We start from the raw sequence: 72,089 nt of genomic DNA on the forward strand, positions 1-72,089 counted from the left end.
TTCGCTACCCATTCAGGGTAATTACATACGCAAATGAAACCTGCGTCCAATTGTTTTTGTACTTCTTCTTTTATTTTTAGTGCGACGTCAGGTTTCATTCGTCGAAGTTTTTGTTTTACTAGTTTAGAGGTAGGGTTCAAGGGAATGGTATGTTCCGCGATTTCCCTATCTATTCCAGGCATGTCCTTTTATGACCAAGCAAACACGTCTTCGAATTCTTTGAGCGTCGATATGAGGGTCGATCGCTCTTCCGAATTTAGAGTTAAGCCAATTTTGACTTCTCTTTTATTTTCATTAGTTTCTATTTCCGAATTCTTTTGTTCTCATTCATTCATTAGTTCAACGAACTTATTAATGTTATCAACTTCAATAGATTGATTATTATAGCATTCAAAAGATTCAGAAGAAGGCATATACTCGGAAATAGAGCTCATATTATTAGAATCAAAAGAAAGTACATTAAGAGAAGAATCCTTTTTGGGATCTTCATCCTTAGAACTAGAAAATAAAGACTCAGTAATGGCCACAAGTCCTAAATTTTCAGCTTCCCTAGAGTCTATAATAGATTCGTCGTCCGATTCTTCAAACATCTTCTCTTCGCCTGTGACGATTTCCAGCCTATCACTTTTGTGATTGGTCCATTTGAAATATTTCCTCCATCCATGCTCCAAGGTTTCATTAGAAGGGGTGATCAATAAAGTTGGGTCAAAAGCTTCATTCTGGATGGCATTTTGATTGGTCATTGTAGCGACATGATTTTGCTCTAGTCCAAATAGCAAGTTGAATGCTTGCCTATCATAGCACCCTGGAGTTGGGTACTTTGATTTAACGATACTAAAATCGTCATCCAAGAAGTAGCAATCGTGAAATATTTCGAATCCAGGATTCTTGATTCCTTCCGAAACCAATGGTTCTTGAAAGTCATAGCATGGGTAGTCTTCTCCCTCCCTAATGAATTGTCCATTATCCCCTCAAAAAAAATAATGAATTGTCCATTAAGGGTTTGTTGATAGGATGGGAGTAAAGTGACTATCCCCTTGTTGTTGTCATCTCTACGTGCCTTTCTTTTCGCATCGTGAGACTTCAATTCTTCATTAGTTGGTTTGTATCCCAATCCAAAGGACAAGCTTTTCTTTGGGATAGGAAGTAAGAAAGAATTCTTCATTCCTACTCCCAAAGGCATCCCAGGAAAGTAACTACTCATAAATAAGATGTTGTTTACTATCTGGGTGGAATATGGATCAAGCTTGAAAGGTTCTTCCAAGTCTTCTTCCATTTCTATTGTGCAGATTGGCCCCGCAGCGAATCCCCACATGTCCACTTCATCATTGCCATGGTTTATTTCTAGAAGTGATTGATCGTTTATTGCTATTTTTAGTGGAGAAGCATGTATAGTCATAGGAAGCCCTTTATAGTTCAACCTAATCATTTGATGAAGTGAGGATGGTATTGCACCAAGCTCATATATCCAAGGACGTCCAAGAAGAAGGTTGAATGTAGGTTTTATGTCCATAACATGGAATTCAACCATCTTTTGTATTGGGCCTGTGGTAATTGGTAGCTTAACAATTCCACAAACCGATCTTCTCGAGTTGTCATAGGCCCTAATGCTTTGTGTTGTTGATTGAAAATCTTTTTCTGGATTAAGGCCTAAATATTTTGCAGTTCGCAATGGGCATACGTTTACAGCTGACCCATTGTTTACCAAAGTTAGAGGGATGTTATATCTCTTGCAACCCATAGTTAAGTATAATGCATTGTTGTGGGTAGTGTCTTTTGAAGGCAAATCAGCATTAGTGAAAATGATTGACTTGTCAGATTTCTCGCTAGTAAGCAAGCTAACTGTTTAGGGTAATTTTACCCCGCCACGTGGTCCAATCAGAGGATGACACGTGTCAGCCTCGGGATGGCCCAAAGTGGACCAATCCCTGCTTGACACGTGTCACTCCAGAAATTAAGGGAAAAAGGCGGCCTTCAGGCCCAAATCCCGAGAAAGCCGCAAAGCGGCGCGGCCCACCAATGATTAGAGTTCAGTGACCTAATCAGGGGCACAATTCCCAAAGACCCTATAAATAGGGAGATGTCCATTTTTTGAGGGTACGTTTTGAAAGTGCAGCTGGTACTCAAGAAGGGGGGGGTTGAATTGAGTACAGGGCAGTGTTAAGAATTATTGGATTTTCTTCTCTATTTATGTAGGAGGACCAGGTGATGAACTGGTCCTGCAGCGGAAACAGAAAATTCAATAAATAATCAACACAAAGATTTAACGAGGTTCAGCTCAACTCTGAGCCTACGTCCTCCACTACCCTAATTACTTTTATTAATCAACTCTGAAAAACAAAAGCAATTACAAATGATCACACTCGTGATCCCCACACCTAACTCTAGGTGTCACTTCGCACTTGAACTCACAAGCACTTGCACTCACACTCGTAAATGCTACCCAATCACTAACCTCTTAGTGATTCAATACAAACCCTTTGTTTCCCTCTAAATGCTTCCTACTCAAAGCTTACAAGAGATAATTACAAAACAATCCTTACTGTGTGCATAAATAGTTTGTAAGAGATGAACTAACTATTTCCCTTAGAGTGTATTTCGAGCTTTCAAAGATAGAGAAGTTTTTCCGAAAAGCTCACTCGAAATTCTGATCGAGTTTATGCTTTTATAAGGTTGGGAGATGAATTCTTTCGTGATCTTTTCAGATCATAACTTAGGTAAATAGAATATCTTTTATTTTGTAAATAAGAGATATTCTAAGATATTATTCTACTTTCCATAAATGGGTAGAATAATATATTCTAAGTTATATGCGAAATAATTCATCTCCAACTCTGCATAAACTGAATCAATTAGTTTAGTAAATATTCTCTAAGGATAGGAAATATATATTCCAGAAAATATTTACTGAACTAATGTCCAGGTTCATGAAACAAGCTACGAAGCAGCTGTTTCCCAACCTGTTAGTGTCCTAGAGATCAGGTCAACTTTTCCTGATCTCTACAACACTAAATATTCTAAGGGATACAGATAGCTCACGTACAAACATCCATGCACACTTAACATTATAAAGACTACACAGATCAACTATCCTAATCTTAGAGACTTCATAATCTTCAAGTCTTGACGGCCTTCCTTGATAGAACATTCTGATACAGATTTCTTGAATGCTTTGATTCAAAAGAACTTCATATTGCCTCAAGTACTTGGGATAGCTGTTCCTGTTCAAAATGTCAGTTGATATAATATAAAACCAACAAGAACCAGCTAGTCAGCTGTTTGTCATCACTCAAAACCTTAAGTGACTCAACAAATTCCCCCTTTTTGATGATGACAAACACTTTGAAGTTTCCTGCACCTGCACGTTAGTGAGAAACAGCAAAGTAAAGAAAGTTCTAATCTACACTTAAGAAGACAAGACTTTCTACTAGACTTTCTACACAGGGGATATCTTGTGTAAAAGACTTATGACACTGATGACTGACCAGGATAGCCATCTTCATTTAAAAGAAACAACTTGTTTTTGGATTTTTGGAAAAAGACACTGAAACAGTTAGTTAATCTAACTGTTCTCTCTATTTTAACTTGTTTTTGTGATTATCTGACTCAAGGAAATAAAAGACTCAATCTAATTGTCTAACAAGGCCTTTTCAGAAACTTCAACCTGCTTTTCCCCCTTTTGGCATCATTAAAAAGCATTCAAAAAATAGAATTGCACACCAAAATATCGCAAGTAAGCCAAAAATCAGTAGTTTCAACCACTGATCAATCTCAATGCTGCAGGTTAGCACAAACAGGTTATTCAATCACATGAAACAGAAAAAGCTTAAAACTGTTCAGGATTACACACCAGAAGGTTAGAAACATAATAGAAACCACACTGCATGAAAAACAGTCTAGCAGTGTGGGGGAACAGCAAATATTATGGCAGTTAATGGAAGGGGAGGGGGAGACTGAAGTGATCATTCATCATCATCTTCATCCTCTTCTTAATCCTCTGGGTTGATCTCCTCCTCGAAGTCAGAACCTTCCTCAGCTGTCTTTTCTTCTTCCTTCTTCTCCTTTTCCTCTGTCTCTTCTTCTTCTTCCTCATCAGATTCATTTTCCTCTTCTTCAGAACCTTCTCCTTTTTCAGCATCAGGACCCTTCTCACTGGAGGATTCCTCATCATCCGTCTCAATGATCCTACAGTGTGTAGAGTCAAACTGCATCCCAGACTCTGGGGGCAACAGGTGATCAATCACCCTGCAAATAGTGAGGAATTTCCTGTTGTTCATAAGCTTATCAAGCTTCCTTTCTTCTTCAGCCTGCACTAGACTGGCAGCCAACTTTATGATCCTCTCATCCTGCCTTTCCAACTTGGCAAGAAGCATTGCCACATCCTCAGGAGTGATTTCCTCCTGGTTCCCTGCATCCCTTGGGCTACTTTCTTGTCCTACAAAAGTCAGCCTCTTTCCAGAGTAGTCAATCTTCTTCTGAGTGAGTATTTTCTTGGAGAACAACTGAAGACTCACCACCTCACCAGAAAAAGAAAACTTGGGATTCTGCTCCTTGATGATTTTGCAGATAAAAGAACCATAAGGCAGGGAGTTGTGGGATGAAGCATGGCAGTACAACATGTGCTCAATCATTAGAGCAGGCAGATTAACCTTAACCTTTTTCAGGATCAGATAGATCAGGACCATGTCCATGATCCTAACAGTACCTCTGCCTTGACCCTTGGGCAGAAAGACCTTCAAACACATGGAGTGCAGAACCAACATAATTGCCTCCCTAAAGTCACTAGGGGAACCAGCTTCTTCCTTCTTTCCAAACAAAAACTGAGTAACCTCCTCAGGTGTTACTCCTCCCATTAGGGGCCACCCATCACTGCTATATCTACCAAAACCATCTCTAGGTATACCCAGCAACTCAGATAAAACAGACTCAGAAACATGTACAATACTACCAGAAACAGTTGATGCCACAGACATATCAATGTTTTGCTTTAGATTAACAAAGAACTGACGAACAGGACCAACAAAAGCATCATTTAAATCATTAAACAGAGACATCCATCCTTGGAACTCAAGAAGTTCCTTAACTTGACTCAAAGCAGGAATATCAAAATATTCATTCTCAACACCACAACCAGATAACACAGTCCTAGAACTTAAAGGAGTTGCACCAGTACTGGGGTTAACAGGTTGTTTACCTTTAGCAGCCTTGGAGATACGGGAAACAGATGATGTTGCTTTCCTTTTCTCTCCTCTCTTAGGCTCAGATGGTGTAGTCTCCTTCTCTTCTGAGCCCTTAATGACCTTTGAAGCAGCCCTAGTCTGCCTTTTCCTTACAGAGCCAGTAGTAGTACCAGCAACCACCTTGGTCACCACTACATCTAGATCCTCCTCCATCTTCTTGTCCTCCTTCTCCTCATCCAATCCTTCATCAGCCACTTCCTCTAACTGTTTTTCAAGTTTCTTGGCTATCTTTTTAACAGGTTCCCCCTCAGAAGGTGATTTGGGGTTTGAAGAAACGGTTTCAGTTATTTGAGTGAGGGTTTCGATGGATTTCTCTTTTGGGGCCTTTTTGGATTTGGATTTTTGTGGAGAAGGGTTTAAAGTTTTAGTCTTTGATGGTGAAGCAGGTTTTTCCTTCAAGACATTCTCTTTTGAAGGAGTTTGTCTCAAGGGAACGGCCTTGATGGGTTCAGTTTCAGAGGGGTTGATTTCTGGTGTTGCTTGTGAAGGAGTCTGCTCAGAGACGTTCATAAGAACATCCTTGATTGTTTCTTGAGATTTTGACGAGGGGGAACTAGCCAAACTTACTTTGGAACCTCCTTTCCTTCCTCCTTTCCTTCCAGTTCCAGCCTTTCTCACCATTGTTGCTTGTCTAAGCTTCGAAGAATTGATCTTGTGTAGAGAGAGAAGTTGAGAATTTTTGATGAATGATGAATAATCACGGAACAAAGAAAGGGAAGCAAATATATAGCAAGAGGAATTATAGAGACAATCAGAAATAAAATCAGAGGATCAGAAGATATTTGGAAGTTATTTTAATTTGGAAATAACTTCCATAAATGAACAACTGCCCATAATTGCAACTGTCAGAACAAATTGCCGTTGGAGGAAAATAACTGCCATATTTTAAAGATTTTAAAATCAAATAAGAATATAAAAAATATTTTCTCACGGTTTAATTTGAAATTAATTTCAAAATTAATCCGTTTGTATTTGCTGCTGTTTCCTCTGCTGGTAGGGTTACTGAAACAGTTGCTTATCTGTTCAATATGGCCTTCAATCCTGAAAGTGATTAGCTGCAATATTGCTCACATAGAGATAAGCAATTAACATTGAGAGAATAGACAGATTGCAAAGGTATGATGCACGCACACATTTAAAGAATACTTAATTAGCCAATCATTGGGGAAAAACAGCTGAGAGAGGTCTCTTAGTTTGACCTAGTCAGACCTAACATGACTCTAAACTTGCAGAAAGACTCTTTACCCAATGGCTTAGTGAAGATATCTGCAATTTGTTCTTCACTGTTGCAAAAACTCAGCTCTACAAGACCTTTCTCAACATTATCTCTTAGGAAATGATGTCTTATCTCAATATGCTTTGTCCTGGAATGCTGCACAGGATTCTTAGAAATGTTAATAGCACTTGTATTATCACATAAAATAGGTACATTTTCATAGAAAATACCAAAATCTTTCAACTGGTTCCTTATCCACAACAGCTGGGAGCAGCAAGCTGCAGCAGCTATGTATTCAGATTCTGCTGTGGATAAAGCAACAGAATTTTGTTTCTTTGATCCCCATGAAATCAAGCAGGGACCTAAGAAATGTGCCATACCAGATGTGCTCTTTCTGTCTACTAGGAATCCAGCATAATCTGCATCTGTGTATCCTAATAGTTCAATTGAACCACCTTTGGGGTACCACAAGTACAGATCATCTGTTCCTACTAAGTATCTAAATATTCTCTTGACAGCCTTTAGGTGAGATTCTTTGGGATTGCTTTGAAAACGTGCACACAATCCCACAGAAAACACTATATCTGGCCTACTAGCTGTCAAGTAGAGAAGAGAACCAATCATACCTCTAAACAGTGTAGCTTCCACACTCTCTCCTTTATCATCACTGTCTAGCTTTGCATTTGTAGGTATTGGAGTTGCATATGATTTACTGTCTTGCAATCCATACTTCTTGATTAGTTCCTTTAGATACTTCTGTTGATGTATCATGATCCCATCAACTGTTTGCTTGATCTGCAATCCTAGGAAGAATCCTAGTTCTCCCATCATGCTCATCTCAAATTCACTTTGCATCAGATCTGCAAACTCACTACACAAAATTTGATTAGTAGCACCAAATATTATATCATCTACATATATCTGTACTACAATCAAATCAAAATTCCTGGTTTTGATAAAGAGGGTCTTATCAACCGTTCCTCTTCTATAGTCATGTTCCATCAGAAAGTTGGACAGCCTTTCATACCAAGCTCTAGGAGCTTGTTTAAGACCATAGAGCGCCTTGTCCAGCTTATATACATGATTTGGGAATTGACTATCAGCAAAGCCAGGGGGCTGCTCAACATATACTTCTTCTTTCAAATAACCATTAAGAAATGCTGTCTTAACATCCATTTGAAAGAGCTTAATGTTCTTATGAGCAGCAAAGGCAATCAAGATCCTTATTGCCTCAAGTCTAGCTACTGGGGCAAAGGTTTCATCATAATCAATGCCTTCTTGCTGATTATAACCTTGCACGACCAGTCTAGCTTTGTTTCTGACTATAGTACCCAGATCATCCAATTTGTTTCTGAAGACCCACCTGGTACCTATGACTGACCTGTTCTCAGGTCTTGGCTCAAGATGCCACACTTTATTTCTTTCAAATTGATTTAATTCATCTTGCATAGCCAAAACCCAATCAGGATCTTTTAAAGCCATCTTGTAGTCAGTTGGTTCTATATTAGATAAAAATGAGAAAAATGCACAAAAGTTTTCATAAACTGCTCTCCTAGTCTGAATGCCTTTACTGATATCACTCAGAATTTGTTCAGTAGGATGAGAAGATTTATATTTAAAAATGCTAGATCTAGGTGCATTCTCATTTAATCCATCAGAACCATCATGCATCCCTGGTTCATTTGTGCCATCGAATTGGTTTTGCACAGATGGACCAGTATGCTGAGATGTTCCCCCTACCTCCCTTACCTGGGTGGAAAACTTGTCCTGAAAGTTTTCTGTTCCCCCTGAGGTGTTGCTTTCTCCATTTACTTGGGGGCCTTCATCTCCATCCTCATGAGTATCCACTTGTTGAGGATCTCCTTCATTGTGACCAAGTCCTTCACCAGCAGCATCTGGTGAACCAGTATGTGAACCTGGTTTTTCTAAGGAAACATCAGTTGATTCTCCTGTAAAATACAAAAGTCCTATCTCATCTAAGTCATCAACCTGCACATTCTCACAACACATATTAAATTCATCAAAGACTACATGAACACTTTCTTCAACACACAAAGTTTTCTTATTGAATACTTTATATGCCTTACTGTGAGAAGAATAACCAAGGAAAACAGCTTCATCACTTCTTGGATCAAATTTATCCAAGCTGTTCTTACCATTATTATGCACATAACACTTACAACCAAAGGTTCTGAAGTATGCTATGTTTGGTTTCCTTCCTCTAAGAAGTTCGTATGGAGTCTTCTTCATTTGAGGCCTTAACATCAACCTATTTAACATGTGACAAGCTGTATTTACAGCTTCTGCCCAAAAAGACTTGGGGAGACAACTCTCAATGAGCATTGTTCTTGCCATTTCTTCCAAAGTCCTGTTCTTCCTCTCAACTACTCCATTTTGTTGAGGAGTTCTTGGGGCAGAGAAATTGTGAGAAACTCCATGTTCCCTGCAGAACTCTATGAAGCTAGAGTTATCAAACTCTGATCCGTGATCAGATCTTATGGCAGCCAGTTGATGATTGATCTTGTTCTGAACCTGCTTTACTAATACAATAAACTCATCAAAAGTTTCATCTTTAGAAGACAGAAATAGAGTCCATGTGTATCTGGAATAATCATCAACAATGACACACACATATCTAGAACCATTTCTACTTTGGACTCTCATGGGTCCACATAAATCAATATGAATAAGTTCTAGAGGTCTGCTGGTACTGATAGTTTTCTTTGGCTTAAAAAAGGATTTGACCTGTTTCCCTTTAGCACATTCTTCACAAACTCTATCTGCTTCAAACTTGATGTTAGGCAGGCCTATCACCAATTCTTGAGACCTGAGTCTGTTAAGAAGTCTAAAGCTGACATGTCCCATCCTTTTATGCCAAAGCCACTGGTCCCTATCAGAAACAGCACTCAAACAGATGGACTTGTTCTCAGGGATTTGGTTTAAATAAGTAATGTAAACGTTTTCATGTCTGAATCCCTGGCAGACAAGTTCATTTGTTTGCAAATTCACTATGTGACAAAGGTTGTCTTTGAACTCAACTTTATTACCTTTATCACATAATTGTGAAATACTCAAGAGATTATGTTGTAAACCATCAACATAATATACATCACTAATAGCATGGGAAAGTGACTTACCAACCTTACCAATTCCAAGAATGGTACCTTTGTTGTTATCACCAAAAGTCACCTTTCCCCCTTCATGAGCTGTAAGTGAGAGAAACTGTTTCCTATCCCCTGACATGTGTCTTGAGCAGCCACTGTCCAAATACCAGTAGGTATTGTCTCTCACTTCAGCCTGCACAGGAAAAATTTAAACATTAGCTTTAGGAACCCAAATCTTTTTGGGTCCCTTTCCAACAACAGATTCAAGCACGTCTTTTCTAACCCAAATCTGTTTAACATTTTTCTCATTTTTATCCAATCTACTTTTCCTGTCTTTACACTCATATTTCTTATGGCCATTCTTGCCACAATGATAGCACACATGCATGTCTTTTGCTAAGACATACTTACCTTTCTTATACTCCTGTAACCATGTAGTATCTCTGGGAGACCAGTTCCTCCTGTTCCCCTTCCCAGTATAACCAAGTCCCCTTCTACCACTGTTTCCAGCAGTTAAGGTTAACTGGTTCAATGAGTTCTGGGATTGGAGGACTTTATCCATTCTCTTCTTAAATTCTATGAACTCTCTGTCCTTTAAATTCATTTTCTCATGCAGGGATAAATTCTGGTCAACAACTATCTCAAAGTCAAGCTTAGCTCTTTCAAGCTCAGCTTGCAATTTTGAAATACTTGAATCATGCAAAACTACAGGATCACATGAATTAGTCTTTCTAAGCTGGGCTAACTCAACCTGCAAGCTACAAATTTTAGCTTCACATTCATCATGCATATTACTAGAAACAGTTTCAGAACCAGTACTTTTTCTGTCCTTAACTAGGACATATGCTTTATATAGTTTCTCTACATCATCAACTAACAAGTTGAATCCTTCTAACAGTTTAGACCTATTCAGAGCACTTGCCCTAGATTTTATACTATCAAAGTCGTACAAGTCATCATCACTATAATCAAGCACGTTAATGACACAACTTGTAAACTGTTTCTCACATTCATCATCACTGTCATCACATAAACCCATATCAAATTTTATTCTCTGAATTTCAAGTTTGCTTTGATCTAAAGCAATCTCTAGTTCAGCTACTTCCTGCTTCAAGTTAGCACAGACACTTTCCAACAAATCACAACTTGAATTAGCAATATCATATTCTTTAGACTTTTCTTTAAACTTTCTCTTAAAATCATGATAAGCAATTCCAAGTTCTAAACATTGATCTAAAGCACTACTAGCACATTCCATCAAGTTTTCTCTATCATAAAAGAGCATATCCTTTTTGATCTGATCAATGTTTACCTGATGTTGATCCAAGGGGTGCTTCTTTGCCATGAGGCAGTGGACATCTGAGCTGGTTCCTCTGCTGTACCTGGTATCTTCTTCTGAACTTTGATTCAGTATTGCTGTCATACATACATCTGACTGACTTGAATCATCTCCCTCTTCATCACTGTCTGTATCTCCCCAGACAGCAGCAACCATGGCCTTTTTGTAGGCCATCTTGTCTGCTTCCTTGGACTGGTTGTCCTTCCATTGAGGACAATTCTTCACAAGGTGTCCCTTCTCACCACACTTAAAGCATCCTGTTGCAGAGAAATTGTTAGATTTTTTATTTGATGCATTATTAAACTTACCCTTGATGAATTTTCCCTTCTGGTTTCTGAAACTTCTTTCAAACCTTCTAGCTATCATTCCTATTTCATCATCCTCATCTTCGACTGTTCCCTTTAGTGCAATTCCTTTTGCTGGTACCTTCTCTGACTTAGATCCAACCAGCATTTCATGGGTCATGAGGGAACCTATCAGCTGTTCAACTGATAGAATTGAAAGATCCTTTGCCTCATAAATGGCTGTAACCTTGGGAGTCCATTCACCTGTCAAACTTCTCAAAATCTTTCTAACAAGATCTTCATCAGTAAAGCTTTTACCAAGAGATTTTAAATCATTTACAATAGTCATGAATCTACCAAAACACGTATTAATATCTTCATCCTTAAACATATTAAAAGATTCATATTTTGACATAAGTAAATCAATTTTAGACCTTTTTACCTCACTGGTACCCTCAAAGGCAAGTTCAAGGGTATCCCAGATCTCCTTGGCAGTGGTGCATGCTGAGATTCTGTTTGTCTCATTCTCAGCAATGGCCTGTTGCAGTATTGACATAGCCTTAGCATTTTTCTCCAGCTTTTTGTAATCAGTGGAGATGTATTCATCTTCAGTCTTTGGGACTAGCTTCCCTTCTGGATCAGACTTCTCAATGGTCAAGGGACCATTCTTAACAACCAACCAGCATTCATAATCAATGCCAATGATGATATTCTTGATTCTGTTCTTCCACCATGCATAGTTCTTCCCATTGAACTTTGGTGTCTTGTTGTCATATCCCATAGCATTCATTTCCTGAGTACTCATGATCTACTTCTCTAGGTGTTACCCTTACAAGAAGCCGAGGCTCTGATACCAATTGAAAGTGCAGCTGGTACTCAAGAAGGGGGGGGGGTTGAATTGAGTACAGGGCAGTGTTAAGAATTATTGGATTTTCTTCTCTATTTATGTAGGAGGACCAGGTGATGAACTGGTCCTGCAGCGGAAACAGAAAATTCAATAAATAATCAACACAAAGATTTAACGAGGTTCAGCTCAACTCTGAGCCTACGTCCTCCACTACCCTAATTACTTTTATTAATCAACTCTGAAAAACAAAAGCAATTACAAATGATCACACTCGTGATCCCCACACCTAACTCTAGGTGTCACTTCGCACTTGAACTCACAAGCACTTGCACTCACACTCGTAAATGCTACCCAATCACTAACCTCTTAGTGATTCAATACAAACCCTTTGTTTCCCTCTAAATGCTTCCTACTCAAAGCTTACAAGAGATAATTACAAAACAATCCTTACTGTGTGCATAAATAGTTTGTAAGAGATGAACTAACTATTTCCCTTAGAGTGTATTTCGAGCTTTCAAAGATAGAGAAGTTTTTCCGAAAAGCTCACTCGAAATTCTGATCGAGTTTATGCTTTTATAAGGTTGGGAGATGAATTCTTTCGTGATCTTTTCAGATCATAACTTAGGTAAATAGAATATCTTTTATTTTGTAAATAAGAGATATTCTAAGATATTATTCTACTTTCCATAAATGGGTAGAATAATATATTCTAAGTTATATGCGAAATAATTCATCTCCAACTCTGCATAAACTGAATCAATTAGTTTAGTAAATATTCTCTAAGGATAGGAAATATATATTCCAGAAAATATTTACTGAACTAATGTCCAGGTTCATGAAACAAGCTACGAAGCAGCTGTTTCCCAACCTGTTAGTGTCCTAGAGATCAGGTCAACTTTTCCTGATCTCTACAACACTAAATATTCTAAGTAAGGGATACAGATAGCTCACGTACAAACATCCATGCACACTTAACATTATAAAGACTACACAGATCAACTATCCTAATCTGAGAGACTTCATAATCTTCAAGTCTTGACGGCCTTCCTTGATAGAACATTCTGATACAGATTTCTTGAATGCTTTGATTCAAAAGAACTTCATATTGCCTCAAGTACTTGGGATAGCTGTTCCTGTTCAAAATGTCAGTTGATATAATATAAAACCAACAAGAACCAGCTAGTCAGCTGTTTGTCATCACTCAAAACCTTAAGTGACTCAACACGTTTTAATGGGGACTAAATTATTCCCCTTCCTGGTGAGTTTATGGCCTAGCTAGGCTTCCCTACAAATACTCTCCCCGTGACTTTTTCGCCTCCATTGTCAGATCCCAAACCTGTATTCCAATGATTTTTCGGCTTGTCTGACAATGACATGACTAATATTGGAACTGATGAAGGCGTGAATTTAATTCAATTTATTGAACATTTCGTCGCCCCTCGTGACAACATGACTAAACAACGCTTTAAAATTCGTGCTTTATGTTATTGTCTTGTTGTCAACTGTTTACTTAGGACAGGCAAAGAATATGGAGAGTATTCTATGGTGTCTGTAGTTGAGAAAATAGAGGGATGTCATTCACCTGCTCCTTTGGCTTTGGCGGAAACCATTCTATGCTTGAATCGCCTTAGAGGAGATCCTAACGAAAATGGCTTCACGGGGAGTCCACTCCTTCTCAAGATGTGCGCGCCACCTGCTCGTGTAAAATCGCAAACTGATTTTTTGTTTTACTTTTTTTTTCAGATTTGGCTCATGGAGCGTTTGCGAATAGTCGACCAGCCACAAAACATTGAGGCCAACGAAGTGCGGACATTCCCTGGACGTCGAATCCTTTACAAGTATAAGAATGAAGAGGAGTGGACATCGTTCTTTTGTCACGGGTTTCCTAACATACGCTTCGTGGTTCCTTGGTGGAACATAAATAGTATGGTTGGGAGTAGTCACAATTTCCCTTACATTAGGCTTTTAGGCCTATCTAGCGCTACATAAATCTTTCCTTGCAGGGTAATGAGACAATATGGGATGAAACAGATTATACCCCCGCAAGATTGTGACGCACCCAAGGATGTGTCTTTTAGACCCGAGCGAATTTTCCGTTGGATAGAGTATTGGTCAAGTCTTCAAAGATGGGTAGTACAAAATCCTACTGCGAGCATTGTATTATCTTCTTTTAATAAGGCTTGGATGAATGCGGCTGACAAGGGCGAGTTAAACAAAGCCCGTTCTCAATATCAAATTGCCACAACTCGCAATCCACCTAAGCCTCTAATGCATTCTACCACCACTACTCCTCCTAGTGGTCAAAACAAAGGAGTGAGAAGAAAATTGGATTTCTCATCTCCTAAGGCGCGTTCGAAGGAATCCAAAATGAAAGCTCCTTCCAAACCCGCACAAAAAGGCGTGATAATCAAGGAACCTTCGCAACAAACCCGAAAAAGGACTCTAACAAAAGCTTCAGAAAAAGGAAAAAGGGTTGAAAAGGCTCCTATTCCCAAATTAAAGAACAATGTATGGGTCAAGAAGAAGAATGTAGGGGAGAGTTCTAAGGTTTCTTAAAATACTGTGATGGAAACTACTCCTCCATTATCCGTGACAATTGAGGATATAGTGAAGCCTTAGAATGTTACATAATTTTTTTTTTTTTTTTTTTTTGAATAAAGTGTAATCACTACTATGCCTCTTTTTTTTTTTTTGCTTTACAATTTAGTTCAACAATGTCCTTTCTATTTATTATTTTTGAATGAAATAAAATGAGCTTTATATTTCGATATTTTGATATGACCGAATCTTATAGATTGCCTACGTATTCGCATCACGAAATCAGGTCATTGCGTAGTTCTTTTTTCTTTATATATATATTTTTTATTTTTTCTTTAACTCCTTAAGTAAAAGTTAAATGAAAAAAATTAATCAAACTTTGTTTAATAGAGAGTTAAATCAAAGTTTAATTTTTTTATTTTCCGAGTATATGTTAATGTTTATGAAATGCCCTTCTTTCATTGTAAGTAGAAATTACAACTTCGTTCAAACAAAAAAGTTCAGGTTCGCAGTTTGAGAGTCAGGTGGCGCGCGCAAATTAATCAGTTGCGCGTGGTATCCGCGCGCAACTATTCCGGTTGCGCGCGACACCTGTACTACGAGTGTTTCGAAATTATTTTTTTATTTTTGTGCTATTTACCCCCCAAGTGTGAAGATTGTTTTTTTTTTTTGTGAAGTTCGATGAAAATCTGAACACTTAGAATGGTTTATTATTCTTGAATTACCCCCCCAAGTGTTATGTATTTTATCGTGTTGTTTGATAAAATGCATAACACTTAGAATCTTTTAGTTGAATGCTAATTTAAAGTTAGTTATATGAATGAACGAGTAGTCCGAATTTCATATGTAATATTTTTTAAGTCGATCAATGTTTATTAATTGGCGAATTTCATCTCCTCCAATGTCCATTAATCTGACGGCTCCTCCTGATAGGATTTCAATCACGCGGTAGGGACCGATCCAATTAGGTTTAAATTTTCCTCTTGGATCAGTAGGTGGACCCCTAACCTCCTTTAGTACAAAGTCACCTTCTTTTATGTTTCTAGGTTTTACCCTTTTATTAAAATGACGCGCAATGCGCTTTTGGTAGACTTGTACACGATGCAAAGCTCTTAATCGTCGTTCATCGAGCAATAAGAGTTGTTCATACCTCGCTCTTACCCATTCAGCTTCCGGCAGCTTACTTTTGAGTACGATGCGTAGGGATGGTATTTCCAGTTCGACTGGTTGAACTGCGTCCATTCCGAAAACTAAGGAGTATGGAGTTACCCCTATTGATGTTCGTCTAGACGTTCTATAACCCCATAGTGCAAAGTATAGTTTATTCGGCCAGTCTTTATAATTTTTTGCCATTTTCTTAATGATGACTGTTATATTTTTATTTGCCTATTCTACAGCTCCATTCATTTGAGGTCTGTATGGGGATGAGTGATGATGTTTTACTTTATAACGAGTTAAGAGGGTCTCAACTTCAGCTTTGAATTGTGATCCCTGATCACTAGTTAGTTCGTGTGGAACTCCATATCTACAAAATATATTTCGTTCGAGAAACTTTGCGACATGTTTAGAAGTGATATTAACGTAAGAAGCAGCCTCAATCCACTTAGTGAAGTAGTCGATGGCTACTAATACGTACTCGTGCCCTCCTACTCCTGTTGGAGAGACCTTTCCAATTATGTCAATTCCCCAAGTTGAAAAGGGCCATGGGGAAGTGAGATTATATAGTTCAGATGGTGGAAGGTGTTGTAAATTAGCAAACATTTGGTACTCTGGACATTTCTTGACATATTGTACGCAATCATGTTCCATAGTGGACCAATAATACCCTTTTCGTGAAATTATTTTTGCGAGCATTTTACCATTCATGTGAGGTCCACAAACACCTTTGTGAGTATTCTCCATAAGGCGTGTCGTTTCGGGTTGGTCTATACACAACAAACTTTGACCATTAGGTCCTTTTTGCATAATTAACCATTTAATAGACCGTATTGAGCAGAAAGTGTTCGTAAGGCTCGTTGGTCTTTCGATAAAGTATTTTTGGGATATGTGCCATGAGTAATATATTGGAGGATATGATCAGACCAAGGATTGTTTCCTTCGATGTCATTTATTTCCTCTATTGCGTTGCAATATGATGGTTCTTCTCTTCTATCAACGCATAATGGCATCATATTTAAGTGATCTGGAATGTTGATCATTGAGGCTAATTTTTCTAGCACATCGACAAATTGATTACCATCCCTAGGGAGATATTTGAAGTCAATATGTTAAAAATGCTTGATAAGTTGCTCTAGGTGTGCTTGGTATAATATCATTGTGGAGTTCTTTATTTTCCATTTTTTCAGTATGTGATTTATAATCAAACTGGAATCTCCATATACCTTTAATTTTTGCACACCTATGCTAGCTGCTGCTTCAAATCCAATAATGCACGCTTCACATTCCGCGGCATTATTAGTAACCTCAAAGTCTAATTTTACAAAGATTGGAGTATGTGCTCCCTCTGGACTTATGAGTAACACTTCTACGACAAATCCTTTTTGGTTGGATGCACCGTCGAAGTACATTACCCATTTGTCATCTCGTATCATGAGAATCTCTTCATCCGGAAGATGAGTAGTTTCTGCATGACTTGTTTGAATTGGATGTTGAGCCAGAAAGTCAGAAATTACTTTTCCTTTCATTGATTAATCTTGAATATATTTTAACTCAACTTCGGCCAACATCACCAACCATTTGGATATTCTTCCTTGTATAGGTGGTTGTTCAAACAAATACTTTATCGGATTTTGTTGAGAAATCACATGAGTGGTGTGTGGTAGCATTGATCCTCCCATTCATGTTTTTCTTCTTTTTTCAACTTTTTGAATATTGGCTCACAAGTCATAGTCAATTTGTTAATAAATCGACTAATGTATTGCAATTTGCCAAGGAACCCCCTAATTTATTTTTCTGTTTGAGGGGGAGGCGTGTCAACAATTGCCTTTATTTTAGAGGGATCAATCTCAATACCGCGAGTGATTACTACGTATCCGAGTAACTTGCGATAAGTTACCTAGAAGGCGCATTTTTGTGGATTTAATCGCATGTTATAATCTTTTATGCGAGTGAAAAATTTGCGTAAATCTTTTATATATCCCATTCTATCTTTGGACTTTACGATCATATCATCCACATACACTTCTATTTCTTTATGCATCATATCATGCAAGAGAGTCGTAGCCGTTCTTTGGTACGTAGCTCCTGCATTTTTTAACCCAAATGACATGACTGTATAGCAATACGTCCCCCAAGGGGTAATAAAGCATGTCTTTTATTTGTCTTCTTTTGCCATTAAAATTTGGTTATAACCTGCGTATCCATCCATAAAGGATAACATCGCATGTTCAGCCGTGTTATCTACCAATATATCAATATGTGGTAGAGGAAAATCGTCTTAAGGGCTAGCCTTATAAAGGTCCCTAAAGTCGACACACATGCGAATTCGTCCATCCTTTTTAGGGACTGGGACGATGTTCGCTACCCATTCTGGGTAATTACATACGCAAATGAAACCTGCGTCCAATTGTTTTTGTACTTCTTCTTTTATTTTTAGTGCGACGTCAGGTTTCATTCGTCGAAGTTTTTGTTTTACTAGTTTAGAGGTAGGGTTCAAGGGAATGGTATGTTCCGCGATTTCCCTATCTATTCCAGGCATGTCCTTTTATGACCAAGCAAACACGTCTTCGAATTCTTTGAGCGTCGATATGAGGGTCGATCGCTCTTCCGAATTTAGAGTTAAGCCAATTTTGACTTCTCTTTTATTTTCATTAGTTTCTATTTCCGAATTCTTTTATTCTCATTCATTCATTAGTTCAACGAACTTATTAATGTTATCAACTTCAATAGATTGATTATTATAGCATTCAAAAGATTTAGAAGAAGGCATATACTCGGAAATAGAGCTCATATTATTAGAATCAAAAGAAAGTACATTAAGAGAAGAATCCTTTTTGGGATCTTCATCCTTAGAACTAGAAAATAAAGACTCAGTAATGGCCACAAGGCCTAAATTTTCATCTTCCCTAGAGTCTATAATAGATTCGTCGTCCGATTCTTCAAACATCTTCTCTTCGCCTGTGACGATTTCCAGCCTATCACTTTTGTGATTGGTCCATTTGAAATATTTCCTCCATCCATGCTCCAAGGTTTCATTAGAAGGGGTGATCAATAAAGTTGGGTCAAAAGCTTCATTCTGGATGGCATTTTGATTGGTCATTGTAGCGACATGATTTTGCTCTAGTCCAAATAGCAAGTTGAATGCTTGCCTATCACAGCACCCTAGAGTTGGGTACTTTGATTTAACGATACTAAAATCGTCATCCAAGAAGTAGCAATCGTGAAATATTTCGAATCCAGGCTTCTTGATTCCTTCCGAAACCAATGGTTCTTGAAAGTCATAGCATGGGTAGTCTTCTCCCTCCCTAATGAATTGTCCATTATCCCCTCAAAAAAAATAATGAATTGTCCATTAAGGGTTTGTTGATAGGATGGGAGTAAAGTGACTATCCCCTTGTTGTTGTCATCTCTACGTGCCTTTCTTTTCGCATCGTGAGACTTCAATTCTTCTTTAGTTGGTTTGTATCCCAATCCAAAGGACAAGCTTTTCTTTGGGATAGGAAGTAAGAAAGATTTCTTCATTCCTACTCCCAAAGGCATCCCAGGAAAGTAACTACTCATAAATAAGATGTTGTTTACTATCTGGGTGGAATATGGATCAAGCTTGAAAGGTTCTTCCAAGTCTTCTTCCATTTCTATTGTGCAGATTGGCCCCGCGGCGAATCCCCACATGTCCTCTTCATCATTGACATGGTTTATTTCTAGGAGTGATTGATCGTTTATTGCTATTTTTAGTGGAGAAGCATGTATAGTCATAGGAAGCCCTTTATAGTTCAACCTAATCATTTGATGAAGTGAGGATGGTATTGCACCAAGCTCATGTATCCAAGGACAACCAAGAAGAAGGTTGAATGTAGGTTTTGTGTCCATAACATGGAATTCAACCATCTTTTGTATTGGGCCTGTGGTAATTGGTAGCTTAACAATTCCACAAACCGATCTTCTCGAGTTGTCATAGGCCCTAATGCTTTGTGTTGTTGATTGAAAATCTTTTTCTAGATTAAGGCCTAAATATTTTGCAGTTCGCAATGGGCATACGTTTACAGCTGACCCATTGTTTACCAAAGTTAGAGGGATGTTATATCTCTTGCAACCCATAGTTAAGTATAATGCATTGTTGTGGGTAGTGTCTTTTGAAGGCAAATCAGCATTAGTGAAAATGATTGACTTGTCAGATTTCTCGCTAGTAAGCAAGCTAACTGTTTAGGGTAATTTTACTTCGCCACGTGGTCCAATCAGAGGATGACACGTGTTATCCTCGGGATGGCCCAAAGTGGACCAATCCCCGCTTGACACGTGTCACTCCAGAAATTAAGGGAAAAAGGCGGCCTTCAGGCCCAAATCCCGAGAAATCCGCAAAGCGGCGCGGCCCACCGATGATTAGAGTTCAGTGACCTAATCAGGGGCACAATTCCCAAAGACCCTATAAATAGGGAGATGTCCATTTTTTAAGGACACGTTTTACCATTTATTACACTAGCATTCTCTCACATCAGAGAAACACCCGAGCTTGGAATCCGAGTAGATACCCACCTAAATTTCCGTCCTCTTTATTCCTTTTCAAGTTACTAACTTGACCGTCGGAGGCGGAGCTCTAACCACCCGGAGTCTCCGTTATTTTGCAGGTACAGCTCGTCCGGATCAGACTTCGTGTTGTAACTCTCCCGAGGGACAAAAACACCCAAAACATTTGGCGCCGTCTGTGGGGAAAGTACCTCGAAGATGGTTCAAGAGTCTGTGCCACCCCCTAACCGTCTAGGCAAAGACCCAGAAGTCTTTACAGACCATGAGGATGAAGATCCTCAAGTCGAAACCTTTACAGCCGAAGACGACTCTCTCAGAATCAAGCGCATCCGGCCAAGAGACACTCTGGAGTGGGGTGCCTCCCAGGCGTGTACAAATCAAACCTCTGGGCAGCCAAAAGGGGAAACCCAAACGGCCGCAAGATCAGCCCCTGTCACCCGAGACGAACTCATGAGATTCATGACGAGTTTTCAAGGGTGAAATTAAAGAGCTGATCACCCAAAGCCGGGCTGGCCCAAGTAAAGGTCAGTCGGCGAAGAAGACTCTTCCAGAGAAGGGGAAGTCAGTAAGAGACCGGCAGCCCACTCCTTATCCAAAGGAGAAGGCAGCCGGGACCATTGATTGGTAAAAAATTCTCCTTCCTGGGAAGAACACCAATAACACTCGCCGGACTCAGTAGCCGGTGAGAAGTTAAAAATCAACTCTTGATGCCCGGGAGATCATAAACGGGAAGAGAAACCAATCGTTGTCTGAGTCGGCTTCATCGTCGAACTTTCCAAACAGCTTCAACAACATTTCTGCAGGGAGTGCACCCTCCTTGCATGTGAGCCAGACAGGCGATAATACCGTCCATTCTGGCCCTCACATGATTGGAGTTGTACCGTATGTGCCTACTCAGGCTTACGGACAGTATCCCAATCACTTCATGCAGCCGGCCTTCTTTGGAGGTCAAGCGGCATATCCAAATGTCCAGCCATTGGACTGGCAGCTTAGTCTGCTGCGCCTGGGTGAACAGCCCTCTGCGTTCACCCGGGAGATAACCGAGGCGGCCCAGCCGGCCAAGGTTAAGAATGTATTGGTTGGTACCTATGATGGTACCACCAATCCGGAAGACCACCTCATGGCATACACCAACCTCATGTATCTGCAGGGGTTGGATGATGTCACTTGGTGTCGGTACTTCCCGGCTACATTGAAGGGCATTGCCCAGCAATGGTTTGGCAATCTGCCAGCCGGGTCCATCGATAGCTTCAGGAAGCTCGCCTTCCTGTTTGCTTCCAACTTCTCAATGAACATCCCTGCTAAGAAAACAAGCCTTGATTTGAGCACTGTTAGGCTGGGGGAGAGAGAAGGGCTACGCTCATATGTCTGGGGGTTCAATCTGATAAGAATTCAGATTCAAGGACTGTCTGACGAGGTAGATTTTACAGTTTTTTTCAAAGGTCTGAGAGATGGGTCGACGTTTAAGTTCGACCTAGTCAGAAAAGGGGCGTTCACCTTACAGGCGGCCCTGAGGGAGGCGGAAAGCTACATCCAAGATACCGACCTCTGCTCGCCTGGAAGCCAGTCGGACTCCAAGAAGTCCGACAAACAGAAAGACAACCAGTCAGCTCAGACGGCCAAAAACAAAGAAGAGAGCAAGAAAAGCAAATAAGTCTGGGCGGTTACTGACTCTGACCAGCCATCCCAGAAGAAAAAGAAAGAGTTTAAACCGTACGTCCACAAGTACGAGTTTAATAAAGACTGCAACTTCATCCTCATGGAGGTAAAGGACCGGCTGTCCATTAAGAAGCCAAATCCTATGAGGAGTTCTGTCCAGTCACGGAACAAAAATAAATTCTATCAGTTCCATGAGGAGGTCGGCCATGACACCAACGACTGCTTCAGTCTTCAGCGGGCGTTGGACCGTCTGGCTGACAAAGGGCTGTTGAAGTCCTACATTTCTAAGTCCCCAGCCGGGGCAAAAAAGAAAAACAAGGGTCAGTCCTCCAAGACTACCCCCTAGCCTGCTAGTAGCTCGGATACCGATAAGGAGCCGGTCTACACAATAGCAGGCGGGTTCTCCTGTGGTGGCCCTACCATCCGGGGCACCAAGAGCCATCTTCGAAAGATGGACAAGGATGATGAAGAGCAGGCGTCTGCAAGCACCTCCTTCCCAGACGTCTTGATCACTGAGAAGGATAGGGGCAGCGTCCGCCGTCCGCATGATGACCCGGTTGTCATTGAATGTAAGGTTGCCAACCAACTGGTTGGAAGAATCCTTATTGACACCGGCAGCTCATCAGACATCATCAGCCTCCGGTGCTTGCAAAAGCTGAAATATAACGTCAGCAGCATGCATCCAGTCACCCACCCCTTGGTTGGTTTCGGGGGGTGGGATGGTCTACCCAGCTAGAAGAATTAACTTACCCATCCGGCTGGGAGAGAAGGGCCAAGGACGACATATTGTCGTCAGATTCTTGGTCGTTGAGGAGTTGACCGCCTACAACATTATCCTTGGCCGGCCGACCCTCAACGTAGCCAAGGCAGTAATCATCCCATCTCTCATGCTCATCAAGTATGAGAGGGATGACGGCACTGTTGGTTCCCTGAATGGGGATCAGAAGACGGCCCGAGAGTGTTATCTCTCAGCCGTCAGAGACAGTGCTGAAGGAATTCAAAGACATTTTTGCCTTTGAAGTGGAAGAGATGTCAGGCGTCAGCCCGGATCTCGCTGTCCACAAACTCGCCGTGGACCCCAAAAAGAAGCCCATCCGGCAAAAGAAATGAAACCACGGTGAGGAAAAAAGTCAGGCGGCAGCTGCCGAAGTCAAAAAGCTGCTAGACGCCAGGTTCATCCGGCCTTGTAATTTTCGCGACTGGGTGGCCAATGTGGTCCTTGTTAAGAAACCGAATGGGACCTGGCGCATGTGTGTTGATTACACAGACCTCAACAAGGCGTGTCCAAAGGACAATTATCCGCTTCCAAAGATCGACAGTCTGGTCGACTCTACAGCCGGTCACGCCTTGATGAGCTTGATGGATGCCTACTCCGGCTTCCATCAGATACCCCTGTGGAAGAAAGATCAAGAGAAGACGGCCTTCGTCACTGATCAGGGGTTATTCTGTTATTCTGTGATGTCGTTTGGCTTGAAAAATGCGCCTGCCACTTTCCAACGGATGATTAATACGGTCTTCATTAATCAGATTGGGGGGAATGTAGAGGGGTACATTGATGACATGATAGTCAAATCCAAGCTACAGACGGATCACCTTGCTGATCTCCGAGAAACATTCACCACCCTCAGGCGGCATAAGGTTATGTTAAATCCTAACAAATGCGTCTTTGGTGTTGAGTCTGGGAAGTTTCTCAGATTCCTGATTGATCAAAAGGGGATAGAGGCTAACCCTGAAAAGATACAGGTGGTGATAGACATGAAGTCACCCCGTTCTGTCAAGGAAGTGCAGAGGCTCACCGGCTGTCTGGCTGCCTTGGGGAGGTTCCTCCGTCGGTCAGGCGACAAGTACCTCTACTTCTTCCAAGCAATTAGAAAGAAGACCAGATTTGAATGGGGGGAGGATGCTGAGGCGGCATTCCAGAGGTTGAAAGAGCATTCACATTCTCTACCTAGGTTGGTCAGTCCTTTACCTAGGGAGACGTTGTACATGTACTTAGTCGTCTCAGATCATGCCCTCAGTGCCGTTCTCCTTGCTGAGAGAGACGGTGTGCAGCTCCCGGTTTACTTCATTAGCCATGTTCTTAAAAATGCTGAACTCCGATATCCCATGGTTGAAAAATTTGGCCTTGCTCTGTATATGGCTTTCAAAAAATTGATGCCCTACTTTTTCGCTCACCCGGTGGTGATTTACACCGACCAGCCACTCAAGCGGCCAATGTCTACCTTGGACTCATCCGGGAGAATGTTGAAATGGGCTATTGAAATGCAAAGCCTTGAAATCACTTACGAACCAAGAAAGGCAGTGAAAGGTCAGGCGTTTGCCGACTTCATTGTTGAAATGACCCGTTCGGTGGCTCCGGATAATCTTGATCAGGTTTAGAAAGTGTATGAAGACGGGAGCTCTACTAAGAACGGCTGTGGTGCAGGCGTAATTTACGAGTCTCCTGAAGGGGACAGATTTGAGTATGCACTACGCTTCAAATTTCAAGCCTCTAACAATGAGGCGGAATATGAAGCCCTGCTAGCCGGCATTCGCATGTGTAAGGCGACAGGGGCCATGAAAATTGACGCTTACTCTGATTCTCAATTGGTTGTTAGCCAGTATGAGGGAAGCTACGAGGCTACTCATCCGGCTATGATTAAATATCTTCAGGCAGTCAAAGAAGAGACCAAGGCACTTGAGGAATTCCGGCTGAGTCAAGTGCCTAGGTCGGAAAAAAACCAGGCGGATGCATTGTCAAAGCTGGCGTCTTCCGCCTGCCATGATACGCCTCGGTCGGTCTTTTAGGAAGTTCTTGAAAAGAGAAACATCTATGAGGATCCCATTGGAATTCTGGACCGAAGCTCTACCTGGATGGATGGCATCCAGGCCTATCTCTCATACGGTACACTTCCTGATTCGCCACAGGAAGCAGTCGTCCTGAAAAAGCGAGCTGCAAGCTTCGAGTTGAAAAATGGAGAACTCTTCAAGGCGGGGTTTCTGAAGCCTTTGTTGAAGTGTGTCACCCTAGAAAAGGGTAAAGAAGTTCTCGAAGACTTGCACTTGGGATTTTGCGCCTCTCATATAGGCGGCAGGTCCCTAGCCGTCAGAGGCAGACGACATTATTTTTGGCCCACTCTCGAGGCAGACGCCAAGGAATTGGTGAAGAAATGTGATAAATGCCAAAAATTTGGCAAGCTTATTCACCGTCCGGCTACTGATCTGTCGGCCATCCACAGCCCGATCCCGTTTGCAAAATGGGGCATGGACATCCTAGGTCCTTACACGCCTGCTCCAGGCGGAAAGCGCTACATCTTGGTGGCTGTGGATTATTTCACCAAGTGGGTGGAGGCTGAGGCAGTTAAAAACATCAAGACCTCAGACGTAATTTCCTTCATTTGGAAGAACATTATCACCCGGTATGGGGTACCTATGTCTATGGTATTTGATAATGGTCCTCAGTTTGAGACGCCTCAGCTAAAAACTTGGTTGGGAGATCAGGGGATCTCAAGCTATTTTGTATCTGTTGGCCGGCCCCAAGCAAACGGCCAAGTTGAAGCCTTTAAAAAACTCATCTTAGACGGCATTAATAAGAAAATAGAAAGAGCCGGTGGCTTATGGGCAGAAGAGTTAATCCATGTCCTATGTACCATCCGGACAACATCAAAAGGGGCAACCGGTGAAACCCCATTTCTCATGCTTTACGGTGCTGAAGCCGTCTTGCCCATCGAACATTACGAGCCGACTCTCAGAGTCATGCTATATGATGAAGAGGCAAACTGGGAAGCAATGCGCCTGGCATTGGATTCACTCCCAGAACGCAGGGGCAATGCCGCCTTGCGTCATGAGATTTACCGTCTGAGAATGACTAGAGCCTACAACAAAAAAGTACACAAGCGTCCTTTGAAAGTTGACGACTTAGTGTTACGAAAATGGAGGCAACCGGTAGGGCAAATGAGCTGGGAAAGCTAACCCCAAATTGGGAAGGCCCCTACCGGATCAATGAGGAAGTGAGAGACGGCACCTACCGCCTGGAAACTCCAGACGGCAGGCGCCTGCCTAGAACTTGGAATGTAGACAATTTGAAAAAGTACTACTTCTTAGAACGTAAGTTTTTTGTAAACAGTCAGTCAATTAATAAAGATTCAGACTTTGTTTGCAAAATTGTTTTGTTGCTTTTTTATTATCCGCCTGGGTAATACACAGACGGATTCTTCACTTACCTAACTAAGTTTGATACTTAGTTGGTTTGCTTGACCGCCTGGGTAATACTCGGATATTCGGATCTCTTGTTTATTCAAGCTTGATACTTTGTTCATTCAACTAAGTTTGATTATCCGTGTGGGTAATACTCAGACTGATTTTTCATTTACCTAACTAAGTTTGATACTTAGTGTAAATTCAATACTCCGACTAAAAACTAAGCACAAAAACGTTTAGTGGCTATACAACCGGTCTCAAACAATACCACAAGCTAAAATGGCCGGATGGTTGCTCATTTTATAAAATCGCCTGTCCCAGCATGGACAAAGGCGTTCGGCGACACCCCTCCGGGTGCAATCGTCGCAGAGAACACACTATTTGTCAGTTCTACGTACCCATGCAGACGCCAAAGATTGAACGACCTAATTTGTCAACTCATAGCCGTCTGACCAAAATGACCTGTGAAGAATGATCAAGTTGTCGAATACCGGATGCCCTGGGGCATCAGTCAGTCACCGGCTGAAGGTCTCACTTAGGTTATTTATTCTAAAAATGCAATTCCTACCTCAATTGGGGCAAAGGAGTCGTTCAATGGCTATGAAATCTATACCAAGACGGATAAACACCGTCTGGGTAGTGACTGGACGGCTGTGCACTTGGTTTGGGGCAATCACTATTGTGATTTATTGACTTGCAAACATATCATGCTCTTTACAAAATTAGACGTTTTCAAGTCAATCAACCAACTCCATTTGAAACCAATCACACAGCCGTCCAAGGGCAAGGACAGCCCGACTATTGATTAGTTAGGCAAAAATCGACGTATGCTTTTGATAAGTTAGGCAAAAATGAAAAATTAAAATTTGCAAAATTAAAATTCAAATGCAAAATGATCAAAACCGACTCAGTCGGTGCATTTCATAAAGTCCACCCAACCAAACAGTTGAAGTGGATTAAAGTGTTAACCGGACCCCGTCCGGGAGAAAGAGAAATTGTTAATTAACCCGGCTCCTCAACCGGTAAATACAAATATACTCGGCGCGCAGGCCGGAAAAACAAGTTTTTGCATACTGCCGCTGAATAAAAGAAAAAGACAAAAAAACAGAGATTGGCATACTGCTGCTGAAAAGTCACTTCTAGCCTGCAGGCGGCTCTTCCTGGTCCTCTTCCTCACCGTCTGAGGGAATCTCTTGCGCTTCACCCGGACCAGGTAGCTCAGGCACGAGGGGCACATTGTTGGCATTAATCCAGGCGTCGAAGGACTCAGGCTCTGGATCACCCTTCTCTCTCGGGTACACCACGTCCTCGGCGTACCTGTGAGCCAGTGCCCAGACGCCATAATCCGCGTCCGGGTACAGGGCAGCCCAAGCGATCTTAATCTGAGCGTCATTATCAGCGTCACTCTCAGCAACAAGGCGGTTTTGCTCCGCCTCTAGGGTTGCTGCAAAGTTCTTCTGAGCCTGAGCAGCCTCCTTCTCCAGTTTTTGAACCTCGGTCTTCAGGTTGGTGTTTTCTTCAGAAACACCCTGAAGATTGCCAAGGTCCGTCTGGGCCTTCTTGAGCGCCTCATCAGCCTTTTTTGCACGCTCAGCAGCCTTCTTCTGGGCCTCCTCCGCCTCCTTTCGGGCCGTCTCAGCATCAGTCGCCCGTTGTTTGGCCGTATCCAGATCCGCCTCCAGCTGCTGGATTCTAGACGCCTGTGTCATTATGATTGCTTTAGTTTCAAGTTCATTTACGATAGTGGAGTGTAAAGCAATATTGTCAGCGTCTAGGGCGGATTTCTTGGCCCTTTTTACCTCTTCCCGTTTGCGGGAATAAGGACGTTTGAGCCCGTCCACCCGCAGCATGGCCTGCAAAAAAAAGCAGGCGGTGTAAGAATTGCAGGTGGGATAAAACACTTGGAAAAAATAAAATTGAATTGGCAAGTTTCTTACCTCAGCCAGAAGAGATAGAATGCGTTCAAGATTGAACATCTCTATCCTAGGGATACTGTCTTTATCCCTCTTCCGGACGGCTTCCAGCATGGCCTTGGCATGCTTCTTGCTGTCTGGCCAGCGGGGAGATTGATCTGCACCACAATCAATACGTGATGAGTGCGAAACTAAGGTTGCACCTATTTGTTGTCGGTCGTCTAAAGATGACGTCTGTTGAGAGTGGGATTTCACCCGCAAAGGCCACCCCAGCTCAAGCGGGGATTCAAAAGGGTTCTTACCTTCAGAGCCAACCAAGCGGGAACCGCTTGCAGGCGTGGAGAACCCCCCTGTCGCGGTTACGGGGTTAACGAGGCTGAGGCCCAGGCTGCCGCCTACCTTCTCGTTCCGCCCCGCTATCCGCATCTGCTGATGCCCGGCTGAGGCGCTAGGAGTTGACGCAGAGGTGGATTTTTTTATTTTGTTGAGAACGGCGTGGGTCTCCTCCCTAGCCCGTTTGAGTTGTTTCTCAAACGTCTTTCCCACCTCTCCCCCCTGTGAAAATAACCAAGTTAAAGTTAGCATCCGGGGAAAAATAATTGCTGAGATCAATTTACGAAAGGGTCAGGCGTTTATTACCTTGGCTTTGACCTCAGCCGCAGCTTTCTCCGTAAGCTCTTTGCGGATGGCTGCAGAGGATCGCTTGGGAGTTTTCTCCGACTGCAACATGTTTAATGCTTCTTCTGCAAAAAAAGAAGGAAATTGGTCAATATCATAAATTAATTCTAGTAAAAAGCTACTACAGACGGATATAAACTCAGGCGCATACGTTTGGTAAACATGTGTCCTAGCCCGCAGGCGGCTAGGAAACACTCGTCCCTGAACTAGGCGCTCTTGGGGATCCAGTTCTTGGGAACTTTTATTGTTTCCCCGGTTGACAAAGTTGCGTCAGTGAGGCCGAAAAAGTCTGCCTCAATGATCTTGTCAAAATCTTCCTCTAGGATCCAGGGAAGAGCGCACTTCCGGCCCAACAAGTCGGGCTTCTTATTGTACAGACGGAATTCATAATTCTCCCGTCTGGTTGGAGCTGACATCAGGTAGAACCTGTGCTTCCAGCCGTCGAATTTCGAGACCTTGTCCAAGGTCATCATATATTGGGGCTGTGTGGTTAGAGTGTACCACGCCCTCCAGCCGCCTGGGCTTCTGCTAAGATAATGCATACTAGAAAAAGCCTCCCAGCCGGGGTTAAGCCCCTGGAACTCGCAGGCGGCAACATACCCTAGAATGTTTGTCCAACAGTTGAGGGTAAGTTGCCAGACACATAACTGGTCGGAATCCGATGCAAAGGGTGGTCCCAACACCCCGAGACGGCACTCCCAGTCCTAGACTCAGCCGTCCCTGGTGACCGGCTGGACTCTAACCTAGGCTGTGCCGTGTGTGTTGGTGATGCATCCATTTATTTCAAGAAATATGTACAAGCGGTGAAAAAAGAAAAACAGCTGAGAGAGACAGAGACGGTACCTTTGGATGTGATATCTGAAGGTAGGCGGGTCCGGCTGGGTTGATGGAGAACAAACTTTCTTACTCGCGTCTGACTCAAGCAGATGACTTCTGCTCTCAAAGTTTTCTCTCTAGAAGATTTTTTGTAAACGTACAAAATTATGAGGGTAAAACGACTATATATAGAGGGTAAATACGGGGGCATTTCCGTAATTTACTCGGAAGGTGAACGGTTACTCTTTAATGGTAAAATTACCACCAACCGGAGCGTGACATGTGTCACAGATGCCACGTGGCGTGCCACGTCACATCTGTGAGGGGAAAATGTTTAGGGTAATTTTTACCCCGCCACGTGGTCCAATTAGAGGATGACACGTGTCAGCCTCGGGATGGCCCAAAGTGGACCAATCCCCGCTTGACACGTGTCACTCCAGAAATTAAGGGAAAAAGGCGGCCTTTAGGCCCATATCCCGAGAAAGCCGCAAAGCGGCGCGGCCCACCAATGATTAGGGTTCAGTGACCTAATCAGGGGCACAATTCCCAAAGACCCTATAAATAGGGAGATGACCCTCTTTTTGAGGGCACGTTTTACCATTTATTACACTAGCATTCTCTCACATCACAGAAACCCCCGAGCTTGGAATCCGAGCAGATACCCACCTAAATTTCCGTCCTCTTTATTCCTTTTCAAGTTACTAACTTGACCGTCGGAGGCGGAGCTCCAACCACTCGGAGTCTTTGTTATTTTGCAGGTACAGCTCGGCCGGATCAGACTTCGTGTTGTAACTCTCCCGAGGGACAAAAACACCCAAAACACTAATGATATCTTGAGGGGTTGTGTCCGTGCTTACAGACAAAGCCGTTAGAGCGTTCATAAGGGAATTCCTATGTTCTTTAGAAGTACTTAGGAGTTCCCAAATGCTAACATTCAACTTGGATTGCCAAAGTTGTTTGACCAATGGATCTTCCACCTCAAGAGGAGGTGTATTTTGTACTTGACCTTGATTTTGCGTGATCGAAGATCCATTTGGTGGTGGTGCCTGGTAAATTCATCCAGAACGAGTTAAATAATCTATCTCGTTTGGATTAGTTGTAGGACTTATGAACCAACTTTCTTCTAGAGGCTTTGAGCGTGCCTCAATTTCAAAATGTTCCATGAGTTGAGCTTGATTCCATTGTTCATCCGAGGAGAGATTTGATAAGTCTTGTGACTTCCCCAAGAAATGATCCCAATCAAGCGCTCCATTTGTTTCATTTTGTAAACAAGATGGAGGTGGGACGGCGGCATACTTAAAGATATATAAGTCTTGAAATTCGTCGTCCCATAGCCCACATACTTCATTAGTTGCCCCTATGAGTATTGTGGGTAGAGGTTCTCCTATAGGTGTGATGTAGTTCAATGGATTGAATGTATCGCTTCCCATATGGTCCTCATTAATGTGAAACACCCCCAAGGGGGACGCATTATTGTTTGGTTTAGGCATGGGAATTCTCCAATCGTCTACCAAATCCTATATTTTATGTTTTAAGACAAAGCAACGTTCAGTGTCGTGTCCATTGCCTCTATGATAAGCACAATAAGCATTACCATCCCAATTAGGAAACCTTCTTTCTGGTGGAGTCGGTTGTGTTAGTCCTGTTGGTGCAAGTAAGCCTTTTTCATTTAATTTTTCTAACAATTCTTTATAGCTTACAGGAAATGGAGTAAATTTTCTTTCTTTTGTTCATCTTTTCCTAACATCATTATATTGATTTGTGTTGTGGTATTGCGTGGAGGTCGCAAATACATCAATAAAGGATGACGAGCCATCATTAACCTTCTTGTAGTTATTTTTAGGTTGATGATGATGAGGCTTATTTGCTTTTTCTTTAGCAAGATCATCTTCAATCCTAGTAGCCACGGAATAGACCTTTTGGAAAGTGTCTAAACCAAGGTAACGTAGATGCTTGTTGTACTTTTCATGACAATTGTCAATAAACTTTTGTACTAGCTCGAGTTCAGGCGGCCTTTGGGCAAGGTGGGCCGCCTTTTCTCGCCATCTACCATAGAAAGCAAGGAAACCTTCATCGTCGCCTTGCTTAAACATTTCGAGTTCACGTAGAGTGGACTTGAACTCTACATTACTCTTATATTGGGTAATGGAAGCCGAAACTACATCTTCCCATGTTTCTTTGAATTTTGGGTCTAGCCCATAGTACCACTCTCTCGCGGTTGGGTCTAGAGACAAGGGGAAAGTCAAAGCGTAAAGCTTAGGATCAACCCCATTTAGTGCCATGGTGCCTGTAAAACACATTAAATGATTTTGTGGATTATTGGTCACCTGTAATATTGGTAAGTCTGTAGCTACGAACTTTTCCGTCAAAGCAAGTCCTGCGGGAGGAGCAAACTTTTCTGCGTCAAAGTACTTGTTCCCCATTGTAGAACGAAGAAATAGCTTCTCTAATGACTTTTCTTTGATGGATAATTGTTCCATCTTTTCTTGTTAGGCTAAAGCTTCAGCATTTTTCTTACTAGCCTTTTCAATTTTCTTAATTCTCTTTTCCTCGGCTTCTTGAGCCTTTTCTTCTCTCAAACGAAGAATCTCATCTTGAAGTTCTTGAATAGTAGACATCATTATTGGACTAGGACTAGTTGTCGAAGGAGAATGGTTTGAAAGGGTTGGATCTTTAGGTGGTAAACGTAGAAGGCGAGCGCCCGGGATTCTTCTTTCCCAAGATTGGAAACCGGCCCTAAATAAGTACGAAAGGATAAGTAAACCAATATGCTTGCTTAGAAGGGGAAGAAGGAAAAGAAAAAGAAAAAAGAAAAAAAAAAGAAAATGACGCAAGATATATTCGAACTGATAACATTGCCCCAACAATTCTTAAATAAAGATATCGTTTTAACGAATCAACTTGTTTTTTGCAAAATCAAAACTGATTCATACAGTGGGTGCGCGCAAGTAATTGAGTTGCGCGCGGATGTCGCGCGCAACTAATTTTCTTGCGCTGGGTATGGGCGCACAACTCTGTGTATTGCGCGCGCCACCTGCTCGTTTGACTCTTTTTTTTTTTTTTTGTTCGAGAGTTTTTTTTTTATTTTCCCTTCTTTTTTTTTTACATCGTTCTTTTTTTTTGTTTGTTTTTTTCTTTTTTTCTTTTATGTTACCCGTTTAATATGACTCTAAATTACGAAGAGACGACTTCGTAATTGGGAACCTAGACCAAGCTAAAAAGAAGAAAGAAATATATCCTAACACGTTGCATATAGTCATGTAATCACATAAGCATGTTACAAGTTATAATCCACATATTGCAATTCTAAGGTCGAAAAGGCTTGGGTGTCTAAGGTACCATATCTTAAGAAACAACGCACAAATCCATCACTCAACGAGTTGACTTATGACATCGCTCTCCCAACGTTTTGTTGGTGATATGGGTGGGATGATAGTTATTGATTTCGGGATAGAAGAATGGTGTTGGCAACCCCTAGTCAATGAGCCAATCCCCATGGTTTAAGTGTGTTATACTTATGCATGATGCAATGTTGCTTGTTTAACTTTTAGTTTTGTGCAAAAGGAATATATTATGCGTTCAGGTCTCACTCTCTAACTACAGATTATCCAAGTTAGCTCTCGTTACAACCCATAGGTAACCTGGTGTTGGATACCTTGGACCATAACTACGACTAATCATGTAACCTCTAAGTCCCTAGTGGAGTCGCCACTGTAAGGAGGGTGTTCCCATCGTAGGGGATCCTTCTCCTTAGATGCCCATGGCCCCTTAAAGCCTAGGACTTTATACTTGTTAGGGTGCATTAGGATTTGAATTCCTGACTGTTTGGGAGACATTTGAATTAGAGATGATTCTATCATATACGCTTTTTTGTAAGAAACAAGTAGGAGTCGCCATGAGTTTTAGGAAAAATCCATAAACCTCGTTCATGCCTTTCTCCCAAGTAGATTTCAAGGGATATTTAGCATGAATCATAAGTTTACCCATGCCCAAATTGGTCTAGAAAACCATAAATGATTTCGGGAGCGAGGGTACTAAGAGAACGTTCCCTTTAGAGGGGAATCGCGATCCTAGCCCTAGTGCGGCCTCTACTAGCTCTTCCTTTGCACAATTTCATTGCTAAACAATATATGCAACGTGATACCTAAAAAACTATGTTAATTGATTTTATTTACACACATTAATTCACATAGGAATTACATCGTAAGGTCGTTATTCTTATTTAATCAAATTCGTGAAAAGAACAATAAAATAAACAATATTCGCCTTGACTTAGGTGATCAACCAAAAATTATTTTATTCAATTCTAATCTTGATTAACAAAAGAATACTATGTGAAATCAATTTATTTATTATTTTAAGGCGATCAAACAACACTAATAAATTAATTAAAGTTCTTTTAAACAATAAAAATAATGGTGATTTAACTAAGTGCTCGGGAATTCACCACTTCTCTTTGCTAGATCTCCGTTTAGAACACTTATGGACTCCTTCTTGTTGGGGAACCTCCACCGTAGTAACAAAATATCAAAAAGGGTGAGTGTTTAGGACAAGAGGGTTTGGACGCACAAGTTCACAAGTATTCTGCCAGCGTTTAGGTTAATTTTTTTCTGTATTGAAGCCTCGGATTAGGGTCTTATTTATAGAGAATGATTAGGTTTATGGTTTAGAGCATTCTGCCGCAGTAGGTGTCGTGCGCAACTGAGTAGGTTACGCGCGGCTGTCGCGCGCAAGTGAATAGGTCGCGCGCGGAATACGCGCACAACTATTTGTGTTGCGCGTAGCTCTATGGTAAGATTTGATTTTCCAATATTTTAATATTCTGAATCTTACGCGAGCGCATCTCTGAAAGTTGTGCGGCCTGCCGCGCGCAACTTAATATGTTGCGCGTGACTGCTGAGCACGACTTTGTGAGATGCGCGCGATATTTTCCGCGGCAGCTTTTATTTTAACCTAGACGCTCCTAAATCCGTCATTATTGGGTTTTAAGCACTGGCTTAAGCCTGATCGGGTTTAGTTAATTTGGACCTTGTGTTGGCCTTGTTCTTTTATCTAGGCTAGTCTTTTGTGTTTTGTGGCTTAAACAGTTATCCATAAGCATTCTTTTCTTTGATCCAACACGAAGATGATTTTATTTATCGTCATTGCACTTCCTGTCGGGACAGGAGGCTAAAAGTAGATGTCTACAGATGCGACCACCCGAGAGCAGCGGGTGCGCATCTTTGCGCTTATCTTGCTATAAGGGAAGTTTTCCCCTTACAAAGGTAGAGTGCTGCTTTACTACCTTCCTACAGTCCGTGATCTTCATATGATCGGGACTTACGACTGGGCCAGCTTGGCCTATGCTGATTTTGTTCGAGCGTTGCGAGACTCGTGTCGACGTCGGTCTTACACGGGGAACGTCGCTCTGTCAAGCTTCTGGAGAGTCGTAGAGGTATACTTTATCTCCTATAAACACTACAACAAAATAAAGCAATGGTAACAATGCAAAACCATTGCCTAATATAAAAAAAGTGTTGCCTTGTAGCTAAGACAACACATATGAGGCGTAATTTATGCCCCCGTTGTTTATTCATAAGGCAACACATTTTTATTCAAAGGCAAAAATTTTGAAAGCTTAGGCAAAATGATACATAAGGCAACACTTTAACAAAGACAACAAATGAAAGATGTTGCCATCTAAGAAGATAATTCAAAAATGTTGTCACTCCCAAGCATTTAGTAGTTGGTAGGGCTCGAACTTGTGAGCCTTCCGGAGCCAGCTCGTTCGGATGAGGAACGTGGCTACGTGTCATCGTGACAACGCTGTTCAGGAGGTAGCCTTTTCTCCCTATTTCTGCATTGTTATGTTTCTATTTTGATTTCTTTTGACTTGGTTTCTTCTAGCAGGATCAGCCCATTCCTCCCCGTACCCGAACAAGGCCTGAGGTCCAGAGAGAGCCGGCGAGGTCTAGCTCGAGTTGTCGCCGTACTGGTTCTGGCGGTCAGGGAGGTCGATCTGAGGCTGCCCGGACCGAGGCGGTGGAGGGCTCGGGCTCTTCATCAGAGGGCGCACGTGTTGAGCCGGTAGGCTAGGGAGAGGCTACCTCGGCTCCTAGAGGAGGTGGGATGTACGAGGTCGGCTCGTCATCGCAGCAGCCTCAACCTTTGTCGGTTCATCAGGCCGACCTTAGGTGGACGAGTCTTGAGCTGAGCTTTCCTCCTCCTTGAGACTAGAGTTGGAGCGAGTGGAGAGCATACTCCTAGCACTGCGTAGTTCTTTGATGTGATGGGCATCCCTCATCATCTGCGTCCTCTAGCGCCGTAGTTTGTACCTGTGTTTTATGTATTTTGACTTGTATATAACTTTGCCTAATTGACTCATTTATTAGACATATTTGTATATACATATTATCATCTTTTTATTATGACTTTATTTATCTTGCATTGTGAGACAAAGAATTTTGCGCAAAAATTTTGTCATTTTTATTATTGATGGAGGGTATCCGACTTTCTCCCCCAAAAAGAAAAAATGAAAAATAAAATTGGACATACAACAAACTTAAAAATAAATTAAGTCTGAATAAAATCCAAAAAAGAAAAATCGAAATTAATATATAAAATTAATTTATAAGGGTATTTGTAGAAGGGATAAGATCGTAAAGCCATTGTACGAGTTCGAATCATAGCCAGAAAAACGCGGTTTTTAATAGCTCGCTGATAAGACACATCAGCGCCACGTGGCGCCATGCGTTTTGCGTTGGCGCCAGGCGTTGCTGCTGGCGTTTGGCGCTAGACGGCAGAATCGTCGTTAGGCGTTGAAGAGCGCTGAGTCCAAATCCTTTCCAGATTAAAACTATATTGATGTTGTGTATAAATAGCCCCCTAATCCGCCGAATTTCTTCATAATTTCAGCAGATTAATAATAGTCTTAGCTTTTGAAAAAATAATCATGTCTTTAGTTACTAAGAGTTTTACCAACTTCACTCGTGAATGGTGTCGGTCTTTAACTTCTAAAGAGTGAAAAGAACTTGACTTTTTTCACATGGGAGGTATCTATAGTGTTAAGGGCGTAGATCTTGATATAGACTTTATTCATACCGCCTTAGCACTAGGCGAAAAATGCAAATGGCCACCGGTTGAAAACCCCCCATTGCCACCGGTTTTGAACCGGTGGCCATTTGGGGGGTGGCAATAATGCATCAAATGGCCACCGGTTCAAAACCGGTGGCAATAGTGTTAATGGCCACCGGTTAACCGGTGGTAATACTAATTATGGCCACCGGTTAACCGGTGATAATACTAATTATGGCCACCGGTTAACCGGTGGCAATAATAAATTGGCGCGGTTTTTTTGCTGCTGAATGATGACTATTGCCACCGGTTCGAACCGGTAAACCGGTGGCAATAAAAGGTTCTAATTTTTTTTTTTTTTTTTGGCCTGCAATTATTCCTGCAATTAATCCTGCAACTGATCCTGCTATAATATTCTGCGATAATATTGCTAAAAATTCAATAATCATAACAAGAATTAAAAATATATTTTTAGACTACTTTTATAATTAAAAACCAAATGCAATACAACAAATTCAATAAAGTGTGATGTATAAATAAATACAAACAATACTAATAACTAGTCAATATTGTAGTTTAAAAGTTAATAATAAACAAAGTATAATTCATAATGATGCCACATTTACAAATTGAAGGTGATGAAAGATGCCAACATGTCTCGAACTTCATTAAGCTCCTTGCTAGTTAACGGATCCCCCTTTTGCACCTTGCAAAACTTGGAATATATATAAATTATGTTAGAATAAATTAAATTAATATGTAAAAAATTAAATACTTGGGAAAATTAAAAACAGTCGCATAAACAAATGACCAAAATAGCCAAAATAAGGCCTATTTGACTTCTACTTGCCCATTTTCTACATTTTTAAACAAATGACAAAGTTGTTTCTCATAACATGTCAATTATACTTAGTTATAGGTGGCTAAGCCTTGAAATCAAAGAAAAAGGGCATTTTACTAAGTTTAAGGTCGCATTTTCATCCAAAATAGCCAAAATAAAGCCTATTTGACTTCTACTTGCCCATTTTCTACATTTTTCAACAAATGACCAAGTTCTTTCTCATAACATGACAACTATACTTAGTTGTAGGTGGCTAAGCCTTGAAATCAAAGAAAAAGGGCATTTTACTAAGTTTAAGGTCGCATTTTCATCCAAAATAGCCAAAATAAGGCCTATTTGACTTCTACTTGCCCATTTTCTACATTTTTCAACAAATGACCAATTTGTTTCTCATAACATGTCAATTATACTTATTTATAGGTGGCTAAGCCTTGAAATCAAAGAAAAAGGGCATTTTACTAAGTTTAAGGTCGCATTTTCATCCAAAATAGCCAAAATAAGGCCTATTTGACTTCTACTTGCCCATTTTCTACATTTTTAAACAAATGACCAAGTTATTCCTCATAACATGTCAATTATACTTAGTTGTAGGTGGCTAAGCCTTGAAATCAAAGAAAAAGGGCATTTTACTAAGTTTAAGGTCGCATTTTCATCCAAAATAGCCAAAATAAGGCCTATTTGACTTCTACTTGCCCATTTTCTACATTTTTCAACAAATGACCAAGTTGTTTCTCATAACATGTCAATTATACTTAGTTATAGGTGGCTAAGCCTTGAAATCAAAGAAAAAGGGCATTTTACTAAGTTTAAGGTCGCATTTTCATCCAAAATAGCCAAAATAAGGCCTATTTGACTTCTACTTGCCCATTTTCTACATTTTTCAACAAATGACCAAGTTCTTACTCATAACATGTCAATTATACTTAGTTATAAGTGGATAAGCCTTGAAATCACATAATAAGGGCATTTTACTAAGTTTAAGGTCGTACCTCCATCTAAAATAGCCAAAATAAGGCCTATTTGACTTCTACTTGCCCATTTTCTACATTTTTCAACAAATGACCAAGTTCTTCCTCATAACATGTCAATTATACTTAGTTATAAGTGGCTAAGCCTTGAAATCACAGAATAAGGGCATTTTACTAAGTTTAAGGTCGTACCTCATCAAGATGTATGGTGTTGGAACAATGAGTCGCTATCTCAAGCATGAATCTCATCACGTATAATCCACAATCAACTCCATTATCTTGTTGTGGGCACTAGCATAGGAACAAATCAAATGAATCAAACGTCACATAAAACCCACAATTGTTTTAGCAATGTTTATTAAGATAATCACAACATGATGTGGCATTACCATAGGTGATTTCCATGTAGGACCCTGTGGAGCACAACCATGTATCTTCTTCATAATACTATAGGAAAGTAAAATCAAATTTGATTAGTTTGACTACTAAATGATCTTAGGTTAAGATACTCAACACTAGGTAGCTATATTTACTTTTGTAGTACAGACATCATGAGGTACTTCTTTGTTGATCGAGCTGAATCAAGGTGAAAGATTGTGTTATTAGCAGGACAAATCACCATGAGGAACCAATGATACCTACGTAAATTCACAATACACAAACACATCAATAATTAGGGTACAACAAATAAATCAGATGTAGAAAGAATTGAATTACACATGGTTAAACGTACTCCTAATAACATGGGGCGAATATGAACTTGTCTCCCGCACGCATTGATTCCCGAATATTATGGTTAACATAATACATCACCTCGGGGGAGTTGTGTAAGTTTCTAGTCTCGGATGTCTGTTCGGGGCATAACCACCAAACTTTACTAGGTAAATCAGTGTCACTTAAGTGCTCCCGTAGTGCTCTACGTGCATGTGCAATGAAAAATTAATTGACATATATGAAGGATAAACAACACTAATATATACAACAAATTAATTTAAGTGGCATGAGCCCGTACCTCATGAATATTTGAATGAGAGAAATGTTAAGCATTGAACCGCTTAAAAATTCCTTCACATCTTGTTTGTTTAACCATGCACTTGCATCCTCATCATAATGGAACATTGCCTTAGGAAGTGCAATTTCAATGGGATCGTCACTAGGCAAATGACTAAAACGATTGTGTAGAAAAGTTAAATCCTTAGTGAGCGATTGAAGGACATTGTCTCCAACAAGTGGTGTAGGTTGCATGGCTGAACCTTTCGAAGAATTCTTCTTCGACACTTGTTCACTCTTCGACCCTTGTTCACTCATCTTCTTTATAGGTTGATCAACGCTTTTAGGCTTCACCACCTTCCTTCTCTTTGATGGTTGACTTTTTTTCGAAATCTGATCAAAACAAAGATAATTAGAGTTCAAAAATTTTTGGCCGGGGTTTAAGCTAATAAGTACGCATCAAGATTTGTTATTTTGCACAACATCAAAATAAATATTACCTCGTTGATCAACCTCACCCAAGCACGTGGCCATTGCACATAGCTACCCTTTGCTTCCCAAAGAAGAGTAATCCCATCATCCACTATAGGCACCGGTAGTGGGATGTTTTCAAACCCAGCAATGTAAGAATTGATCCCGACCGAGTAATGTTGTGGCCTAAGCGATTGGAAATGGACCGTATCACCAGTCGTTGCTTGTGCACTACCATACGCCACCAACTGCAACTCTCCTCCATTTGATAGCCCCGGGGCTAGAAGTGTACACTCGGTCTCTACCTACACCATTAACGAAATTCACTTGTAAAAACTGAAATTATCAAAAAGGGTCTTTTCCTACACAATTGATCATGTAATGAAATTTACTATGTTAAAACCAAACACGCTCCCTCGAATCCTAAATTCACCTCTAAATCTGGAAATTCATGGGGTGTTGGATTATCAACCTCCCTCGAGTCCGCATGTGTGGGAGTTACAACCTGCAATAATTAATCAATAATGCCACATTAGATCTCACGTAACTCACAAGCTAGGCCAAAACTAATAGATAGAAAACTACCTCATGTATCTCCTCTTCTCCTTGTCCTTTTGGGTGACTACTGGAGTCGACCGGTGTAGTCGAGGGGAACGGCAAGGGTAAGTTCATTTGCTTCGCCCAAGCATTGAATTCACCTATTAACTCATTGCGAACTTGTTCCTTGATGGATGCCACCTTGGCATCCAATTCTTCCGGTGAGTTAACACTTCCTCGAGATCTTCCCTTTTTTGTGTATTCTTAACCCATCACCTTCTCCCATCCTAGAAACGTCCCTCCCATACCTACTACCTGGCCTGGATGGTAGGGCTTTCCCAAAGCCAAGGTGAAGGGGTCTTTCTCTATAGTCGGAACCAGCTTACCTTCAACAACTTCTGTAGTGTACTCAAGCTGTAGCATAAGAAAAAATGTTAACATGAATACATAAAATGTTTTTGTATGGTAAAGTTATGCTAAAGTTTCAAATAGCTTACAAGTTTATCCGCCACTTTTTTTTCCGGTTCCTTGATGACCCATTTTCCGGTGTCCTTATCAAAGGTATGTAGGGAACAAATGAAATCGCCAGCACGACTAACCAACGTAGTGATCGTGGAGTTGGAGGGTTCTGAGGATGACCCTTGAGTCAAAGCGGGGTATATACCCTCCTTCTTCCAAGTTTGCCTCCATTCACCAAATGTCTTGGCCCCCGTACGATGGCGGTACTCCTTCTTCAATGAATTTGCCTTGTTTTGCTCTCGAATTTCCTACATAAATAGTAATGTTATCATCATTACTGCTAAAAGAGTCAATATGTTATACAATTCTCATTAGATTTAGTAGTTCTTACAATTGCTTTGGGTCGAGTTCTTTGAATAACAAAGTCTTTCCACTCGTCCTCCGTCACACTTGGCCATTTTTTCCACGGTGAGTCTTGTTCCTCAACATCTTCCTCATTTCCACCTTCACCTTCATTTCCCTTGGAAGCTTTCTTCTTTTGTTTCTTTTTCTTATAGATCCATCCACTGGTCAAGTGGGTCTTGAAGCCTCTGAATCTCTCCGCTAGTAAAGAATCAAACACTCTTCTCTTCTGGGGATCATTAGGAATACTAAACAGCTTCTGCAATCACAAATACAAGCCATTATTATTTTCCATTTACAAACTAACATTAGGTGAAATTATTTGTAATACATGTAAATGTGCATTTGAATAAAACACTTGCCCTGGTATCATCCCAAAATGTTTGAATCAAGCCTGGAGGTACTTGCTTCCAAGAAAGTGTAATGGGGATTTTGCGCGAACATATGCCAACTTGGTTTGCATATTGTCGAATCCATTGGCCAGTAGGTCGGCCTCTTTTGTCATACTCCAACACCAAGGTACCGGTTGGCTTCTTAAAACTTGTTGTCGGACCCCTACCCTTTCTCTTAGCTGGTGCCTTAACCCCCACTCCACCACCTATGTTCAATTGCTCCTTTCCTTGGCTTTGAGTTTGAGGAGTAGTGTTCTCACCAACAATCTCAACAATTGTAGAATCAATATCAGACGCACGTTCAGCTGAAATTTCATATTCATCAAGCCTTTGCTCATAAGCATCTTGTTCCTGATCTTCTGGCTCACCCAAATCAGTCTCCTTGTTGACATCATACGGCTTGTCCTCATCCTCATAGCCATCATCATCATCCTCCAAATCCTCTACTAGTGGGTCATAATCGTCCTCCATGAGTTATAAACACCTGTCATTACAAACATAACACGATATTAGGTCCATAAGAGATAAAAATGTTGACATATCGGTCATAATACATGTTAGTATATAAAATATTCAATTCTATCATTTTTTATGCATTTTGACATAACTTGTTATTATCTAGTACCGTTAACACATAAAATTTTAAATTCTATCATAATATGTCAATTTTGAGATATACTTCATTCATTAACAAGAATTTGTGAAAATTTAACAACTAAGATAACAATATCATACATTTTCCCTCCAACTCTTCATAAAATTACTTAACTTCTGATTAAATTTAATAATACTTTTAATTGCTTACTATTTCAAATTAAATGGTATAGTACCTCATTCTAATATTCCTTCGTTGTGGTCTGACCGCATATAACATGTCTGGTCGTCTATGTCATTTGATGCAATAGGTCTAGGAATAGTGAAAGGTGCTGAATCATCAAATGCATCGTATTCTTCCTCATCTTCAACATCTCCAATGCCTAGGATTCTTCTTTTCCCAGCTAGCACAATGGACCATCTTGAATCGACTAGGTCAGTTACATAGAACACTTGCTTAGCTTGAGAACCTAGGATGAACGGTTTCGCACTATCATTCAAGTGCCCAAGATCTACAAGAGTAAAGTCATCATACTTGACATTACGCCTGATATTATCAACCCACTTACATTTGAAAAGAGCAACCGTGAAGTTACAATAATCAAGCTCCCATATTTCTTGAATTCGACCGTAGTATGACAATTTTGCATCGACAGGTGATTTATCCTTAGCACTTGCAAACTCCCTTGACGATGCCACAAGCGTTACTCCACTGTTTTGGGTTGACGTAGATTTCAAATCCCGACCCTCTGTCCAAAAAGTGTACCCATTGATGTCATATCCCTCAAATGAGCGAACATCATCCCTAGGACCATAAGCAAGCCACCTTACTGTATCGGTGACACTATCATCCAAGCGACTCATCACTCGTTGACTAAACCAACTCACAAACCTCTTATTATGCAACTGCATTAGTGCCCTTTCACCTTTCGATGGAAATTCATCACGCAAACTAGCCATGTGCTCATCTAAATATGGGTGAACAACAGCAACATGGTGCAACACATAAAGGTGTGCTTGTAAGAACTGATCTCGATCCGGTGACATTCGTTTCGACCCAATTGTGCCATGACCATCAAGTCTCCCTTCATGTCAAGAAGCAAGAAGACCAATAGGTTCAGCAACGGCTAAATAGTCGGCCACAAAATTACCAATCTCCTCACTCACGGTCCCTTGAAATATGCTTCCTTCCGGATGAGCCGGATTCCTTACTTTATCTTGCAATGTGCCCATGTGTCTTTCAAAAGGATAGCACCACCTCAAGAAAACTGGACCGCACAACTTAATCTCACGCACCAAATGAAGAATGAGATGCACCATTATGTCAAAAAAGGAGGGTGGGAAATACATCTCAAATTTGCACAAAGTCACAACCACATCCGTTTGCAAAGCATCAAGTGTACAAGGATCAAGCACTTTGCTGCATATTGTATTGAAAAACGAACATAGGCTTGTAATAGCTTCTCTCACGTGCTTCGGTAAAATATCACGTATTGCAATCGGTAGAAATACTTGCATCAACATGTGACAATCATGGGATTTCATACTTGTCAGCTTCAGTTCTCCACTTAAGGATACAAATATTTTCATGTTAGATGCGTACCCAGATGGAACCTTAATGCCGTAAAGACATGCACAAAACATCCGCTTTTCTACCCTTGACAATGTGTAGCAAGCCGGTGGTAAATACTTCTTCTCAACCTTGCCTTTACCCTCATCTCTACTCTTTGAAGCATCCGCGACCTTTCCCTTTCCATTGCTCTTCCCCTTTCCTTTTTTCGAAACATTTACAGTTTCTTGTTCCAGTTCCTTTCCCTTTCTGTCCTTCCCCTTTGTAACCTTATCTTGAGGCCACAATTCCGGACGAATCCCGATCTCTTCCAAATCTAACCGTACACCCTTTCCATCCTTTGTTTTGCCTGAAATATTAAAAAATGTTCCCACAAGAGCATCACACACATTCTTCTCTATATGCATCACATCTAGACAGTGCCTAACATCATGTTCTTTACAGTATGGAAGCTTCCACAAAATTGATTCTTTTTTTAAAAGAGCTGTTGAGACCGGAGCTTTTTCAGATTTTCCAAACACTGTTCGTATACCCTTAACTCGAGCATAAACCTCAACACCGGTCAATGGCCTAGCCGCAATCTCCTCTTCCACTGTCCCATCGAAAGCCTTTTTTTGCCTACGGTACGGGTGATCACGCCTAAGGAACCTTCGAGTCCTTATATACACATCTTTGTGAGAATTCTTAAGGTATATGCTTGATGTTTCATCAATACATATGGGGCATGCTTTTTTCCCTTTAACCTTGTACCCACACAGGTTGCCATATGCAGGGAAGTCATTCATGGTCCACATAAGGGCTGCACGCAATGTGAACACCTCGTTCTTATGAGCATCAAAACAAGAAACCCCTTCGTCCCACATCTTTCTCAAATCGTCAATTAGTGGCGCAAGGTAAACATCTATGTCATTTCCAGGTTGCCTAGGCCCCGTTATTAGCAATGAAAGTATTATATACTTTCGTTTCATACATAACCAAGGAGGCAAATTGTAGATCACTAAAAGAACCGGCCAAGTGCTGTGTTGGGTACTAAGAGTGCCAAATGGATTCATCCCGTCTGTGCATAACCCAAGTCTTAAATTTCTGACTTCATTACCAAACTCCGGAAACTTCAAATCAATGTTCTTCCATTGCGGGGAGTCAACCGGATGCTTCAACATTCTGTTTTTCTTCCTTCCCTCGGCATGCCACCTCAGGTTTTTAGCGTCTTTTGGTGTTGAGAATAGACGCTTAAACCTTGGAATAATAGGAAGATACCACAACACCTTAGCAGGAGGTCCCTTCGTACCAGGATTGCAACTCATGCGGTTGTAGCGCGATTGCTTGCATCGTGGACCCTCCTCCAATTGTTCATTCTCATTACGATACAAAATACAATCATTAGGACAGGCATGTATCTTCTTATACTCTAAACCAAATGGACACATAAGCTTCTTTGCATAATATTAAGACGTAGGAATTTCATTCTCATCAGGCAACATCTCACTTAATGCGGTCAACAAAGAAGTAAAACTAACGTCCGTCCACCCATGCTTCGACTTAATGTTAAAAAGTGTTATCACGGCAGAAAGTTTGGAGTATTTTTTGCACCCAGGGTACAAAGGCTTTTTGGAAGCCTCCGATAGTAATTCAAACACATCACCTTCGACATTATGCAACATCTCATCCACGCCATTATCCTCGACCTCATCCACTGGATGATCCTCAGCTCCATCCTCACCACTATCAATAACATATTCATCATTCTCCCATTCCTCGTCCACATGAATCTCATTGCTTTTATCATGCACATCATTCCCATCAAGATCCTCACTATACTCTCCACTTTCACCATGCCAAATCCACACATGGTATTTAAGTCTAAACCCACGACAAAGTACATGATCTCTAATGATTTCAACACTATTAACCACCTTCACATTATTACAATCAACACAAGGACAGTATAGGCCTTCCTCACCAATTTTGCACTGATAAGATAAAGCCGTCTCGCAAAACTCTTGAACCCCATTCCAAAAATCCATTGTATCACGTCTACCATTCATCCAACCACGATCCTTTCCCATTTAGTAAAGTGTCTCTAAACATATATAGCAACATATTATCAATAATGTACAATTGCTACATTTCTTATGTAAATCAACTTCAAGTACACATCGTGAATATACCATTCATATAGTGAACAAATGCATGTTTCCAAAGTGTCCTTATCACTCCAACCTAACCCATCCTTGAATGTCTACTCTCACTAGTGAATGTATGTCAACTTTCCAATTTTAAGGAAAATCCGGCAGCACTTCCCCCCAGTTCTCCAAGTACAAGATGTAGATAATTACTTACCCACATATGTACCCAGAGAACATGGAGAAGAAATGGACAGCCAAGATGTTCCTTAAAATCGAAAAAAAAGACATACATTCACCACCTAAGTGAGAGTAAACATTCAAGAACAGTCCCAACCGGGGACTATTCAAGACTTTCTCCTAATGAGAAAGCCTTGAACGGGTATCTAGGCATATGATGATGCAAACATTCAACATATTATTGTAATTATTTATTATTAAACAAGACACAACTTGTAATATCATGAACAAACTTTTATCAAATAGATAAATAGAAAGAAATATATATAGCTCCATAAAGTTTATAGTTCATACCAATATAGCAAGTATAATGGATGTAATGTCTCGAACTTCCCACTTGAATAGCTAATAAACTTGTGCTTCACTACATATGAATCTACAAAAATAAAAAAATACAACAACAAAATAAAAGTTAGTAATTTTGTCAAGAACTATATACAAAACAACCTAAAATTACACATTAAAACATACTACCAAATTCAACTAATTAATTAACAAGTTTACTAATAATCTCTACTTTATTCAAAATTTCCTAATAAAACCTAACAATCAATTTCACACCACTCCAACATATCAAATTATACTCCATAATCCATATATTTCCTAAAAGCATTAGGAAAATCATTATGTAACGTAATCTAAAACGGATTACTCCTCAATCTAACTCCAAAATAATTCAATAATTCATACTATACTTAACCAAAAATTAAGCAACAACAACAAATTGATAATAATAATAATACAATGAAAGAAATAAAAAAAAAAAATTCAAAATATATTTTCCATTATACTGTTAATTCATGAACAATTAATCAATTTCTTGCATTCTAAAGATACACACAATTAAACCATTTCTTGATTTCTAAAGTGCATTCTCTAAAATTTTAACCCTACCAACAACAAAAAAAAAAAACCCAAAAAATTCAGAATAATTAGCCAAAAAATCTCTTTTTCCTCTCATTTACACTATGGTTTCACCTCTAATTCATATGTAGTACGGGCTCATGCCACCGTACCTCTACTTCCAAATTTCAAGTTTATGATTCACTAATATCAAGTAATTGCAGTTTTTTTTTTTTCAATTAACCTAATTCATGAACAATTCACAAAAAAATTACCCTAACAACAACAAAAATAAAACACAGAAATTCAGAAAAAATTACCGTCTATTAATCAGCAATTTCGAACGGTGGCTGTGGGATGGTGGTGCGGTGGCTGTGGCGTCAGTGGTGAGGTCTGTGGTTGCTGCTTGCTTGCTGCTTGCTGCAATTTCGAACGCTGGTTGCTGCAATTTCGAACGCTGCTTGCTGCTTCGCGCACTGGTGGAGGAGGTTCGGAGGGAGTGAGGAGGTGCTGGAAGGTGGTGCGGCGTCGCTGGTGGAGTGTGTGGTGGTAGGGTTTGGATGGTGGTGCGGCGTCACTGGTCGTGGCTCGTACTGGAGTTTTGGTGGAAATAAAACAGTGGAGAGAAGAAGAAGCTTGGGCCGCGCGTTTTATATATTCAAATATTGCCACCAGTTCAAAACCGGTGGCCTTAAGCATTATTGCCACGGGTTTGGTTTGAACCGGTGGCAATAATAAATGCCTAATTCGCGGCCAATTTTTTAACCACCGGTTTTAAAAAACCGGTGGCCTTTAAGCGGTGGCATTTTCAATTTTTCTACTAGTGTAGATTATTGGGATACGGATACTCATTGTTTTAGACTAGGGTGTGATGAAATTTGCCCTTTACCGGAAGAATTCGGTGCTATCTTAGGCTTCCCTTCATTAGATCTTGTGGTAATCCCTAGAATAAATGAATATTATTATAAACATTTTGAGCGCTTCTTTAATTTAAGAGACAAAGATCTAACAAATATTGTAGACGGTAGCATAGTTAGTTTGAAAGAATTTGCACGCCATTACTTTGATAGACCTTATTCTGAATCTTTTCATGTTTTATAGAAGAAGGGCTTTTCTCTTTTGCATGCTTAACCAATATCTTCTCACTAGTGGTAGAACTAATGTGGGCCAAGCAATTATATCAACAGTTTTGGAGCAAATCAAATCTGGGAGAAATCCAATGCCATTAATTGTTGGAGAGACTATGCTTAGTCTAGATGAATTGAAGAGAAATCCAAAAGCACATTTTCGGGGCTCTCCAATTTTATTACAGGTAGAAAAATAATATTTATAATTTTAGAAATCAAAAACATATTTTTGTATAGTAATATTAATTTATTTGCATTGAATTTTTGCAGATATGGCTAATGGAGAGACTAGAATTAATTAGTACCCCTGACAATGTTGAAAAATATACTCCAAATTGCTTTGTGAGGCGAAAGAAACGCTTCTCTAAGATGGGGCGCCATGAGTGGAAAAAAAATCTTTGCCTCTTGCAACTTTGCTATCAAGTGGGTCATCCCTTGGTGGAAAATAAAGAAGATGGTTGGTGTCAACAAGCAACCTTTCTGTCGTCTTTCAAGCTTAACCAAGATGACTTTTTATTATCCCTGCAGGGTAAAAAGACAGTACGGCCTACTTCAAACAATTCCTTCTGGGGATATTCGTCGTCCCTATGAATTCTCTGTTTCATAACAAGTAGAAAAATTTGATGTATATTGGAGCGCTAGACCTTTATGGGAAGTGATTACCCAAAAACTTCCTCCTTCCTTGCCCAATGATGTAAAGAGGTGGCTTCTCAGAAAACATTCAAAGGACATGAAGAAAAATTAGAGTAAAACCAATGTGAAGAATCGTCTAGGTGACAAGGTGATTCCTGTTAAGGAACGCTTGGGTGAAAAGATTGAATTCAAAACACCTATGATGCCTAAGAAGAAGATCTCTACAAAGGATAAAGGGAAAAGAAAAGTTTACACTTCAGAGAAGATGGTTTGAGTAAAGAAGAAACATGGAGTCCAAGCTAAGGGAGAAACTATTTACTCCAAAATTGAATGTAGGTCCTCTAAAGAATGCCTACTAGCTAAAGTCATGGACGATGAAGAGGATGTAGATAAAAATTAGAAGAGAGCGAAGAAAGAGAAGAAAGATTGAAGCATTGCTTAACTTTCAATTTATTAGACTTTGTTTTAAATTTAAAGTTAATTTGTTTTGTTAAGCTTTATTTAAATTACATCAAAAATGTAATTTTTAGTTTATTTTATGAATGAAATTTCTGCTTTTTAATTAAATCATCTTCTTGAAATTTAATTTATTAAAATAATGAAAACAGAAAATTTATTTTCCGAAAATATTTTCGAGTACGGAAGTCGAAAATTTTCCGAAAAACACCGAAATTTGCCCAGGTACTCTCAGAAGAGAAGCGCCTCTGCTTTACGGCTGTCGCCGGCTGCTGCCGTCTGACGACGGGCGCTATCGCCTGGCGTTGCAGTACATCGGCCGGCGACAGGCTTTTTTCAGTGACACTGATGTTCCGTCGAATTTCTGTCAAATTTCTTTTTACATCTGGGATGCGAGGTTTGCAAAAATTAAAGTGGCCACACCCGTAAAGGGTTGCCTACGTATCCTTTCCTAAGGAATCAGGCCAAACGTAGCTCTCTTGAGTACCCTACTCAAGTTATTATGGGTAGTACTTTTTAAGTTGGTCAAGATTTGTCATGTTAGAGAACTCATTGCCATCCATATCATTTAATTTTGCTGCACCTCCTGATAGGATTGTTTTGACAATATAGGGTCCGGACCAATTAGGCCTAAATTTGCCTCTTGGATCCAAAACATTTTTCCTTAATGCTTTCAACACCAAGTCTCCCATTTTGATGTTTCTTGTCTTGACCTTCTTATTCAAATTCCTAGTCGTACGAGTTTGATAGCATTGAGTATGATGTAGAGCTTCTAGTCGCTTTTCATTAAGTAGAATTAGCTCTTCATATCTTGCTCTAGTCCATTCGACTTCATCGAGTTTACTTTTTAGTGCAATGCGTAGAGTCGGTATCTCTAGCTCTACAGGTTGTACGACATCCATTCCATAAACCAAGGAGAATGGCGCATTTCCTGGTTATGTGCGAATTGACGTCAATAACCCCAAAGTGTAAAATGGAGTTTGTCAGGCAAATCCTTGTAATTTTCTGTCATTTTCTCGATGATAGTCTTTAGATTTTTATTAGATGCTTTAGTTGCTTCATTTACTTGAGGTCTATAAGGAGAAGAATGATGGTGTTGAATGCCATATTTTTGTAAAAATTCTTCACACTCAGCTTGAAAGTGAGTTCCATTGTTACTTATCATTTCGTGTGGGACTCCATATCGACAAATGATATTCCTTTCCATAAAGAGTGCTACATGTTTTGCAGTAAGCTTAGAATATAATTTTTCTTCAACCCACTTTGTGAAGTAATCAATTGCTACTAGGATGTATTCATGACCACCTGTTCCTAGAGGAGTAATTTTACCAATAATATCAATTCCCCATGTAGAGAATGGCCATGGTGAAGTGTAGGTGTAAAGTAGAGATGGAGGAACATGTTGTAAATTGGCGCATATTTGGCATTTAGGGCATCTTTTCACATATTGATGACAATCCCTATTCATGGTTGTCCAATAGTATCCTTCTCGCATTATCTTTTGGACTAGAATTTTGCCATTAACATGGGTTCCACAAATTCCTTTGTGGACTATCCTCATAGCTCTTTGAGCATCCTTTTTCCCTACACATAGAGCTCGACCCTTGGGTACCCTTTTGTGCAACTCGTTGTCTATGAGTACGTATTGAAAGGCCAAGAGTCTTAATGCTCATTTGTCAGCATGAGGAGGGTATTCTCCTTTGGTGACATAGTTAAGTATATCTGTGTACCATGTTTCTTCTTCTTCTTCTTCTTCTTCTTCTTCTTCTTCTTCTTCTTCTTCTTCTTCTTCTTCTTCTTCTTCTTCTTCTTCTTCTTCTTCTTCTTCTTCATCTTGGATTACTTCATCGTCTTCTATAGCTTGAATATAAGCCGGTTTGTGCCTTTTTTCTATAGTTAGAGGCATTTGCTTGATTTCCGTAGGAATCCTAACCATTGAGGCCAGTCTTGCCAAGGCATCAGCAAATTGATTTTCCTCTCTAGGTAGATATGTGTATTCTACCTTTTCTAACTGATTGGTGAGAGTTCCAGATAATTTTGGTAAGGGGCTAGACTTTCTCTCCTTACTTTCCATCTTTTAGAAATCTGGTTGATGATCAATGAAGAGTCCCCAAATATTCGTAATTTCTTCACTCCCAATGCCAAAGTTATTTCAAGGCCTAACGCGCATGCTTCGTATTTAGCAGCGTTGTTGGTAACGTCAAAATCTAGCTTTATGGAGATTGGAACATGCTCTTCTTTAGGTAATACTAATAATACACCAACTCCACATTCCTTTTGGTTTGAGGCTCCATCGAAGTATAAAGTCCAAGTATCATCTTTTGTGACCATCAAGTCTTCGTCTGGAAATTCATTGTCCTGTATTGGCGTTGAATCTTCTATTGGAAAATCCGCTAGGAAATCCGAGACCATAGATCCTTTGATAGCCTTTTAGGGCATGAATCTTACATCGATCTGGGCTAAGTTAACTATCCATCTTGATATGCGCCCATTTAGTGTAGACTTCTCAAATAGATACTTAAGTGGATCCATTCGGGATACTACAAAGACTGTATGCATGAGCATGTAATGTCTTAACTTGGTTGTGGCCCACAACAATGCGAGGCACAATTTATCAAGCGGTGTATAGCGTACTTCATACTCGAGCATCTTTTTTCTTAGATAGTAGATTGCATTTTCTTTACCTTCTACTTCTTGTGCAAGCATGGCTCCTATTATCTCCTTGGTGACTGTTAGGTACAACCTAAGAGGTATTCCTAGAAGTGCTGGTGCTAATACGGGAGTATTTGCGAGATAGGCTTTGATCTTTTCAAAGGCTTTTTGACACTCATCGTCCCATATTACTGGTACATTCTTTTTGAGCTTTTTGAATATTAGTTCACATATTGTTGTTAATTTTGATATGAACCTACTTATATATTGCAACCGGCCAATAAATCCTCGAATTTGTTTCTCGGTTTTTAGCGGTGGCATTTCCATGATTGCCTTGATCTTGGTTGGGTCTATCTCTATTCCTCTAGAGCTTATGACATATCCCAAAAGCTTTCCTGAGGTGACTCCAAAAGCACACTTGGATGGATTCAACTTCATGTTGTATTCCCTTAGCCTTTCAAAGAATTTTCTCAAGGCTACTGGATGTCCTGGGCGATCTTTTGACTTCACAATCATATTGTCCACATTTACTTTAACTTCTTTGTGCATCATGTCATGGAGTAAGGCAGTCGCTTCTCGTTGGTAAGTAGCACCCCCGTTTTTCAACCCGAATGGCATTACCGTATAATAGTAAGTACTCAATGGTTTTATGAAGGTTGTTTTCTCCATGTCTTCTTCTGCCATGAGAATCTGATTGTAACCTGCGTATCCATCCATGAATGAGAGAAGTGCATGATTCGCTGTATTATCTACCAGAATATCGATGTGTGGTAAAGGGAAGTCGTCCTTTGGACTTGCCTTATTTAAATCTCGATAGTCGACACACATTCTTACCCTTCCATCCTTCTTCGGAAAGTGGACGACGTTGGCCACCCATTCGGGGTATTTAGATACCCTGATAAAACATACGGTTATTTGTTTTTGAACTTCTTCTTTTATTTTAAGAGCTACGTCGGGTTTCATTTGACGTAACTTTTGTTTTACAGGTTTCATTCTTTTGAATTAGTGGTATAGTGTGTTGAGCTATTTCTCTATTAATTCTTGGCATATCTTCATATGACCAAGCAAATACATCTATAAATTCTTTATGTAGATTAATTAAATCGGTTCTTTCTTGTTCATTAAGTGTTAATCCGATTTTAACCTCTCTTTTAATGGTTGAATCATTTGAGATATCAACCGTCTACGTTTCCTCAATTATCGGTGTTTTCTTTTCAAGTGTTTCCATTGCTTTAATAATTTCTTTGTCATTTTCATTGTTAGTTAAGCAATGCTCGTCATCTTCGGTTAAAGAAAAACACGAGGAGTAAGCAGAAGAAGACATATTATTGAATTCAGAAATCATTACATCAAAAAGGGAGATGTCCTCAGGGATTTGATTACTAACTATCCTAGGAGAGGAAATAGAAGAAAGAGGGGGTGCTACAACTAAGGACTTGGATGACACTATAGGAAAGGACTCTGACTCTTACTCTAACTCAGATGACTCATCAAACATCGGTCCTTGCCCTTTCGTTATGGAGATTTTCCTTCCACTTGGAGTAGTCACCTTGACTGTCTTGCGCCGCCCTTGTACTGATCCTTCTGCTGGAGTGATGAGCTTTGAGGGGTCAAATTTCTCGCTTTGTATGCCCGTTTGGATGAGCGAGGAGTTATCCTCTATGTATCTCGGCTCATCTTTTTCTCGCCCAAATAATAGTCCCATGACATTAAAGTCAAAGCATGGGGGTGCTTTCTCCTTGTGGATAGGAATTGGGATTTCATCTAGAAAGTAGCAATCTAAGAAAATTTCAAATCCCGGTTGCCTTATGCCATTTACAACAAAAGGTTTGGGAAATTCATAGCATGGATAGTCCTCTCCTTCTTTTATGAATTGCCCATTGAGAGTAAGAGGATACTGATCCATTGGGATTGCTTTCTTTTGGATGCAAGCGTTCCTACGCGCCTTATACCTTTCCTGGGCTCGCTTAAGATCTTCCCGAGTCGGTTCGAAACCAAGTCCAAAAGTATCTAACTTAGGGAGGCTAGGTAATTCAAGCTGTTTTGCTATTCCCTTCTTCTTTCCTAGAGTCATCCAAGGAAAATGCCCTTGTTTCTTAAGAATAGCATTTACCGTCATATTGGAGTGGGGGTCGTGGCTGAGAGGGGTCCTTTCATCCTCCTCAATTAAGGAGACCTCTTCATTAAAGCCCCAAAAATCTTCATTGTCTTCATCGTGCTCCACATTAATGATTGGACTTTCTACAGCTTTAATCCTCATGGGTGAAGCATCGATTGTGATAGGGATTCCTCCAACTATGGCTTTTACCTGTTGGTGGAGAGATGAAGGGACGACATTTAGGTCATGAAGCCAAGGGCGTCCCAACAATAAGTAGAATGAAGCTTTAATATCTACCACTTTAAAAGTAGTAGCATGTTCTATTGCTCCCGCCGTTATATTCATGGTAATCTTACCAAGAGCTTGGCAACGAATGTTGTCATAAGCTCTTATTCCTTGTGTTGACGGGGTTAAGTCTTCATCCCTTATGCCTAATATCCTCGCAGTTCTGAGTCGACATACATTTATTGTCGATCCATTGTCTACAAGAGTCATTGGGACGTTCATTCTCTTGCAAACCACTGTGAGGTTTAGTGCATTATAATGCTTGTCATCTTCTGGAGGTAAATCTTTGTCAGATAATGTGATCAAGTTGATAGGACTAGGGAGATCACTCGTAAGGAAGTTAGCTAACCCCTCAGGAGTGGTGTCAGAATCTATCCCTATCTTATCCAAGGCGTTCATCACTGCCAACCTATGTTCTCGAGATGTTTCTAGAAGCTTCCATGCGTTCATCTCGACCTTGGTCTTTTTAAATTGTTTGACAATGTCATTGTCTTCTATGGTAGGTATGGGAAATTGCTGTGTAGTCGACATAGGTAGTGTTGAGACAAGAGGTTGTGTTCTTCCAGACCTTTTAAAGATGTCTATGGGTTAATCCTCTTCATCCCAAAAGTCATCTACTGAATATGACACTGAAGGTGGAGGTCTTTCCATGTCTTTTACGTAGACGTCTTCTTCATCGCTGTCCCAAACCCCATTAATGCTTATGTCTTCTTCTCGTGGAATTTGAACTAGCTTCTTATCATTAATCATTTTTTGAATTATATCTTTAAATTTAAAATAGTTTTCAATAGTGTGTCCCCCTAATTAATGGTATTAACAATAGAATTTGTCTGTCCTCTTTAGCGATTCAAATGGTATCGGTTTGAGAGGTTTGACCTTACCACTCTCGAAGAGCATTTTGAACATTTTAGCATATGAAGTCCTAATTGGAGTATAGAGTTTATTACTCTTCCTGGGTCCGTCAGTTACTTGTAGAAAGAAGGCTTTCTTCTTTGTGGGTGGAATTTTATCATTCTTTTTCTGAATCTCCTCTGCTTGTTTCTTTGCGAATTCGAGAGCCTCGCGTAGTAAATATGTTCCCTCCCACATGGACCATATAAGCATTTGTACATCTTCCTTGCTTGCTGGTTAAGGAAAGTCGGCCATGGAATCGAAAAAGATCTCCTCCTCTTCTTCGATAGCATGAATTTCTTCAATAGGCTTGATGAGAGATGAGGGATCAACCTCGATTTCCTCATCAGAGATGACCAAGGAATGAGCATGAGGTGCGTTGTCAATGCTTGGCTTCTTACTGGCAGGGGAAATGGTAGTTTTTTATTTTCAATTAAATCTTGGATAGCTTCCTTAAGCTTCCAACAATTTTAAGTGAGATTGCCCCTACCTTGGTGATATTTGCAGTGTGCATTGGGGTTCCAATTAGATGTCCTTTTTTCAACTAGTGGGTCTTCAAATGGTCAATAGGAGTTATAAGATCTTTTGCATTTAGTCGGTCAAATGCGGTGTCATAACTCATACCTATAGGAGTAAAGTTCCTCCTAAATGGTTTCTTTTGTCCTTGGTTGTTGACGAGGGTCAGACTAGGTCGTTGAAACTAACCCTACCCTAGGCCAAACAAAATTTGTAATCTCTCAACACACCGTTATACAAGTATAATGGTAAGTCGAGGGTCGAACCACTAAGGAATGGAGGGCGATCTTATATTGTCAAGTCAAGCTATTCCGGAAAGGTTATGTAGGGTGTGAATGCTAAACAAATAAACAAGCTAGGTTGGGACAAATGTAACAAACACTAGGGCTCGGGATCCACATATACTTGTAACGGATTTCGCTAATTGGGAAAGAGTTGACTAAGTCGAGTGATGCGAGGGAAAACCATTCATGCAACCAAAATAGCATATCAAGCTATTTTCCTAGAGGTCTAACTGGCGTCAACTACGATAAACTCTAGCTAGGAACGTCACAAGACACCTCAATCATTAAATGCAAGCCACAAATCAATGGTCCCTATCAATGTGAACCTACAATGCAATCTAGTGTGAATAACTGGGGTGCTCAAGCCTAAATCAAACACACACATGCACATAATCAATTAACCAATTTAATCACATCATCAACTCCATAAATTTCCCCAAATTAACATTAATCCATTACTCATATATGCTTCACCATTACCCTAGCAATCAAACTACTCACAATCCATAGAAATCAAGTTCAAAACAAAGCTAAACAACAAATTCATCATGATCAAATTAAACAAACTAAAATCAAATCACAAATCAATCAAACTTCAATCAAACTTGATCATTCAACAAAACAATTGAAATCAAACTAAAGATCAAACTAAAGATTGAATAAAGAAAAGGAATCCTTACAAACTTGATCAAAGATCAAAAGAAATGGAGAAATCTTCAATCATCAACAATCCGCCATGAAATTCTCTCACTAAAACCTAGAGTTTCTCTCTCTAAAAATCTCTCTAAGTTAATCTGAAACTAATTCTCCATTCTATTCTAATCACTCTCTCTCTCTTTTAAAAAAATAGAAGGAATAACTATATATAGTAAAACTAACCAGAGAAAAGTTAGTTAGATCGTCCAAAAGAAACCTCGGAATGTGCGGTCGCAACAAGGGAGAGGCGCGGCTGCGAGAAAATGGGTACGGAACAGGGGCCCACTAGTACATAATTAACCTTAAAAAACACCCTAAAAGTGTTACACAAATTGGTAAAAGTGTTATTATAGACAATAGGTAACACTTTATTGGGTGATACATCCGCCCATGTTACCAAAGGTCTTATGTAACACTTTGGGTAACATTAGGTTACACTTTTAAAAGTGTTATTATAAACCCTTTTATGTATCACTTTTAACATTATTAGTATCATTTCTAAAGTGTTACTATTTATTTTTTATGTAACAGTTACTTATCTTTAGTAACATTTTCAATCATATAGTATCACTTTATCCGACATTATGTATCACTTTTTCAAACTAATGTAACACTTTGTTGATTATAAGGTAACATTTTTCAATCATGTTTTGACATATAGTAGCACTTTATTTGACATTATGTATCACTTTTACAAAGTATTGTAACATTTTATAGATTAATAGGTAACATTTATTATTATTATTATTATTATTATTATTATTATTATTATTATTATTATATTATTATTATTATTAATTATTATTATTATTATTATTATTAATATTTATTATATTTTTAAAAAAATATAAGAAAACATAAATTATATGTACAACAACTATATGAATAAGTAATCAACACATAATAGAAAACTATTTGGATTGAAATAACTTCATATTTCTCACAAAAAAAATCCATAAACACCAATTTAAATGTTTGGCAAAACAATATAATAATCCAAATACACAAAGAATATTAAGTTCGATCTCTAGCTTGGAAAAAGTAAGGAAAAACAAAAAACTTCCAAATTTCAAAAAAGACAACGATAACAATAAAAAAACATTAATAATAACTGCGTATAGCAGTAGCTACACAGCTAGCTAGCAGAACGGCAAATGTCATCAGCAGTCTTCAGCAGCAACTAGCAGTAGACAGTAGTGGAAGCTTCCAGCAATAGCAGACATGAATTGGCAGCAACCAGCAGTAGTAGACATGAGTTGGCAACCGAATGAGCAAGATTCAGCAGCAAAACAGCTGAAAACAGTAGCAAAAAAGAAATAGAGACAGCAGTAGCAGCAAAATAGCTCGAAACAGCAGCAAAACAACGCAAAACAGCAGCAAAACAGCAACAGAGACAACAGTAGCAGCAAAATAGCTCGAAACAGCAGCAAAACAGATCAAAACAACAGCAAAATAGCGGTAGCAGTAGCAAAAAAGCAGTAAAAGAAAGTTCTTGTTGATCATCAATTGCTATCCCAATTCTTCATCTTCATCCGTTTGATCCTATGTGTGAAAGCATCATGTATCAAAAAACTAGAACAAAAATTAAATAATTCAATAATAAGACTTTGTGCTATTTAAAAGATTATACATTAACTTACCTTATTTCGTTGTTGCTCATTAGAGTGTACAATGGGAATATGATCAGTAAGTTCTGGATTGGATGACACATTTTCAACTGATCGAGTCAAAGTATCCAACACTTCAGGATCAATTTACTTTAGCGTCTTCATTAATTCTGCTACAGTTTCATTAGGTGAAAAAAGGGCTTTGGCAGTGGTTCAAACCCGGTCTAAGGCGCCGATTTGAACCGCTGCCTATGTGGGGGGTGCCAAAAACCCACTTTTTGGCACCGGTTCAAAACCGGTGCCATAGGGTCAAATAGGCACCGGTTAACCGGTGTTATATGCCCAATTAGGCACCGTTTAACCGGTGCCTTAAACTGCTCTCCCGCCAATTTTTTTTTTGGTGGTAGCTATTTTAGGCACCGGTTCGTGCCTAACCGGTGCCTATTCAACAAATATTTTTTTTTGTTTTTTTTTTCCAATTTTCCTGCAATAGTATTTAAAAAAAAACCTGTTTCCAGCAATAATAATAACCTGTAATTCCAGCAATTATATTAAATATAATAATTAATAATATTATTATTATTATAATAACTAATAATAATAATATTATTATTTGTTCAAAAAATAATAATAATAATATTATTAATTATAACAATAAGATACAAAAATAATATTAAAAACAAGAATTCAATTATATATATAGATATTAATATTCCCAAACGCAATACAAAAAAAAAGTTGCTTACATATACAAATAATAGTAAGTAATTATATACTGAATAATAAGTTATATAGTTCAAAAGTTAACATAAATAATTTACAATTACAATGCCATTTACATGTTGAAGGTGATAAAAGACGCCAACATGTCACAAACTTCATTAAGTTCCTTGATTGTCAACGGACCATCCTTTTGGACCTTGCAAAACTTGAAATACAAAAACATTATGTTAAAATTAATTAATTAGGCAAAACAATATGTATTTTATCAAATATTACCTATATGACTTCTATGTAGCCCATTTCCTACATTACTTATCAAATGAACTATTTCTTTCTCATAACATGTCAATGTTGGGTAGTTGTATGTGTGTAAGTCCTAAAATTGTATAGGAGAGCATTTTATTAAGGTTTATGACGCTTTTTACTCAAAATGGCCCGAATATGGCCTATATGACTTTACTTTGCCCATTTCCTACATTTCTTATTAAATAAACTTTATTTATCTCATAACATGTCAATATTATCCGGTTATAGGTGTATAAGGAAAGAAATCACATAAAAAGAGCATATTAACACAAAATGGCCCTAATATGGCCCATATGACTTCTATTAAGCCCATTTTCTACCTTTCTTGTGAAATGGCCTTTTTGTTTTTCATAACATGCCATTGTTGGGTAATATTAGGTGTCTAAGGCTAGAAATCACATCAATATAGCATTTCAATAAGTTTTAGGACTTACCTCATCAAGCTGTTGAGTGTCCGTACAATGAGTCACAATGTCAAGCATGAATCTCATCACATACAAAGCACAATCAAGTCCATTCTCTTGTTGTGTGCACTAGCATATGACAATCAAATCACATCACTGAAACATGCAAAGGAAATGAGCAAATATTTACTAACATAGATTTTCAAGATAATCACAATATCATGTAAATTACCAACGGTGACTTCCATGTTGGACCCTTTGGAGCACGACAATGTAGCTTCTTCATAACACTGTCGTAAAAAAAAGTACATTCAAATTTGATTAGTCGTATGATTACTAAATTAGTTATTATTAGCAATAATCATCACTAGGTTGCTATATATATTTACTTTTGCAATATAGACTTCATGAGCCACTTCCCCGATGATCGAGCTGAATCAAGGTGATAAATTGTGTTAGTGGAATTACAAATCACCATGAGGCTCCAATGCTCCCTACATAAGTTCAAAATAGACAAGCAAATTTATATTTAGGAGTCAACATATAATGAGGCCAAATCGATTGAATTTGACATGGTTAGACTTACTCTCTATAACATGGGGCGAATATGAACTTGACTCCCGCACGCTCTGATTCCCTGATACTCTGTTCAACATAGTACAACACATCATGAGGGTTTCCTATGATTCTAGTAGTGGATAACTGCTCGGGGCATAACCACCCAACTTTACAAGGAGAATCAGTGTCAGTTAAGTGCTCCTGTAGTGCTCTGCGTGCATGAACATTGAATAATTAATGAGATGTAGGATAATCACCATCAATTTGAATAACTTGAAAAAAGTATAGATTATGTGGGCATTGAAGTACCTCATGAATGTTTGAATGAGGGAAATGTTAAGCTTTGCACCACGTAAAAATTCCTTCACATCTTCTTTGCTGATCCATGCAACTGCATCCTCATCATAGTGGAACATTGCCTTAGGAAGTGCAACTTCCATGTGATCGACCAAATGACAAGCACGGTTGTGAAGAAAGGTCATGTCAGCAGAGAGCGATTGAAGAACAATGTCTTCAACAAGTGGAGTAGGTGGCATGGGTGAACCTTTCAAAGAGTGCAACTTCGACGCTTGTTCACTCTTGGACCGTTGTTCACTTAGCTTCTTCTTAGGTTGATCAATTCTTTTAGTCTTCTCCACCCTCTTTCTCTTTGAAGTTTTGCTTCCATGCGAAATCTGAAATAGTTTGAGAAAGAATAAGTTTATAAGTTGAGAAATGAAGAAAATGGCTTTATTTTGATGAAATGGGCCCAAAAACTTTAGAACTTTGCTTCTTTTATGTAATTTTAACACACAATCACTAATAAATATGTAATTATGATATGGTTTGAGAATGTATAAGTTTATTAGTTGAGAAATGAAGAAAATAGGCAAGTGAGTAGCCATTTCGGCTCAAACTGGCTTTATTTTGATGAAATGCGCCAAAAAACTTAGAACTTTGCTTCTTTTATGCTATTTCAACTCACAATAACTTATACAAATGTAATTATGATATGGTTTGATAATGTATAAGTTTATTAGTTGAGAAATGAAGAAAATAGGCAAGTGAGTAGCCATTTCGGCTCAAATGACCTTGATTTTGATGAATTGGACCTAAAACCTTAGAACTTGGCGATTTTTATGTAATTTCAAATGAAAACCACTTATAAATATGTAATTATGAGTTGTTTTGAGATGCAAAGAGTTTATAAGTTGAGAAATGAAAAAAATAGGCAAGTGAGTAGCCATTTCGGCTCAAAATGACTTTATTTTGATGAAATGAGCCAAAAAACTTAGAACTTTGCTTATTTTATGCAATTTCAACTCACAATAACTAATAAATATTTAATTATGATATGGTTTGAGAATGTATAAGTTTTTTAGTTGAGAAATAAAGAAAATAGGCAAGTGAGTAGCCATTTCGGCTCAAATGACCTTGATTTCGATGAATTGGACCCAAAACTTTAGAACTTGGCAATTTTTATGTAATTTCAAATTACAACCACTTATAAATATGTCATTATGAGTTGTTTTGAGATTCAAGGAGTTTATAAACTGAGAAATGAAGAAAATAGGCAAGTGAGTAGCCATTTCGGCTCAAAATGACTTTATTTTGATGAAATGCGCCAAAAAACTTAGAACTTTGCTTCTTTTATGCAATTTCAACTCACAATCACTTATACATATTTAATTATGATATGGTTTGAGAATGTATAAGTTTATAAGTTGAGAAATGAAGAAAATAGGCAAGTGAGTAGCCATTTCGGCTCAAATGACCTTGATTTTGATGAATTGGACCCAAAACCTTAGAACTTGGCGATTTTTATGTAATTTCAAATTACAACCACTTAAAAATATGTCATTATGATTTGTTTTGAGATGCAAGGAGTTTAGAAGTTGAGAAATAAAAAAAATACGAAAGTGAGTAGCCATTTCGGCTCAAAATGGCTTTTATTTTGATGAAATGCGCCAAAAAACTTAGAACTTTGCTTCTTTTATGCAATTTCAACTCACAACCACTTATACATATGTAATTATGATATGTTTTGAGAGTGTATAAGTTTATTATTTGAAAAATGAAGAAAATAGGCAAGTGAGTAGCCATTTCGGCTCAAATGACCTTGATTTTGATGAATTGGACCCAAAACCTTAGAACTTGGCGTTTTTTATGTAATTTCAAATTACAACCACTTATAAATATGTCATTATGAGTTGTTTTGAGATTCAAGGAGTTTATAAGTTGAGAAATGAAGAAAATAGGCAAGTGAGTAGCCATTTCGGCTCAAAATGGGTTTGTTTTGATGAAATGCGCCAAAAAACTTAGAACTTTGCTTCTTTTATGAAATTTCAACTGATCTTGGCATCTCTTACAAATCAGATCTATATAGAAGAAAAAATTACAAAATAAAAATTCCAATAAAAAGGAATATGTATACGTAGTAATTCCGCAAAAATTAAATTAAAGCAAAAATTTATACTATGAGCATCAAATCGTCGAAAATTGAGGATATACGAAGTAAAATCAAATAAATAAACAAAAGAGAAACAATTACCAGATAAATCTAATAGAGTTTATAAACAATCGTAAGATAAAATTAACCAAATTACATCCCGATAATTGATGGATGAAGTGCTTGTGGCTTGTGGTCGTGAATGATAGATCTTTAGTCGGGCGTCCATTCCTTGCTTGTCGCCATTAGCAATATCTATGATAAAGATGGTGTTAGTAGAGAGAGAAGAAGATGAAAGAGAAAGATGAAGATGATAAATTAAGGTTGAGAAGGTGAGGGTTTTAGAGGAAATGGGGGTGCAGGAGTACCAATTTTTTTCATTTAATGTTCAATTAGGTTTTTCAAAATTAGAATTTTGGGCCAAATTTTAGGTGTAAAAAATTTCCGCCATTTTTTCAATGTTTTGGGCGACGAATTCATCTAGTTGTTGTCGTATTTCTATGTCAAGGGCAACGAATAGAGAACTTTTGTCGCACAATAATAAAATCCTTTGGGCGTTAAATTATATTTCCATTGCCTATTATTCCCTTTGGGCAACAAAAACAACAGTTTGTCGCCCATTATTTATTATGGGCAACAAATACAACAACTCGTCACCCGAATTATTGTAATGGGCAACGAGTTCGTATTGGTTGCCTAAAATATGAGATAAGGGCAACGGAGTTATTTTTCGTTGCACATACAAAACTATGTCGTCGCCCAAAACTATCTTTCTTGTAGTGAATACTAGATAGGCCTAAAATCCTAATGTAAGGGAAATTGAGACTATTCCCAATCATACTATTTATGTTCCACCAATGAATCACAAAACGTATGACAGAAAAACGACGTCCATTCCTCTTCATTCTTATGCTTATAAAGTATTCAACGTCCAGGGAATGTCTTTACTCCATTAGCCTCAAGGTTTTGTGGCAGATCAACAATTCACAAGCACTCCATGAGCCAAATCTGAAAAAAATAAAATAAAATAAAATTATTAGTGTGCGATTTTTTACACAAGAAGGTGGCGCGCGCAACCAAATCAGTTGCGCGCACCCTCAGCGCGCATCGAAGTAGATCACACTGGTCATGCCAGCGCAACTTTGTGATTTGCGTTGATAAACGCCGAAAAAAAAACCTATGTGTAATAGGAGTGGACTTCCCGTGAAACCGTTTTCGTTTGGATCTCCTCTAAGGTTATTCAAGCACCGAACGGTGTCCGCCAAAACCAAGGGAGCGGGTGAATGACATCCCTCTATTTGATCTACTATGGACACCATGAAATAATCTCCGTATTCTTTGCCTGTCCTAAGTAAACAATTAACAACAAGACAATAACATAAATCACGAATTTTAAAGCGTTGTTTAGTCATGTTGTCACGAGGGGCAAAAAAATGTTCAATAAATTGAATCAAGTTCACACCTTCTTCAGTTCCAATGTTGGTCATATCATTGTCGGACAAGCCAAAAAATCTTTGGAATATAGGTTTGGGATCCGACAAGGGAGGTGAATAAGTTACAGGGAGAGTATTTGTAGAGAAACCTAGAAAGGCCTTAAACTCACCGGGAAGGGGGACAATTTTGTCCCCTTTAAACAACAAAAGATGGTGATTTGAGTCCCAATGGTTGACTGCGGCATGAAGAAAATCAAAGTTAACCACTAATTGCATATAATTCAATAGAGGGTCTAAGTGGTAAATTTTGAAAGCTAGTTTGTCCTCGGTTAAAAGGGAAGTTACCTATTGCTTCAAACGTTGTTCAAAGGTTTTTACCATTGTTCAAAAAAAAAAGAGAGAATAAGAATTTAGAGAGATGAATTCTTTTTTGTTTCTGATAAAACTAAGCGAATGAATGCGAGATGATCAAAAGCCTACACAAAACCACGTTTAAATAGACCCAAGAGGGGAAAATTTTCTGCAATTTTGTCTTAAAGGAAAGTTCACTAACAGGTGGCGCACGCAACTCATGAGTTGCGCGCGACATCCGCACGCAACTGATTTACATTCGCGCGACAGCCGCGCGCAACTCACACAGTTGCGCACGTCTCCCCTGACGCGACATGTGAGTTGGATTTATTTCCGTATTTTGGCTCATATAATGACGGGATCTTCACGAAATCTTAAGATGAATCATACGCTTGCCTTCTAACACTTTGTGTCTCTTTTCTGTCCTACTTTATTATTTTCTTTTTAATTTTCTTTTTTTTATTATTTTATTATTTTCTTTTTATTTTCTTTTTATTTTCTTATTATTTTCCTACTTTCTTTGTCTTTTTATTTTCTTTATTATTATTTTCCTACTTTCTTTTTCTTTTTATTTTTATATTCCTACTTCCTTATTTTCTTTTTTTTTATTATTATTTTCCTACTTTCTTTTTTCTCCTTTTTCTTCTTTTCGCCTTCTTTTTCGAGTTTAGGTATTTTTTCGAGGGGGGTAAGTCGGGAACCCTTTTCCTCCCTCGAAATTTTTTTTGCGTTAATAATAAAGTACACACGGAAACAAAAAATATAATAATGACATATATACAAATGTGTCATATGTACAAAAAAAATGCAAAATATATATATATATATATACATCGGTTTCCTAAAAAAAATATAATGAAATGTGTACAGGAGGTATCAGGGTGCTCGACGACTACTATAAGGTTGCTGCACATCCTGCAAAATCCAACACGAAGATTAATACATGAAATGTAATAACTTCGTTGCAAAGAAAAAAAAAAAAACTTACCGCGATTATCAGATGATCACGGCATGATAAAGTCACGAGGGCTCTCCGATAAGCAGCTCGGAAAGCACGTAAAGTCCTCACCATGCCGTTCACGGTTTCCCGCGGAACCTATTCTAAGAATACAAGGACAATTAATAAATAAATGTATATGAAACAAAAAATAAACAGAAATATTTAAGTACATATACACAAAAGACATACCGACTTAACCGTCTCAGGTACTAACGGTATCCCCTCGTCATCCTCTACCGCTGGAAGGGTCTCGCGAATTACCGATTCGACAACATCGGTATACATGATCTCCGCTGTAGGAGGCACCCAACCATCTAGCTCGACCCGCTAAAATATATATGACAAAAAAAACGATAAAAGGGTCAAAGTTCAGAAAAATAAATAGAAATAAGGGAAAGAGAGAGTTGGAATACTAACCGGAACAAAAGCCGGAAAAGGAGTCAGCCTTGATGCTATAAAAGCCGGATAAGAAGCCTCCGGCAACACTAGTTGCTCCACTGGATAACCAAGGATCGCCTTAGCTCGATCCTCGGTAGACATCAAGTCAGGACGCAGCATCCAGATCAGGGGATCCCCAAGAATCAAAGGCTCCTCGGACGAAAGCTGCCAGAGAACACGCTCACCTAAAAACCTTGCGACTGTCCTCTGGAACACCGAGAGTCCCGTATAGAGGGCCCGAAAATGGCAACGAACCATGCCAGACCGGATAGCCTCAGGGACTCCGACGATCAAACTCCAAGGACGGAGATCGATCTATAAAACACAACCACATGAAAAATCGTCAAAAAATGAATAAAATAAAAAAAGAGCACATGTAGTTGGAATACTCACCGACGCACGAGTCGCCGAAAGGATCCTCTAGCGAAAGTCGGCAGTAGAAGTACCTTGTCTCCTCTTATCGCGACCAATTGATGGCCGATAGGAAAATGAGCAGCCCCAAGCACCCTGGGGGCTAAGAAAGGCAGGTACGAGTATCCCCAAGCCTAAAATCGAGAAAAGATAAGCCTAAAGGAAAAAGCGAAAGTAATAACCGAAAGAAGCCTAAAACACGTACCTCAAGGATACGACCATGCCACGTAAGCGAGATCCGAGGCACCTCAGTAGCTGCCGCGGAATCCATGACCTGGGTCGCCTTGCCCATAGCCGTAAGCATACGGGCATACGACACCTCCGCCCTACTCAGGTCGCCTACTTGCCCCAAATCCCTAAGGCAAATAAGAAACCCAATGGCGAAACGTTCTCCTCGATCACTTAAGATGGTGACGGAAATAACGTGGGCAATGTATATCTGAGCCAGCTGCTTAAGTGTACACTGCCGGTCAAGCTCATCAACCGACAACTCGTCGGCAAGAACCGAGTATGGACAAGATTGCGCGTACACGTGAAGGGCCGACGCAAGACGGTCCCCAAAAAGGTCGCGCAATCTCTCGTCTGACCCCTTAACAAACTCTATGACTACAGGCTCGCCTCCAAAAGGAAAACCCGTAATCATAGAGAAGTCGAAAGGGGTAAACGTCATCTCTCCCCATGGAAAGTGGAAATTGTTGGTGGAATCCCACCAAAACTCCAGCAATCCACGGAGGAAAGCTGATGATGCAGGCTGACTCGTTAAATCCCAAAGAGCTGATGTAGGGAATATTTCAAGCATTACCCCAAACTTGAACCCCACTGGAAAATAAAGAACTCCACAATGATATTATACCAAGCACACCTAGAGCAACTGATCGAGCAATTTGAACATATTGATTTTAAATATCTCCCAAGGGATGACAATCAATTTTCCGATGTGCTAGCAAAATTAGCCTCAATGATCAACATTCCAGGTCACTTAAATATGATGCCATTATGCGTTGATAGAAGAGAAGAACCAGCATATTGCAACGCAATAGAGGAAATAAATGACATTGTAGGAGACAGTCCTTGGTATGATCATATCCTCCAATATATTACTTGTGACACATATCCCGAAAATACTTCATCAAAATACCAACGAGCCTTACGAACACTTGCGACCCAATATGCTCAAGTAAATGGTAAATTATGTAAAAAAGGACCTAATGGTCAAAGTTTATTATGTATAGGCCAACCGGAAGCCACACGCCTTATGGAAAATACCCCCAAAGGTGTTTGTGGACCTCACATGAATGGTAAAATGCTTTCAAAAATAATTTCACGACAAGGGTACTATTAGTCCACTATGGAACATGATTGCATACAATATGTTAAAAAATGTCCAGAGTGCCAAATGTTCGCTAATTTACAACACCTTCCACCATCCGAACTATACAATCTCACTTCCTCTTGGCCTTTTTCGACTTGTGGAATTGACATAATTGGAAAAGTCTCTCAAACAAGAGCATGAGGGCACAAGTACGTACTAGTTGCTACTGATTACTTTACTAAGTGGATTGAGGCTGCTTCTTACGTGAATATCACTTCTAAACATGTCGCAAAATTTCTCGAACGAAACATATTTTGTAGATATGGAGTTCCACATGAACTAATTAGTGATCAGGGATCTCAATTCAAAGCTGAAGTCGAGACCCTTTTAACTCGTTATAAAGTGAAACATCATCACTCATCCGCATATAGACCTCAAATGAATGGAGCTGTAGAGTCGGCAAAAAAAAAAAATAACAGTCATCATTAAGAAAATGGTCGAAAATTATAAAGACTGGCCGAATAAACTACACTTCGCATTATGGGGTTATAGAACGCCTATATGAACATCAATAGGAGTAACTCCATACTCCTTAGTTTTCGTAATAGACACAGTTCCACATGTCGAACTGGAAATACCATCCCTACGCATCTTACTTGAAAGTAAGCTACCGAAAGATGAATGGGTAAGAGTGAAGTATGAAGAGCTTTTATTCCTCGATGAACGACGATTAAGAGCTTTGCATCATGTACAAGTCTACCAAAGGCGCATTGCGCGTCATTTCAATAAAAGAGTAAAATCTAGAAATATAAAAGAAGGTGACTTTGTACTAAAGGAGGTTAGGGGTCCACCAACCGATCCAAGAGGGAAATTCAAACCTAATTGTATAGGTCCCTACCGTGTAATTGAAATCCTATCAGGAGGAGCCGTCAGATTAATGGATATTGGAGGAGATGAAATTCGCCAATTAATAAACATTGATCGCCTTAAGAAATATTACATATTAAATCCGGATAAAACTCGTTCACTTATACAACAAATTTTAATTAGCATTCATTGAAAGATTCTAAGTGTTATGCATTTTACCGAATAACACGGTAAAATACATAACACTTGGGGGGTAATTTAAGAATAATAAACCGTTCTAAGTGTTCAAATTATTTCGAACATCACGAAAATATCTTCACACTTGGGGGAGGGGGTAAATCCCCAAGCCTGAAATCGAGAAAAGATAAGCCTAAAGGAAAAGGTGAAAGTAATAACTGAAAGAAGCCTAAAACACGTACCTCAAGGATACGACCATGCCACGTAAGTGAGATCCGAGGCACCTCAGTAGCTGTCGCGGAATCCATGACCCGGGTCGCCTTGCCCATAGCCGTAAGCATCGTCTTTTACTATTTTTGACTCGACTTCCGATGCTCGGTTTCGACGTTCTAAGCTCGAATTTCCAACGTCTAAATATTTAATACTCGGGCAACAAATTAATTTCTTCCGAATTAATTCATCTAGTCGGTTCGTTTATTGATAAGGGTATGAACCGAAGGGTTCAGTCAAGATTAAGCTGTAATATAAATTATGCATTAATATTACTGATCGGAAGCGGCCTCCACCTAGGCATTCCGATAACTTGACCTTACTGAATATATTAGCTTTCTAGTAATTCGGAACCCACTATCAGAATAATACACTTGTTTTAAGGACACCATTCCTTTCACTTTCGGTATTATTACTCTACAAGGCATGCCTAAAGTCGTACTAAGTCAATTGTGATTAAATTATTAGACTTTAATTACTCAAATTAATTAATTAGTTAATTAGGCAAAGTTCTTTTAGTCATCAATCAATTTATTTAGTCTTAACACAAGTCAAACAAACTGTTAGGAAAAACACATAGAGTACGCACAACAAATAATGCACATTTAGTCAGGTAGGCATAATATGATGCAATGAGTTCGCAGCCTAACCATGGCTCTAGTTCTCTAAAGTTCGGGATATGGGTTAGTCAAAGAGGGTCCATGGTTACTTGTCCGGATGCACCGTGCGGAAGCCTTACCTTTTGAAGGGTTGGCGCGAGTGGATGGGACACCGCGAGTTAAAAACTCGCTTCCATGGTTTGGTGAATTCAACATTCTCTGATGTACCCTTTGTTGCACAGAGCGTTAAATCAGGTAGATGAAGCATGAATTCCCAGAGGGTTATGTCCATATGTAGAACACATATGGGTTTCATAAAAGTGAGAAAAACTCAATAAGGAAGTAGGATCGAGCAAACAGTGCTAAAAACTGGGCAAAATTAGAACGCATATTTCTGGCTCGTTATTAGAAGAACTGGGCGTCAGCGAACAGAGGCCAGCGCCGAAATTTGTCTCTGGCGCCTGGCGACAGGAGTGTCGCCTGGCGCCAGAGTCAAATTCTCGGCGATAGACTCTGTTTTCTGATGCTAGTTCCTACATGCCTCAGAAGCTTTCTGTGCTGAATAAACTTTTCTAGTTTCGCGCATCATTATTTCGATCCTAGTTGTGAAAGATATTCCTCAAATTTCCTACGTGTAAAAATCCTATATTTTTAACTCATTAAGGATGGTCTTTCTAATGAGATCTTTTTTATGCATATGACAATAATGTTAATCAAAATTACGCACATGAAATACTTAAAACTTTTCGAGTCTCATCCACTCATTCTAAATCATTCCCAAAATAAATTTTAGGAATTAAAATAGAAATCTTCTCCGGTGGAATCGCCAAAAACTGTACGGAATATTTCAAGCATTACCCCAAACTTGAACCCCACTGTGATCATACACTAAATACGGTGGCGTTCAAAGGGAAAGAAGATAGAGCAAAAGAGTTGTCAACAAGTTTTAGGTACTTGTAAACCGTTCACGAGGTGAAGGTTACACCCCTTAACTATCCAAGAGATCGTTAACTCCAATAGGTCTAGAACCATGACTGGTAGTTCGGGGATGAGGGTACAAATTCAATCTAAAAGAGAAAGAACTTGCCCTAATAATAGGCCTCTTCTTTATTCTGATCGTATTCATGTGCGCTTTCTGACTAACATGCAATCAATAGGTTTACCCTAAACCTGTTTATCTATGTTGGTTGAATATTAATGCACAAATAAACCTATTATTAGCGATCACTTGAATTATAATCATATTAACCCTAAACAAGATTATTAATTATCTTATTAAGCGTGATTACAAGTACAAATTCCTTTTAAACATGCATAAAAGGCGTGATCAAGCAATAACAATAAATATATATCAAGCAAAAACAATATTAATCATAACAATAATAGTCATAAACATGTTAAACCATAACAATAGCAAGATCCTAGGCATGATACTAACAAGATTAATAACAAACCCTAGCATGTCACTAAACAATAAAGATCAAAGCTTTAGCCCTAACATGATACTAACATGATATTAGAAAAATAATAGGAAGCATCACAAGAATCACAATTGTCATATTTGATATTAGAAATTATAGTTGTTACCCTAAACATGATACTAGGAAGATCAAAACATCCTAACATGATACTAGGAATCAAAATAACAATCTAAGCATGATTTCTATATCATTATATCAATAAAATCAATTAAAGCACTTACTTGGATGCCTCGTACCTCTTTCTAATAACATAATACATGCGTTGTAACTTTAAGGAAAAATAATAAAACAAACAATTAAATTAAATAATTGAAATAGAGATTTGGGACAAAACCCTCAGAAATTATAACCTTTCATGTCTAGGGCGAAGGCAAATTCGAACTTGTCTAGGTGTTTCTAGATCTTATGAATGCGGAATTTTGTATGCAAAAGGCTAGTTTAGAAAAGAGAGAGAGAGATAGAGTAATCAAGAAAATCTTGATGAGAGTTGGTGATAGAAAACGGAGGTTTTAGGATGCTATTTATTGAGAAAATCAGCCGGATGTGATAAAAAAGCGAAACAGAGTTTCAAAAATAATAAAACACGACCGCAGCGCCAAACACGCGCGTGGCGCCAAACGCTGGACTCTAGCGTCAGAGGCCAGGTCTGGCGCTGGTCCTGTCGTTAGACGCTGGAAATAAATTTCCACGCGTTTTCTTAATTTGATAAAATTTAGCCGTACGAGAGGGCAAAATCATATTTTCCTTAAAAACACTTCTTTTATTCTGATTAAAACTCTTACAAGTCAACTAAAGTCAATTTATCAATGCTAATTAAATTAGGAATGAAAAGAACCTTCTAGAAGAATCTAGAAGACTATTATCAATTCTAATTGCATTAGGAATGATAGGTCAATATTAGGCCCTCCTCTAAATCATTGGGCTGCATATAAATATCAAACCGGGCCCAGTTTAGTAATTGGCCATAACTTCTTCATTATTCATCAGAATTAGGCCTATAATATATCATTGAAAATCTTATTTCAAACCCAACCCAACCACACCATTATTGGACCCTTGCCATGGACCAAACCAAACTAGATTGGATGTTTTCTTAAAATACAATTTC

The 72,089-nt window shown here is 39.4% G+C and overlaps 1 long non-coding RNA gene across 1 annotated transcript; it reads right to left on the minus strand.

Annotated features, from left to right (window-relative positions):
* Nucleotides 1-37,163: 37,163 nt before the first annotated feature.
* Nucleotides 37,164-47,341, minus strand: LOC145583987 (uncharacterized). Its single transcript, XR_014100325.1, has 3 exons — nucleotides 47,299-47,341; nucleotides 46,430-46,511; nucleotides 37,164-37,263 (listed from the first exon to the last, which is right to left on the minus strand). It is a non-coding gene; the product is annotated as an uncharacterized LOC145583987 (long non-coding RNA).
* Nucleotides 47,342-72,089: the final 24,748 nt, after the last annotated feature.

This window comes from Chenopodium album, chromosome 1, assembly GCF_948465745.1.
Source record: "Chenopodium album chromosome 1, dcCheAlbu1.1, whole genome shotgun sequence".
Taxonomy (NCBI): Eukaryota; Viridiplantae; Streptophyta; class Magnoliopsida; order Caryophyllales; family Amaranthaceae; genus Chenopodium; species Chenopodium album.